This window comes from Bradysia coprophila, unplaced genomic scaffold (assembly GCF_014529535.1).
Source record: "Bradysia coprophila strain Holo2 unplaced genomic scaffold, BU_Bcop_v1 contig_24, whole genome shotgun sequence".
Classification (NCBI taxonomy): Eukaryota; Metazoa; Arthropoda; class Insecta; order Diptera; family Sciaridae; genus Bradysia; species Bradysia coprophila.
The window spans coordinates 8,061,097-8,123,130 of NW_023503501.1; the positions used below are offsets into that span (position 1 = coordinate 8,061,097).

The 62,034-nt window shown below is 37.7% G+C and overlaps 5 protein-coding genes across 31 annotated transcripts; 3 read left to right on the forward strand and 2 right to left on the reverse strand.

Annotated features, from left to right (window-relative positions):
• The first annotated feature begins 695 nt into the window (after nucleotides 1–695).
• Nucleotides 696–9,211, forward strand: LOC119078184 (L-gulono-1,4-lactone dehydrogenase-like). Of its 4 annotated transcripts, none has more exons than XM_037185661.1 (7): nucleotides 696–931; nucleotides 990–1,483; nucleotides 1,545–1,868; nucleotides 1,922–2,156; nucleotides 2,214–2,460; nucleotides 2,510–2,618; nucleotides 2,688–3,763. In XM_037185661.1, the coding sequence occupies exons 1-7, from the start codon at nucleotides 855–857 to the stop codon at nucleotides 3,029–3,031; spliced, it is 1,830 nt and encodes a 609-aa protein (XP_037041556.1). In that variant the 5' UTR covers nucleotides 696–854; the 3' UTR covers nucleotides 3,032–3,763. The 4 variants fall into 4 exon arrangements, with proteins under 4 accessions (XP_037041556.1, XP_037041554.1, XP_037041555.1 ...); XM_037185659.1 differs by lacking the exons at nucleotides 696–931; nucleotides 990–1,483; nucleotides 1,545–1,868; ... (1 more) ...; nucleotides 2,214–2,460; nucleotides 2,510–2,618 and adding exons at nucleotides 3,940–4,433; nucleotides 7,442–7,765; nucleotides 7,939–8,173; ... (1 more) ...; nucleotides 8,522–8,630; nucleotides 8,700–9,211 and having other exon boundaries at nucleotides 3,051–3,881; XM_037185660.1 differs by lacking the exons at nucleotides 696–931; nucleotides 990–1,483; nucleotides 1,545–1,868; ... (1 more) ...; nucleotides 2,214–2,460; nucleotides 2,510–2,618 and adding exons at nucleotides 3,940–4,433; nucleotides 4,495–4,818; nucleotides 4,872–5,106; ... (1 more) ...; nucleotides 5,460–5,568; nucleotides 5,638–6,048 and having other exon boundaries at nucleotides 3,548–3,881.
• A 3,068-nt stretch (nucleotides 9,212–12,279) lies between these two features.
• On the forward strand, nucleotides 12,280–14,448 carry LOC119077740 (UDP-glucosyltransferase 2-like). The gene is made up of 2 exons (XM_037185019.1): nucleotides 12,280–12,525; nucleotides 12,838–14,448. The coding sequence occupies exons 1-2, from the start codon at nucleotides 12,355–12,357 to the stop codon at nucleotides 14,326–14,328; spliced, it is 1,662 nt and encodes a 553-aa protein (XP_037040914.1). The 5' UTR covers nucleotides 12,280–12,354; the 3' UTR covers nucleotides 14,329–14,448.
• A 4,935-nt stretch (nucleotides 14,449–19,383) lies between these two features.
• LOC119077747 (F-BAR domain only protein 2) lies at nucleotides 19,384–39,400 on the reverse strand. Of its 24 annotated transcripts, none has more exons than XM_037185034.1 (15): nucleotides 39,184–39,398; nucleotides 35,637–35,911; nucleotides 30,251–30,817; nucleotides 30,092–30,190; nucleotides 29,831–29,927; nucleotides 29,029–29,556; nucleotides 25,442–25,567; nucleotides 22,748–22,859; nucleotides 22,526–22,683; nucleotides 22,289–22,461; nucleotides 21,823–22,037; nucleotides 21,408–21,743; nucleotides 21,171–21,362; nucleotides 20,536–21,101; nucleotides 19,384–19,630 (listed from the first exon to the last, which is right to left on the reverse strand). In XM_037185034.1, the coding sequence occupies exons 2-15, from the start codon at nucleotides 35,664–35,666 to the stop codon at nucleotides 19,536–19,538; spliced, it is 3,294 nt and encodes a 1,097-aa protein (XP_037040929.1). In that variant the 5' UTR covers nucleotides 35,667–35,911; nucleotides 39,184–39,398; the 3' UTR covers nucleotides 19,384–19,535. The 24 variants fall into 24 exon arrangements, with proteins under 24 accessions (XP_037040929.1, XP_037040928.1, XP_037040931.1 ...); XM_037185033.1 differs by having other exon boundaries at nucleotides 35,637–36,003; XM_037185036.1 differs by having other exon boundaries at nucleotides 21,823–21,923; nucleotides 35,637–36,065.
• Nucleotides 39,401–43,227: 3,827 nt separating this feature from the next.
• Nucleotides 43,228–46,937, forward strand: LOC119077749 (exosome complex exonuclease RRP44). The gene is made up of 12 exons (XM_037185057.1): nucleotides 43,228–43,365; nucleotides 43,463–43,654; nucleotides 43,713–43,849; nucleotides 43,914–44,101; nucleotides 44,160–44,386; nucleotides 44,447–44,853; nucleotides 44,910–45,066; nucleotides 45,122–45,863; nucleotides 45,920–46,139; nucleotides 46,197–46,400; nucleotides 46,466–46,598; nucleotides 46,660–46,937. Exons 1-12 carry the CDS (start codon nucleotides 43,312–43,314, stop codon nucleotides 46,912–46,914), a joined length of 2,916 nt encoding a protein of 971 aa, XP_037040952.1. The 5' UTR covers nucleotides 43,228–43,311; the 3' UTR covers nucleotides 46,915–46,937.
• On the reverse strand, nucleotides 46,906–54,635 carry LOC119077750 (acyl-CoA synthetase short-chain family member 3, mitochondrial). Its single transcript, XM_037185058.1, has 12 exons — nucleotides 54,371–54,635; nucleotides 52,444–52,742; nucleotides 52,196–52,340; nucleotides 49,013–49,109; nucleotides 48,780–48,949; nucleotides 48,384–48,654; nucleotides 47,999–48,309; nucleotides 47,787–47,932; nucleotides 47,605–47,722; nucleotides 47,494–47,543; nucleotides 47,261–47,438; nucleotides 46,906–47,202 (listed from the first exon to the last, which is right to left on the reverse strand). The coding sequence occupies exons 1-12, from the start codon at nucleotides 54,426–54,428 to the stop codon at nucleotides 47,039–47,041; spliced, it is 2,007 nt and encodes a 668-aa protein (XP_037040953.1). The 5' UTR covers nucleotides 54,429–54,635; the 3' UTR covers nucleotides 46,906–47,038.
• Nucleotides 54,636–62,034: the final 7,399 nt, after the last annotated feature.

The window sequence follows — 62,034 nt, forward strand, 5'->3', positions numbered from 1 at the left end:
AGGTACATAATATATATTACTTACAGGCTGAGGGTGCCGAAGGTAGTGCTTGAAACATGAAAAATTGCGTTTTCGTACTTGCGTCGAAAAACCTTTTTCTTTTCGTTGTAGTATACAAACAACAGCACATAGAGTTGGCTCTTCGTAATCTAAGGATTTGCTTTTGAAAGGCAAAGCAATAGATTGAGTATTGAAAACCTCCTCCTCTGATATGAATCTAATTTAAATTGGCTGGAGATTCAGTCTAAAATGTTAACAATCGACGATCAAGATAATCATGACCGTATCGTATAGAATCGATTTTTTTAAAAATCGGTAACAGATGGGACTAATGGATGAGTCTACAGATTGTTGCATAAACTCTTCATATTCCATTCGAACACTATAGTTTTCACAACTTCCTAGAAGCTTTTTACCATGGTTCCAGTTTGCGTTTTCCAGTTGCAATATATCCTTTCTAGAGTACCACTCATGCTTGAAGTGCGTTGCTTCGACGTATTGTTTTCAATATTCAATATCACCAATATGCACAACTTTTTTTGTCTGACTACCCATTTTTTTTTAAACTCATATTATATGGTCGAAACGAAAATTACGTCGTTGAAATTGAACACACTTGATCAAACAATTGAGGCATGCTTTTTGAAAGTTCGTAAGAGTTTTTTTTCGATTATAGTTTAACGAATAGACTCTTAACGACCTCAAGTGCCTTTGTACACCTTCGAAAAAATATCTTAAAACTTTCGTAACCCGTAACCGTTGCATCGGCTACAAAAAGCTACTGAGCTAGTTGATTTTCAAGAACGTTTCGTAAAATATTGAAAAATTACATTTTCGTCATACAGCTGATTAACATGAAGAGTCTTTTCTATTTTATTTTGTCGTTTTGTGGAATTTTCTTTCTGCCACTGGTTTTTGCACACAGCAACAGGTAAATATTCTGGAGAAAAACATTAAGATCGGAACTGAATATTCAATTTGAATCTCAGAGACTACACATCGTACAGACGTTATCCACTTTGTGCACCGTCAGACTACATGAGATATCCGAAAACGACTGCAGATGTTGTCAGTATTGTCAAAGAAGCTATTGCTCGAGGTGTAAAAGTGAAAGCTTTCGGCTCGCGTCATTCACAGACCGATATAATATGCACAGAAGGCATTCCTATCGACATGACAAGACTAAATTTTTGCAAAATGAATGCAGACCGAGTCACCGCTACTTTCGGTGCAGGGACATTGTTGTCAGATGCGGGAGAATTTCTTCGTCGAAACAGACGTGCTCTGCGATCTACGCCAGCATATGGTGGCATCACTCTCGGTGGAGCAATAGGAACTGGAGCTCATGGCTCAACGATAAAGTATAATTCAACCATATCGTCACAAGTAGTCAAATTGACAGTGGTAGACGGCCTAGGAAACGTGGCAGAAATTTCGGATCCAGCAGACTTAAGGGCGTTTAAAGTTAATCTTGGCCTTCTCGGTATGGTTTTGATGGTTTTCTTTGAAATTCGTTGCTTCCTTTACTAAATCTTATCATCTAGGCATTATTGTTGATGTAACCTTATATACAGCACCGTTGTACAAAGTACACGCCCACAATTACGTTACTTCTGATGTCGTATTGACAAATGGAATGGCAGTTAAGTGGGCGCAAAGTACAGACCAAATAACGATTTATTGGTTTCCAGAATTCAATGATGTAGTGGTAGCTAATTTAACGTTTATACCGGTTGAGAGTCGCGGAAACGCTAGGTCCAATGCAATCGTTCCTTCTACCTATGATAATTTCAATTTAATTGGGACAAGATTAGGAGAAACGGCTGCTGATCTTACATCCAATGAATGTGCTGCTGCATCTACACTTGGTATATATAATATTTCGAATGCTCTCTAATACTCCTACTTCTAATCTACTTAGGATACACAATTTTACATGTAATGGAATTCCTCCTGGCGTCGAGTCTATGGACACAGACTATGTCCTACGTACCGATTTATACAGAGGATGGAGTATACGTTCAAAATCAGGCTATTGGGTTTCCACAGTCAATGCTCTCCACTACTTGTAGCGAAGATTCAAACCGTTTTCTTGGGGAAGCTTGTCCTTGGGCTCATGGTCATATTAATGCTAACATGACGCTTTTGGACAGCAAATATAGATATTTGGATTTTATAAAATTTACAAATCCAACATTTTCATGTGAATTTAGGTTCAGTCTTGCTCTGAGTGATCTAGAGCTGTTTGTGAAGGCAGTCAAAGACATTGTAAAGAAAACGCCCAGCGCATTTACAATTAATGGACTGCATTTCCGTTTTTCTGGCAAATCAGATAACTACATGTCCACATCATACGGAAGAAATTCGGTGAATGTTGAATTCTATCACTGGAAAAGAGTTGATCCGTACAACGATGCGTCAGCTAGCTTAGCTGGATATCAAACCATTTTACAGACATTGGTATGAAACGCCTTGTGTAATTCTTCGCATTCACAATAGGTCTTTGCAGGCACGCCGATTTAAAGGGAGATCACACTGGGGAAAATCCGGCTTAATTTATCATGGTAGGGAAATGCTAGATTCAAAATTGGATCCTAAGGCACGCAGGAATTTTGTCGGTATGACCTCTTCTACCGTAAATGTTAAAATTTTTGTCTGCAGTTCTATTCAGTTCTGAATCTATTTAGATGCAATGAAGAAATTCGATCCGAATCAAATTTTCCTGAATAACTTCGGCCGTCGTCTACTGAAAATCGGATCCAAAATCGACATTGATCCGTTAACAACACGGTGTGCTTTGTTGGACAACTGCTTTTGCTCATTGGATACAGACTGCGGCAAGGGACAAATTTGTACAACTCTTCCGGGCTACGACGACTGCTACGTGTGCCAAGCTAAACATGTTGCGCCAGTAACAAAATTTAACATTAATCAGGTAGCACCATTCGGTGCCATTGATTTTCTGTTAAGAATCGCTCCATTTATGGTTACATCTGTAATGACTGAATGTAATTCAAAAAAAGTCATTTGATGTCACTAGAAACATTGCTTCGTCTAGGATTGTCTGATTGATCCAATAATTAAACGTAGACGCTATTCGGACCCGGATATTTCACTTACTATTCGCACCCTGTTATTTTCCTGACCATTACACACGGGTGTTTCATTGATTATTTTTAAGCCCGGGTGCAAATAGTCTATTTGAGGTTATTTGCACCCGGGTGTAAATTGTCACTTTGATATTCAAATTATCCACAGACTATTACGAGCTCTGATGTGGTTATTTTGCTAACATATGCCTAAATGGAAATTTCGGGAAATAGATGTGCGAAAGTTGTCAATCAGAGGCGAAGTCGAGTTTGACAAGACATCAACAAATCAGTACATGTGTTGGTTTAGATTGTCAATCAGAAACACTCCGTCGCCGTTAACAAAAAAAAATGTAAATGATTTAGTCGTGCGGGAAAGGCTTTGAATGAAATTCTTCTGTTCTGGACGACTAAGTGATTCAAATTTCGGTGCCACTTCATGTGTGTTATTCAGCCGCATTCAATTTTTCTTTAAATATTTAACGAACACACCTGATTAAACAGTCGAAAGGAGCTTGTTCTTTACCGCATGTTTATAGTCATAAGGTTGATTGATCGATTGATTGTGAGTTAAACGAACAGAATTTTTCTGATCACCTCACAGTTGGAACTACACATTTTATTGTCGCAACTTCAACAACAACATCTCTTTACTGACTTCTTGCAGTGGGTACTTAATAGATTGTAAGCGACTGTTGGACGAGACAGTAATAACATGAAGAGTTTTTGCAATTTTATCCTGTCGTTTTGTGGAATTTTCTTCCTGCCACTGGTTTTTGCACACAGCAACAGGTAAATATTCTGCAGAAAAACATTAAGATCTGAACTGAATATTCAATTTGAATCTCAGAGACTACACATCGTACAGACGTTATCCACTTTGTGCACCGTCAGACTACATGAGATATCCGAAAACGACTGCAGATGTTGTCAGTATTGTCAAAGAAGCTATTACTCGAGGTGTAAAAGTGAAAGCTTTCGGCTCGCGTCATTCACAGACCGATATAATATGCACAGAAGGCATTCCTATCGACATGACAAGACTAAATTTTTGCAAAATGAATGCAGACCGAGTCACTGCTACTTTCGGTGCAGGGACATTGTTGTCAGATGCGGGAGAATTTCTTCGTCGAAACAGACGTGCTCTGCGATCTACGCCAGCATATGGTGGCATCACTCTCGGTGGAGCAATAGGAACTGGAGCTCATGGCTCAACGATAAAGTATAATTCAACCATATCGTCACAAGTAGTCAAATTGACAGTGGTAGACGGCCTAGGAAACGTAGCAGAAATTTCGGATCCAGCAGACTTAAGGGCGTTTAAAGTTAATCTTGGCCTTCTCGGTATGGTTTTGATGGTTTTCTTTGAAATTCGTTGCTTCCTTTACTAAATCTTATCATCTAGGCATTATTGTTGATGTAACCTTATATACAGTACCGTTATACAAAGTACACGCCCACAATTACGTTACTTCTGATGTCGTATTGACAAATGGAATGGCAGTTAAGTGGGCGCAAAGTACAGACCAAATAACGATTTATTGGTTTCCAGAATTCAATGATGTAGTGGTAGCTAATTTAACGTTTATACCGGTTGAGAGTCGCGGAAACGCTAGGTCCAATGCAATCGTTCCTTCTACCTATGATAATTTCAATTTAATTGGGACAAGATTAGGAGAAACGGCTGCTGATCTTACATCCAATGAATGTGCTGCTGCATCTACACTTGGTATATATAATATTTCGAATGCTCTCTAATACTCCTACTTCTAATCTACTTAGGATACACAATTTTACATGTAATGGAATTCCTCCTGGCGTCGAGTCTATGGACACAGACTATGTCCTACGTACCGATTTATACAGAGGATGGAGTATACGTTCAAAATCCGGCTATTGGGTTTCCACAGTCAATGCTCTCCACTACTTGTAGCGAAGATTCAAACCGTTTTCTTGGGGAAGCTTGTCCTTGGGCTCATGGTCATATTAATGCTAACATGACGCTTTTGGACAGCAAATATAGATATTTGGATTTTATAAAATTTACAAATCCAACATTTTCATGTGAATTTAGGTTCAGTCTTGCTCTGAGTGATCTAGAGCTGTTTGTGAAGGCAGTCAAAGACATTGTAAAGAAAACGCCCAGCGCATTTACAATTAATGGACTGCATTTCCGTTTTTCTGGCAAATCAGATAACTACATGTCCACATCATACGGAAGAAATTCGGTGAATGTTGAATTCTATCGCTGGAAAAGAGTTGATCCGTACAACGATGCGTCAGCTAGCTTAGCTGGATATCAAACCATTTTACAGACATTGGTATGAAACGCCTTGTGTAATTCTTCGCATTCACAATAGGTCTTTGCAGGCACGCCGATTTAAAGGGAGATCACACTGGGGAAAATCCGGCTTAATTTATCATGGTAGGGAAATGCTTGATTCAAAATTGGACCCTAAGGCACGCAGCGATTTTGTCGGTATGACCTCTTCTACCATAAATGTTAAAATTTTTGTCTGCAGTTCTATTCAGTTCTGATTCTATTTAGATGCAATGAAGAAATTCGATCCGAATCAAATTTTCCTGAATAACTTCGGTCGTCGTCTACTGAAAATCGGATCCAAAATCGACATTGATCCGTTAACAACACGGTGTGCTTTGTTGGACAACTGCTTTTGCTCATTGGATACAGACTGCGGCAAGGGACAAATTTGTACAACTCTTCCGGGCTACGACGACTGCTACGTGTGCCAAGCTAAACATGTTGCGCCAGTAACAAAATTTAACATTAATCAGGTAGCACCATTCGGTGCCATTGATTTTCTGTTAAGAATCGCTCCATTTATGGTTACATCTGTAATGACTGAATGTAATTCAAAAAAAGTCATTTGATGTCACTAGAAACATTGCTTCGTCTAGGATTGTCTGATTGATCCAATAATTAAATGTAGACGCTATTCGGACCCGAATATTTCACTTACTATTCGCACCCTGTTATTTTCCTGACCATTACACACGGGTGTTTCATTGATTATTTTTAAGCCCGGGTGCAAATAGTCTATTTGAGGTTATTTGCACCCGGGTGTAAATTGTCACTTTGATATTCAAATTATCCACAGACTATTACGAGCTCTGATGTAGTTATTTTGCTAACATATGCCTAAATGGAAATTTCGGGAAATAGATGTGCGAAAGTTGTCAATCAGAGGCGAAGTCGAGTTTGACAAGACATCAACAAATCAGTACATGTGTTGGTTTAGATTGTCAATCAGAAACACTCCGTCGTCGTTAACAAAAAAAAATGTAAATGATTTAGTCGTGCGGGAAAGGCTTTGAATGAAATTCTTCTGTTCTGGACGACTAAGCGACTCAAATTTCGGTGCCACTTCATGTGTGTTATTAAGCCGCATTCAATTTTTCTTTAAATATTTAACGAACACACCTGATTAAACAGTCGAAAGGAGCTTGTTCTTTACCGCATGTTTATAGTCATAAGGTTGATTGATCGATTGATTGTGAGTTAAACGAACAGAATTTTTCTGATCACCTCACAGTTGGAACTACACATTTTATTGTCGCAACTTCAACAACAACATCTCTTTACTGACTTCTTGCAGTGGGTACCTAATAGATTGTAAGCGACTGTTGGACGAGACAGTAATAACATGAAGAGTTTTTGCAATTTTATCCTGTCGTTTTGTGGAATTTTCTTCCTGCCACTGGTTTTTGCACACAGCAACAGGTAAATGTTCTGCAGAAAAACATTAAGATCTGAACTGAATATTCAATTTGAATCTCAGAGACTACACATCGTACAGACGTTATCCACTTTGTGCTCCGTCAGACTACATGAGATATCCGAAAACGACTGCAGATGTTGTCAGTATTGTCAAAGAAGCTATCGCTCGAGGTGTAAAAGTGAAAGCTTTCGGCTCTCGTCATTCACAGACCGATATAATATGCACAGAAGGGATTCCTGTCGACATGACAGGACTTAATTTTTGCAAAATGAATACAGACCGAGTCACCGCTACTTTCGGTGCAGGGACATTGTTGTTCGATGCGGGAGAATTTCTACACCGAAACGGACGGGCTCTACGAACAATGGCAGCATATGGTGGCATCACTCTCGGTGGAGCAATAGGAACTGGAGCTCATGGCTCAACGATAAAGTATAATTCAACCATATCGTCACAAGTAGTCAAATTGACAGTGGTAGACGGCCTAGGAAACGTGGCAGAAATTTCGGATCCAGCAGACTTAAGGGCATTTAAAGTTAATCTTGGCCTTCTCGGTATTTTGATGATTTTCTTTGAAGTTCGTTGCTTCCTTTACGAAATCTTATCATGTAGGCATTATTGTGGATATTACCTTATACACCGTACCGTTGTACAAAGTACACGCTCACAGTTACTTTACGTCTGATGACGTGTTGACAAATGGAGTGGCAGCGAACTGGGCAAAAACGACGGACCACTTAATGATTCACTGGTTTCCAGCATTCAACGAAGTCGTGGTAGCTAATTTAACGTTTGTACCGGTCGAAAGTCGTGGAAACGCAAGGACCAGTGCAGAAGCTCCCTCTACGTACGATGCAACAAATTTGATTGGATCAACAATCAAAGAATTAGCTATGGACCTTACATGCAATGAGTGTGCTGCGGCGTCCACACTTGGTATAAAATATGAAATAAAGTGGTGCAACTATTTTTGCGCGTGTACTGTGCGGTTTCATCGAATTCATTTATTGATCTTCTATTACTATGTAGTAGCAGCAATCCTTGAAATGCATAAAACCGAATGGAACTGTTGTAGCACCATCATGTTAAACATAATCTCTCGTTATTAGGATATACAATTCTACGTGCGATAGAATTTCTCGTGGAGTTCAGTCTGTGGTCACACGTTCCCGGCTTTGTACCGATTTTTACAGAGGATAGACTATCGGTTCAAAATCCAGCTGTTGGATTTGCGCAGCCAATGCTCTCAACTATATGTAGCGAAGATTCAAACAATAATTTTGGTGAGGCCTGTGCATGGTGTCACGGTCATATCAATGCGAATATAACCCTTTTGGACAATGAGTATGTGCTAAATAAACGTTTCTGTTGAAAAGCTAATATTCTCTTGTTCAGGTTCAACCTTGCTCTGAGTGACCTAGGACTTTTTGTGGAAGCTGTGAAAGATATTGCAAACAAAACACCAACAGCATTTCCGCTTCAAGGACTCTTTTTCCGTTTTTCTGGTAAAGACAATAACTATATGTCGACATCGAATGGAAGAGATTCGGTACATCCTGAGTTTTATTTCTGGAAAAGAGATGATCCGTACAACGATCCGTCAGCTAGCTTAGCTGGATATCAGACCATTTTACAGATATTGGTATGAAACTCCTTGTGTAATTCTTCGCATTCACGAATAGTTCGTTGCAGGCACGCCGATTTAAAGCAAGATCACACTGGGGAAAATCCGGCCTAATTTATCATGGTAGGGAAATGCTTGATTTAAAATTGGACCCTAAGGCACGCAGCAATTTTGTCGGTATGACCTCTTCTACCATAAATGTTAAAATTTTTGTCTGCAGTTCTATTCAGTTCTGATTCTATTTAGATGCAATGAAGAAATTCGATCCGAATCAAATTTTCCTGAATAACTTCGGTCGTCGTCTACTGAAAATCGGATCCAAAATCGACATTGATCCGTTAACAACACGGTGTGCTTTGTTGGATAACTGCTTTTGCTCATTGGATACAGACTGCGGCAAGGGACAAATTTGTACAACTCTTCCGGGCTACGACGACTGCTACGTGTGCCAAGCTAAACATGTTGCGCCAGTAACAAAATTCCAAAAAAATCAAATGCCACTGCATGATGTTCTCGACTTTCTGGTTAGAACCGTTCCTTTGTCGCTTATTTCCGTAATGATTGAATGTGGGCTACCGAAAGCACTTGATGCCGTTCGTTCAACTCTGTTTGGATGAAAATACTATGAGTAATTGAAAACGACTTTGAATTTACAATTCGAACTATTTATCGCAGCCTGAAGCGAATTACAACAAACACTTATAAAATGTATCCAATAAATGGGACAACCTCGAAGATTGAAGAGTAAACGATATCACAACCTAATTTGCATTTTTTCTAAAAGGTTTCTCCTAACTAACAAAATTTGCTGTTAAAAATTTGCAAACAAGTTTCATATTCCTTTTTCGTGTTACTGCAGAAGTTATGCATAAAGTTGAGTCAGTGACACAAGCATCGGCATGTATAGTAGTGACCAATATATATAATCCCTGGAAACACGAACATGTAACCGCCGGACTTAGCACCATTCGATACCATATAATACAAGTCGGTTATAGTTTACTGGAGGGTGGAGGCACATGAAGCGAGTACGTCAACGGGAAATTACTGACCCGTTCGTTGTGTAATTTTAAAAGATTAATGGTACTCAATTAACATGTGTGACCAGAGGACGGTAGCTCTAACATCATGTTATAATTTGAATACTTTTTATGATATATCCAAAGTAAAGCGACGTTATTTATTCAGTGTTTGTTTTGCATATAAATTTTGTTTGTAAAAAAAATCGTAACGAGTTACACATAATTTAAAAATGTTATTAGACAGATTGTGCAAAGGCACTACTAAGGCGCGGAATGAGGGGCAAGGCAAATCGTACTTCTCATAATTCATGCGCTTCTTTCGACGTCTGCAGCATGCTAAAAGTCTTTCTTAGCGTGTGAGAGGTGAGGTCTAGAATCGAATACGCTAAAAAAAGACTTTTAGTCCATGGTACAAAGAGTATTTTTCATATTGGACGGAGAAGGGTCCTAGGGTCCGAGGTATGAAAAATCCATTACATAGATCGAAATAAACTCTACACGAAAACTCGACTTTTCAAGTTTTTATCCATCTAATGTTCGCTTATACAGAAAAACATGTGCTAAAACCAAAGAATAAGAAAAGCTCTGGTGATTTTTTTTAACAAATGTTGTATTAGACCTAAAGAAATTACACTGACAAAAAAGAGTAGAAAATCTTACCTCTTACCACGATAGAGTAAACCATAAACCATGAATAATGAACAGACTTTTGAAGAATTCCGATTTAAAATTGGTATATTTTTAATGATTGAGCGAGGGGTAACCGACTGGCCGAATGGTGGCAAATCAATTACTAATTCCTTTTAATTTGTTTTTACGTGTTACGGCGAGGCATGTTTCATTTTCATTTACATTGCCTAATCACGTAAAGCATTGTTCTTACGAGATTCCAAGTTGTTATTTGACAAGTGGGGAATACAAGCCTCCCCTTCGGGTCGGACTGTAACACCCACTCATCAAATACACAACTTGGAAGCTCGGAAATAATATACTTTTCCTTTTATTAATTCAATTACCGGATTAACACCTACACTTGCCGGATTCGCCATTCAATTCCTATAATTCCAAATAATTTCTACAATTCCACGAATTTTTGAAGTAATTCCACGATATTTTCCACGATAAAATTCTTTAATTTTCCCTAATACGATCCGTATTACTTCAAATTCAGCGAAATCTTCCAAGATGGCTGCTGTCAGCCATTTTGTTGATGTTCTAAAAAATTGTCCTTACAAAATGCTACAACTTATCCTTTGGAACCAACTCTCTATCTGCCCTGTGTACATCAGAATATTTTTTTCTTACATTTTGACAGATGTAGTGAAATTGTACCAAAACCGGCCCTCTGGCAACAAAAAAATCAACAAAATAGTAGGAAGTGTGTAGAATTGAATGGGCAACAAACCCCACGAACAAAATTTTTCTCTAGAAATTAAGTTGTCAAAGTTGTTTAACTTTAAAGTTTAAATTTTCGCGTTTTTTTAGGTAAAATTCTGGAAAACTGTGAAAAACTCGTGGGAAAAGGAAAATTTGTAATTTTTTTTCACTAAAATAAAGTTTGGTTCTTTACCTTTCATTTACCATATCGACATATCTTGGTCGGATTTTCTATCTTCCATAATTCATACAAAAAGACTCTGCAAATGACCTTCAAAGGGCGCCCAGGGCGCGGGAAGTGAGGGAAATTTTTGGCTCCCCTTCCAGGATCTCTCAGCCCTTTTTTGTTAATTACCTAACTAAAAGATAAAATCAAGTAAAAGTTAAAGTTAAGCAAAATAGCCACGCAGTAACCGAGTGTAGCATCATCGATTTTGTACACAGGAGCAATACCAACATAACGAGTTCCTCAGTGATGGCGCGCAGTGACCACTGATGTTGATTTGGGTGAAAGACGATAAAATGAGTCAGAGGAACTTTTAAGCACTAAAGTAATCTCTACACGCATCTTTGCAGCCAGTTATCGAAAAAATCCTCTTTAAAATCGAAATTGACTGGGAATATGTGAAATTGATGGAATTATAAGTAATTGACTGGAAATACATTAATACATTGTAAGTGTTGAAAGTAAATTAGACTAAATACAGATAAGTATGATGATCGGAAAAAAGTACCAGGAATTTCTGATCATCATACTTATCCTTATTTACTTTCAATTCCTTACAATTTAACGTATTTCCAGCCAATTCCGGTCAATTCCTTATAATTCCATCAATTACAATCATTTAATGGATACTCCGGCAATTCCTTTAAGGGTGTGTAGTCAATTACCCGAGTCGGTTACCCCTCGTGATTGAGATATAGAAAAGTTAAAATTTATACGAAAACCACTGAATTCAGCACATTCAGCATCGAGTATGGGCTCATTTTCAGCACTAAATGAGCACTAAATTATAGGCAAGCACAAGCGTTCGTCACGGAAGTGGCGCTGTGACTAATCATTTCAAACAACAAAAAAGGGAGTCAGAGTGAATGTAGTGTTCTCTACACTAATATGTCAACAGTCAACACTGCCAATAGCAGCAACACTGTAATGCAGACGACTTAAAAATCATGAATCCGTTGTTCGAAAAGGTTAAATGAGAGAGTCTGTGTAGAAAAATTCGGACCCATTCCACACATGAAGCCCAAAAAATATGAACAAACTACAAAATGCGAGTAGCATTTTTATTTAAGCTCGTTTCCGCATACGTAATTCGGAAATTACAACCTGTTTACAGTTGAACAAATACCCAAGGCTTTTAGGCTAAAAATATCTGCATATTTTTTGATAGGAACTCGAAAATAAATGACAGGTAATTCATCAAATGCGTTCAGTTCACAGCTCGTACTTAATAGGGGAACACTGAATTCGTGTTGTAGTTTTAATCAATATTAACGCTATGTTTAGTGACAAAATTTGGTTATCACTATTTTCGATGGTGTCAATGGTTTTTTTGTTTAATCAGCAAGCTCAATCGGCAAATATTCTCGCATTTGTATCGGACCACAGTCGATCGCATTGCATTATACTCGAATCTCTTCTACAAGCGTTGGCGCAAAGGGGTCACAATGTAAGAATGTAAAAAAGCCTTTCAAAAAATTTGCAAATGAATCTATTGAATCTATTGAATGGTTTTCGGTCAGTACTATCACAGGCCTTCGTAAAAATTGGAAAAAAGGAATATGAAACCACTTTCAACTGGCCAAAAAATATTTCCATACATTTTCTGCCAAAAAAGTCCATTTTCCTAGAGTTGATTCACTCCCAAATAATTTTCATACATTTTTGTCGAGATGGCTTTTCTTTGTTGATTTTATGAAAATTTCTCCGGTATCTGGATATTTTTGCATTTCCTCTTATTTTGTGGCTTTCTCTGTTTCAGGTTACCATTGTGTCAATGTGTTCGGGGAAAAACAGAAGCAATGCATTGCCCAATTACCACGAGATACGTCTGAACGAAAGAAATGTTTTTTTGGACGAGTACCGCAACGACGTTGTGTCAAAAATGAAAAATTCCAACAAGCAAGCTGACTTAAATGCCATGAAAGCGCTCAAAATCAACGCCGAATCGTCCAACAGAGCGTTAGAGGATCCGATGACCAAACTGTTGCTAAGCAGTGGACAGACATTCGATTTGTTTATTTTGGGATGGCAGAACAATGAATTCCTTCTCGGCATTGCGGCTCATTTCAAATGCCCGTCTATTGTTTTCTATACAATGGGATCGACGAAAACGATTCGTGATTTTGTTGCCAGTCCAGCGTCCGTTCAAAATAATCGAGCTACGGCTATTGTTCATCGTCAAGTCAAGTCGACATTCAAAAAACGCTTATCCTACATGTGGGAGCATGTCATCGAATTTTTGTTATTAGAATTTTACGACTATTTTGTTTTCCAATCGTACTACGATCAGCATTTCCCATCGAGTAGCAATTTTCCATCTTATCAAGAAGTTAAACAAAATGTTTCGCTGGTTTTTACTTGTCACCATTTTTCGCAAGGTGGACTTCGGCCAAGCGTACCGAATTTGATCGAAGTTGGTGGCATTCATATCAAAAATAGATCGGACCCATTGCCGGCAACAATCGACGAATTTCTGCGTAACACCAACGACTACGGTGCTATTCTGTTCAGTCTGGGTACCAATGTGAACAGTGCCGATTTTGCATCGGAAAAGGTAGAAGCCATTCTGAGTGTCTTCGCAGGACTGCGTCAAAAAGTGATTTGGAAGTGGGAAAGCAACGATATACCACAAAGTAAACCAGATAATGTTTTAATGACAAAATGGGTACCTCAAGACGATCTCTTAGCTCATCCAAATATTCGATTATTTATATCACATTGCGGATTGGGTGGTGTCACGGAAGCATTGTTTCATGGCGTTCCAATTTTGGGCATACCATTCATCTATGATCAGCATGTGAATGCAATAAATATAGCTGACGAAGGATGGAGCATCCATTTGCCGTACGATAGCATTACATCAGAATCATTCTCATCGGCAGTCAATGAAATGCTGTCGAATCGATCATATACCGTCAGAGTGAAGGAATTATCGAAATTGTACAGAGATCGACCACAAACAGCTTTGGATACAGCCGTCTATTGGACAGAATATGTGATCAGGCATCGTGGGGCAGCACATTTGCAAATGCCTCAAGTGAAAATGAATTTCATTCAACGGCATTCGTTGGACGTAGCAGCGTTTTTCGTTTTTTTAATCTTTTTCGTATACAGAAGCATTCGATTTTTGATTTCACGAATTTCTGTATTGCAGCTGATACTAATCGTAAGTTTACTCATTTATGTCGATAGAATTTATGATTTTATGGCTGTGGACATTATAGTTGGTGCCACCTCATTTCGAAAGTAACTAGTTCGAAATTGAAGTTTTTTTTTTACAATTCCATAGAACAAAAAGTACTTGCTAAAAACTCTTCGAATCCTTTTGCCGTCCTGTTTTCAATTCATTTACAAGCCGATTCGCTCGTAATGTCTGGTGTATGTTTTCTTTAATTAAAATATGAAACGAAAACCTTCATCTCCTTATTTTTGCTGTAACACAGACCTGTTTTGGTACGCGTAGATGCTATTGGCAGGTCATTTCACCTTCTTCTTCTTTTTCAGCCTGTGTCTATCCACTGCTGGATGTAGGCCTCTCCAACTTCTTTCCATTTCGTACGATCCATTGCCATTTGCTGCCAGTTTGTACCTGCAATATTCTTAATTCCGTTTGTCCATCTCTCTGGTGGTCTACCTATAGCTCGTCTTTTATATGGTCGCCAGTTCATGATCTTTTTGGTCCAACGTTCGTCTGTCCTTCTTGCAATATGTCCCGCCCAGCTCCATTTCAGAGATGCTATTCTTTCCATGACATCAACGACCCTGGTTTGTTGTCGAATCCATTGATTCGTCATTCTGTCTCTGAGTGTTACTCCGTTCCATGGCTCTTTGTGTCACACTCAATTTATCTTCGGATGCTTTCGTTAAAGTTAACGTTTCCGCTCCATAAGTGAGCACTGGAAGGACACAATTGTCGAAAACTTTGCGTTTCAGACTATTGATCATTTTGCTTTTGAAAATTAGTCTGAGTTTTCCGAACGCTGCCCATGCAAGACCAATCCTACGTCTTATTTCTGCAGTTTGGTTGTCCAGACCTAACTTCAGTTTATGTCCTAGATACATAGCTGTCGACTCGTTCAATGACAGTGTCACCAATTTTGATTTCTCTATCGTCCCCGATGTTGGTCATGACTTTTGTTTTCGATAAGTTCATCTTGAGGCCAACTTTGCTTGCCTCTTCACTTAACTGTTGTAGCATAAGCTGAGCCTGACCTAGATTCGCTGCTATCGGTACAATGTCATCAGCGAAGCGGAGATTGCTCAGGTACTCTCCATTTATCTTTATTCCCATTTTACTCCAGTTTATCTTCTTAAAAATACTCTGCAGAATCGCCGTGAATAATTTCGGTGAAATAGTGTCACCCTGCCTTACACCTCGACCGATTCTGAATTTCTCCGTGCTCTTATGAAGTTTTATACATGAAGTAGCATTTTTGTACACATATCGAATTGTGTTGGAGTTCCTTGAGTCTACTCTACATTCGTCTAATGCGTCCAATATCGACCATGTTTCCACTGAATCGAAAGCTTTTTCGAAGTCTATGAATAGCAAGACTATGTCGATGTTGTATTCACGACACTTCTCAATAAGCGTTCTCATCACCTGCAAATGGTCGTTTGTGCTGAAACCAGATCTGAAAGCAGCTTGTTCAACAGGTTGGTAGAAGTCGAACTTGTTAGTGTTCCTCTTCGTAATGATTTTCATAAACAACTTGTAGAGTGTTGACAATAGGCTTATGGGTCGGTAATTTTCCAGCTTTGTTATGTCTCCTTTTTTATGCCTGCAAATAGTAAAAGGAAAAATGCTATTGGCAGACGCCTGCCAATAGCCTGTGTAAAAGAGAAAATGGTATTGGCAGACGCCTGCCAATAGCCTCCGTAAAAAGGAAAACACTATTAGCAGGTAAGTTCGCCGCCAATAGCATCTTTGGTAATAATTTGTCTATTGGCATGCGCCTGCGAATAGTCACTACGTTTGGTAAAAGATTTTCTTCTTCTTCTTTTTCTTCATTCGCTCTTAATGGTCCGATATTAAGTTTTCATATTTTCACAATTAAGAGGTTCCGAGCCTACGCTGAAATTGTAGCCTACATTTGTGCGTTTCGAAATTTTTGATCGCTGATATCTTTTTACGATAGCCCTTTTTGAAAAATGTACGACCACATTTTCGAGTAAAAATATGTCAGCTTTGAATAAAAAATAAAATTGTCTGTGAAAGTTCCATGTGCTTTGAGAAAACTGTACCGATGCCCCAAATTTGCATCAAAGGTACACTTTTCTCAAAGCACATGGAACTTTCACAGACAATTTTATTTTTTATTCAAAGCTGACATATTTTTACTCGAAAATGTGGTCGTACATTTTTCAAAAAGGGCTCTCGTAAAAAGATATCAGCGATCAAAAATTTCGAAACGCACAAATGTAGGCTACAATTTCAGCGTAGGCTTGGAACCTCTTAAGAGGTTAAGAGGTTAACCTCTTAAGAGGTTCCGAGCCTACGCTGAAATTGTAGCCTACATTTCTGCGTTTCGAAATTTTTGATCGCTGATATCTTTTTACGAGAGCCTTTTTTGAAAAATGTACGACCACATTTTCGAGTAAAAATATGTCAGCTTTGAATAAAAAATAAAATTGTCTGTGAAAGTTTCATGTGCTTTGAGAAAACTGTACCGATGCCCCAAATTTGCATCAAAGGTACACTTTTCTCAAAGCACATGGAACTTTCACAGACAATTTTATTTTTTATTCAAAGCTGACATATTTTTACTCGAAAATGTGGTCGTACATTTTTCAAAAAGGGCTCTCGTAAAAAGATATCAGCGATCAAAAATTTCGAAACGCACAAATGTAGGCTACAATTTCAGCGTAGGCTCGGAAGCTCTTAAGACGAATCTACACATGGCTAAATTGTTGCCTACTTTTCGGGGCAAAATTATTATTATTTTGATGATAATTTTGGACTCGTATTCTTTTTGGAAAAAGTACGACCATCGTTTAGTGTTAAAATGTGTTAGCTTTCAGGAAAAAATTAAATGCTTTTTTTCTTGAAATTTTCGTATAGCAAGAAAAGCACTCCGCAACGTCTGAGCTGATCCCTTCACATACAACATTTTTTGAATTTCGATTTTTTTCAGAATTTTTTATTACCTTTTTTTGATCACGGGCCGAGTCGGGGGGATTTGTGGGATTTAAAAAAAAATGAGGGGGATTGAAGGGGGACTGCAGGGGATTTTTACCACGAGCTTATGTGTTACTTTAGGCCCTGATGGGAACATTAAAACTCTTACAAATCTAAAATTGTGTTTTCTAAAGGTGAACAAACTGTTATAATGGCAGTAGATTCTTACTTCAACTACTCCTAACTAGTTTAGTTTTCTTTGTCGAAACTTGGGCTTCATTAAAAATCTGATACACTGAGAAAAAAGCATTAAAAATCTGCAGCTGCAGCAGATGTCATAGATTACCTGGAGACAAAGTTTCGCTATACGCTGTCTACAGAAAAATACATGTTTCAAGCACTTCCTTTCGTCTTTAGCCTATAAATTCCTTTAAACTCTGGATAAAAACGACGTGACACATTTTCGTGAGCTTATTGACCTTGCCTTCGTCTCGTTTCCATTATATTCACGCAACAAGTACACGTTTCAACACTTTACCGCTGGTTAAAATTCAACGTCGATGTCAATGTTGTTTGGTTTAAAATTTACGCTTTCATTTACACATTTGTTTACGCAAACCCATATGTCAGATAATCACCTGAAATGTCTGCTCCGAGTTCCAACACAACAAGTTTACTATTATTTGTCGATAATTTTTCGATATTAACAAAAACATTAAACAATGAAAATATTTTTCCGATTTGATGATACGATCATTTGAGTCATCGTCCAAAATGAGTCGAACAAGACTAGAGCATGAACTATTTTTGGGAAAACATTTTCTTGAATTTTTCTGCTTTTTCATAGATTTTCCTTTAAAAATTTTTTTGGCAAAAATGTCAGATAATTTGGTAAGCTGCAGGAAAATGTAAGAAAAATATGGAAAAATGTTTTCACAATGTGCAATAATGTCTGAACCTAAAAACCGGTTTTGAAATAGAAATGCAAAAGTCATGTGACGATACAAACTAGAAACAAGTTTATGGAATTCGATTCACTAGATCATGAGCTAGAGCCCTTTTGGAGTGCGGATCACTTCAGTTACTTGGCCGTAGAATGATAGGTGCGGTTTTTTTGCATGTAACGTCCGAAAATGGTAGTCGATCTGCAAAAGTACGGGACTGACGTTACAGCTTCTGTTGCATTCTCAACTGGCTTAAGTAAGACTAAATGTCCACCAGAAACCACAGATCACTTTACAGTAAAGTCTTTACTCATATTAGTCAGATCGGAGGCAACACTAAAGGGTGTAACTACAGGAACTACTAAACCGATTCAGATGTCTGTCGTGTTAAGTCTGCATTTCGGAATCGAATACGCTAAAAAAGACTTTTAGTCCGTGGTACGAATAATAGTCGCACTTTTCGGGAACCAGGTACGAAACAGTATATTATGTTACTAGAAACAAAAACGTTTGCTTTAGACCCAGGTGGTGAAAGCGTCCGAGGATCGAGCGAAGTGAAGCGCAGTGGGAACGAAGATTGATGTCACTGGGGGGAACGACAAGTGAAACAAAAGATGTGAGAAAAAGTTGTTGTTTTGCCTCTCTATTTGGTGAGATAATGTAATGTGTTAGGTCCGCCCACGAGCAACGTAAAAACGTCCGTCAATTGCAAACAGGCTTAAGTTCACCATGTGGTCTGCACTGAAGGAACTATGAGCAAAATTAAAAATCCCGTGAACGAAACACATTTCAGTCAAGGTACCGACCTACCCAAATCGATGGTTACCTAGTTATATTTTGTGAACAATATCGAATCGCAGACATTCAAAATAAATGGTTTCGTTGTTTGTCTTAAGCCAAATTTATTACAGGCCATTGATACGCACACTGGAAACATTCAGACAAAATGTTCAATCTTTACAAATATCATACAGTCGTGGCTGCAACAGGAGTTCGTTGACTGTAATTTTTATTATTTAAATGTTAACAACATTTATACTTCCATTGATAAACAACAATACAAATTGGTATTACGGGCTCGATACAGCAACAATACAATCTTTTCATTTTTGTGAGCCGTAAGAACGTTGTAAATCATCTTCCGTCCCCATCCCTAGATATTTCCCCGATATTTTCGATAAAAAAATATAAATTAACGACCGATGCATAGTCATCCAGTCAGGTTACCCATTATAAACAAAACTGTTTCGTTAACTGATCAACGTGATTAATTAGGTGGTTCACGTTCCCTTTATTTTTAATTTAGTTTTTTTTCTTGTTAAAAACAAGTTCATTGTTGCGAATTGTATTCAATTGTTAATTTTATGCTCTAAATTGATTTTATAATGCATGCGGCTAACCAGTACGATTGTATGGACTTGGTGAGCTGGAGCTGGGTGGCGTTGGCGTTGTCATGTTCCGAATACCGTCCCCTTCGCAGATGTATTTTCCTGTTGGACGAAAAAAAAAAATGAAATTTGAAATCGTCAAATTGGAAGTGAGTCAGAGGGATTCTTTTGAAAAATAGCCGACCGAAATCGGACGCATTTTTCCAGTGGAATATTTTATATGTGCCCAGAAACGTATTCGACCCTAGAAGCCAAAATCACTTTCAAAAAAATTCTTCAAAGCTTGAGAAAGAAAACATGCAAATTTCTCCAATTACACGAACCGTTCAGGGTCACGTGGGGTGTCATTGCCAAGAGGATCTTATTGGGTTTAAAATTGCAGTTGAAGTTTTTAACCGAAAACGACTGAAAACTTACAAATTTCTTGGATAACATTCTCGAGTTACACGAAACGTACAGGGTCGTGTGGGGTGTGCAAAAAAAAGGTAATTTTATGTTGTGTCAGGGCAAATCTTGCGGAAGTTTATTAGCATCTACAATGAAATATGAGCGGTAAATTTTTCAATTTCTCATATTTCATCGTAGATGCTTCCAAACCCCCGAAAGTACATGCCAGACCTGTCCAATGACACCCCAGACGATCATGTACGTTTCGCATACATCGAGAAATTTCTATAAGAAAGGTGTAAGTTTTCAGCCTTTTTCGGTTGAAAACTTCAACTGCTCATATCTTAGTGTGAATGAATTTTAAACCCAATAAGACCCTATTTCCACCGGAAGAACACGCAATTACTTTTCTAATGACACTACACACGACCCTGTACGGTTAGTGTAACTGGAGAAATTTCTGTAAGAAAAGTTCACGTGTTCAGTTTTTGATCACCTCACACTAGCCACACAAGCTCCGAAGAAATTTTTTGAAAGTGGTTTTGGGCCAAACTTTTTGGCTTCTAAGAATATCTCTCAATTGGACATTGAAAATGAAAAAACGGCCGCAAACAACTCACCAGATACAAATCTCCTCTTCACCAAAGACAGTCGATACCCAGCACCGACCAATTCAAATTCGATACCAGATAGAGTTGTACCTTCACAATTGAATTGTGTGGTTAACATCGACGGATTCGACGGACCATTGGCCACATCCAGTCGGGCTCTCAACGTTCCAACGCCATTGTTATCAGAATGTTGCGAAATGTCCGTGAAATTCCAGACCAAACGGTTCGATTCGCCCAGCCAAGCGGAAAACGGTTTCGATTGTACATTTTTCACACCACCATCAACCGGCACCGATATGGAAACGTTAAGCAACGGTGACGGGGCTGCCATCGCATGACTGTTGTATTTGTAGTCGATTTTTATGTCGGTGTGGGTCGGTTCACACTTCCAATAGCACACCAGCTGAAATGGGCATGATAACGCACCCGATTTTGATTTGACTTGATATTTGAGAATGTCAACGTTGAAGTAGGACGCAGTGGGATTTTGTTCGGACTGACGGCGCAATAACGATGTCAATGCAGGCATGTTGAATTCAAGAACGGTGCTTAAACTAGTCGACTGCAGTTGATCACTAAAATCAACGGAAAGGGAATTAGAATTACGGTTAGACGTTCGGCCTCACATCGATTGGTATACGCACATTGTGACAAGTTGTTTGTTCGGTAAGACATTTTCCAAATTTTGAGTATTTTTGATGCGGAAGCCTAATTTCGCCGGATTCGGATTATTCGCTAATACACTGACAATACCAGCCGGAAAAGACAACATCATATCGCCCGACATCTTCACCTGGCACCGAGATTCATCACTGCCCCTAGAGATTGATGGAAAACTTTACAGTTTGGTCACGCTTATCGTAGCCGACCAAATGACTTACTTAAAATAGGCATGCACTATCTCGTGAAATGCGACAGCCAACGGTACTGTATCGCTCATTCCAATCGTTAACGGCGATGGCCCTCTCGACGAGCCAATGCCAATGCTCGCTGTACGAAACTCTAGGCTGCCAACACTATCTGCACGAGATATTGTTGATGGACTTACACGGCCTCTAACAGCAGCTTCACGCCTAGATGGTGGACGGGGTATGGCAATGCTGTTGGCTGATGTCGGCGTTGGTATTTGTCGGCCCGATTTGCTAAGATTCGCTGATGCTGGAGCGGAGGCACTGATTTCACCCACTTCCGAAAATATGTCGCCCAAATCAGCGTATCTGGAACATGTCCCAAAGGTCATGTGATCATCTGTGCTAATTCAATTAAAAAAAAGGTGCAGCCGACGACTCATCGTACCTTGAAGTATTGGACACAGATAATGTAGGACTTTGTAACGGTGCGTACGGATGTGAAGCTGTGGGCGTCGATGCATTTGATGCACCGGGACTTTGGTGTTGCTGAAACAAATTAAGGCCCAGTAAATCGTTACTCGGTTTATCGCTGAATTGCTGGGACACAGAGTGAGAGCGTTTCATAAACGAATCGCTTTCAGAATTTGAACCATGACGTGCCTGAATGTGAAATGGAAGAGAAGAAACAAACAAACGCATGATGATAATGATGAAGTGTGAAGTGAAAAATGTCGCAAGCATGCTACTAATATTTTGATTGAAATGAAAGGATCGATGTAAATGATGATGATAAAATAAAGCGTCACGGCCCCTTACTACCGTGGGAGAATGATGAATGATAAAAGCAAACGAAACACAAACAACCAATCAATTTGAAACTAAGAGAAAAGGTTAAATTATCCAAGACTCACCGATAGAGCTCCTCCCAATGGCGACAATGACAAACTTTCCACTGTTGCTCGCAACTCATCTACGCTAGCAGAAATTGGAGCAATTCCATTGTTGAGCGGTTTAATTTCCACTCGAATTTTTCTTTCTTGTTCATCGTGTTCGGAATCACTGTCCGAGTCGGAATAGAAGATTTCTGAAATTCGATTTCCATTTTGAGTTCAATTGGCAACGTCCAACTAATTTTCTACCCAACTCACCTTTTTTACTAGCCACAGTTTCCCATTGCGGTTCCTTCGGCTGAATACTGTAACCGTCTTCATCTACATCTGGGGTAGCAGTCGGTGCTAAAGGCGTGCTGGACTTCAATGATACGACAGGTGTTTCCTCTACTTTATTTTCTTCAGTAACCTCCTCGCTACGATTTTTTTCGATAAAAAATTGTTTTGCATTCCTTCCAACAGAAAAGCTGTTTAACTTACGCAACTGACGTCTTTTCGTCCTTTGTGCTCGATGTTTCAACGCCGTCCTTCTTCTTTTTATTGGCTTTTTTCACTTTGGCTTTATTTCTACCGCTCCGTAATATGGCTGAAACTTTTGTGAGTAGAATTGAGGGAAACAAAAATCATTTGATTAATATTCGTTGGTTCATTACCATCAAAATCTATCTAAATAATGGCGAAAACAAAACTTGATCAATCTAAGTGTCTAGTGCGATTAGTACGTTTTTTTTGTTCAAATGAAAAGTCTCATTAGTTCCAATAAGGAAACCCACAACCGAAGAAGAAGAAGAAGGAGCAAAATGTTCATAGATATATATTACGTTCGATTGATTAGTTTATTGTTGTTGCTACTTAACAGAATCGCTATACGACACAAATTTCGTGGAATTTCATAACAAATGCACGCGGAATTAAATGTTAGTGCGGAATGGAACAATTTCGATATTTCGATAGTGCTCGTAACATGTATAATGGCAAAAGTTTTGTTCTAATTTAACAATAGCCACGACTAAACATTATGTTATTATTATTTCAGGGAGTCCACACGAAATTATTGAATGACAATTTTTACTTTGGAGCAATTTTACCAGATTGATAACAGATGGCGTTGCTTCCGACCAGATGGATCGGCGTCATCTGTTATAATAAATCTTAATTTTCCATATCGCTGAAATAATTATACCAAATCGTGATTTCAAAGTACAAAAAAAACATTTTCGAAAAAGTCAGACAACAATCCTCATTGGAAAAATATTCATCTTGAATGAAATTGCCTGTGGTAAGTTAGTCTTTCTTTAAACACCGACAATATTGAGCCAATTGTATATGGATTAGTCTACGATATTCTTAGAGATTTCATCACAGACACTGCTTTTCACTTCTCGCTTCACTTTTATCAAGAAGTATGTTTGTCTCAAGTGTATCAACGAATCTGCGAAAATGCACAGAACCCAGGACAATCGGTTTAATTCGAGTGCGGCGACAGGTTTTCTTCAATGTGGCACCTAGATTTCAAAAATGAAATGCTTTGAAATTTTACAATCTAGATTAACCATTTCCACTTAAAATTAGTGTGCCGCTACACTCGAATTCATCCAAACAGAGGGTCTCGATATTTATGTGATCCACTAAAGGTTAGCATTACCTTCAGTGTCACATGACTAGTGATGCAAAGGTGAAAATTAGCGTTTTTGTGTGGTTTATGTTGATCAGAGGCTAAGCCGAGGTCAATAAAGTCACGAAAACTAGACTTTTCATTTTTATCCCGAGTTATGCAATGCTGAGAAAAGTAGTGTTTCAACACCCAAAGGAGAAGCCCACATTTCAGTGAAGTAAGTATTGCTCCTCAGTAACAATTATAATTCAGAAACAGTAGGATGAATATGTGTAGGTAATTTGGCATTGCTAGTTGAACATTTGTAACGCCATTAGAGTGCATGATGTATGCATATATCGGTCATTTATACATACACTTGTGAAGGGATAACTAAAACTTTGATAAAATTAATTCGAGAGAGAATTACTGCAAACATGCTCGTATTTGCGTTAAAATTACCATAAAATCTACAGCAGCAAAACTACCAAAATTCAAATTCTAAATTAGACTACGTATAATACAGTTACGATTAATGCTCTATATTTTGCTGTGCTGCAACGCTTCGCGATAGTGATGTAAACAGAATGCAAAAATTTAAAAAAAAACTTCCCGCCCACTTTGCAAGGTTTTTTAAGGGAATGATATATTCTTGGATGGTTTTACATTTCGTTGGTTGCGATATTTATATACGTTTGAATTGTGATAAAAAGCAAAATGAAGATAAAATGTTCTTTTAGCAAAAAATAATAATGAAAATTTCTTTCTCTTGATACAGTTGACGCCAGTCCAATTTCGACATGAATTTGATTTAGTTGTTTTTAAGGTGGTCCACTCATACAATCTTGACCCCCATGTTCTACATTGTTTCATACGATTCGCATTGACATAAAGAGATACGTATCATCAGTTACGATAAACAGCTGAAGAAAATTCATGTCTGAATTTCACTGACGTTCACTGTAATTATGCTAAGGTTTTCGTTTCAATGATGTTGGTTTTACAGTCAGAAGAAATGTGATACAAACTATTGGATTGAGAACATTTTACCTTAGCAGAAACAGCTCAAAACAAAAGAATCACCATCAGACAAAGAAATTAATTTGAAAAATCGGAAAAAAGAACACACCAACCAAAAATGAAAAAGTGTTGGAAAATGTGCATGCCACAATTGAAATAAAGAAATAGAAAATCTAGGAAAAACAAACTGTTTCAGGCATAAGTTCAACTAAGTTTAAAAAAAATCAAAATTAAGAAATCCAGAAACTACAGTCACGAGCACGTAAAAGTGCCGCCGAATTACAGATCCATTTGTTTTATTAGTCTATTTTGCTCCATACATTCACATGTATATTAGTCACAAGATAGGAATGCATGGAACGAAAGTGAAATAAACAAATAAGAAATTGATAGCCCGGCGCGGCGGTACTTTTAGGTGTTCATGACGGTGGTTGAAAAAAAAATTCAATCGGAAAAAAGCGTTCATCAAAATGTGTTACGAAGAATAAATTATTAATTAGAAAAAACGAAACAAACTTTTGTTCAAAGGAAAACAAATTAATTAGGAAATCTCAATTTACATTTTGATCCTCTTAAAGGATTCCGGCCGATTTGTGAATTTGTTTGGTTATGGTCACTGGGACTTGTCGGAGCTGATAATACTTCTATGGACGAAGAGTCACGGCTACCACGACTCTCACGACTTCCTGCAAATTTTCGTAGAATATTTTTCGTGTATTTCAAGTCCATTTAATATCGATTAACAATTCAAATAAAATGATCTTTTCTCGTTGTGAAAAATGTTAAATTTTTTGTTTTGGACAAATATTTTTTTTGTGTGTGGTTGTCGCTTAGTAGGACCCATACAACATGATTAAATTATCAACATTGAACACTGAACAAACACTTCCTAATAATTGCATTGACATGTTAATTGATTTCGTTTGAGAAATCACTTTGCGTGTTAATTAATAACTCAACGAAAAACCATTGCGTGCGAAATCGTATAATCGAAAAAGACAAAAGTTTTTTTATTTGGCTAGATCAAAATATATAAATCTATCATCCACTGCAACCAGACTTATCATTTCTAATCTATTGGAATGTGCTGAGATAGAAGACTTCATCAAAATTGCATCTCACAAAACAAAATCTTGCCGAACGACATTCACTATAACTTTGTAAACATTCTAAAATTTACCTTGCAAAATACACTTTGTGTTCTGTTCTATGTGTGCCTTTTCAAATATCGAATACCCTCGGACGAGAACAACTAAAAGTTTGTCGATGGAAAATGGAAATATTTTGTTTTAGTATGGGCAAGTCCTTAGCTCGCCTAATGTATAAAAAGCAAAGCCTGCAGACACGTGACAAAAGACCAAAACTGATAAGATGATCGAATCAAAAAACATAGGAATGCAATTATTATTGTAAAAATATGTAGGCAGAATGAGTTAAACAAAAATGATTCAAAGAAAAGCGCTGTACGTGACATAAAGCGATAACATTAAAGTATAAATCGGAAAATGATTGATTTGCAATCCATTCGATGTATAATAATTCAATCAAAGTCAACGTACATAACATGTCATATCATTAAGATCCTCAACTACATACGGTTCTTGCGTATATCGATTGTGCTATTTCATGACAGAGTAAAATAAACCAAGCAGTAGCGGTTCATTTTTGAAACGTCGAATAGGAGACCTAATCCACTGTATGAAAATGAACTCAAATGAACTCAAATGAACACTGACATAAATTGAATTGATTTTATTCGCGAAATATAAGGCTAGTAGACTAGATATCTAGTCAAATCAAGCGCTTCTGCCTGGTTTATTTTACTCTGCCGTGGATATTTGCAATCAAATCAAAAAATTGAATGCTTGGTCAGGACATGTTTCGATGCCACAGTCACATTTTTTGTGTACAATTTAGTAGTTGTCACAGGTCCACTGAATAAATTATTATTTCGTATGAAGAGATAATGTTGACTTTGTGTTGTTCAATTTAAGGTGCAAAATGACCCATGATTGAGTCACTAATCCATACAAGACAAACGAGTAATAGTCATGAAATCGTTATTCACTCGTTTTGCTATGATATTTTTGTTTCGATTAATCAACTGTGAATTTGTTAGTTCCAAATTCAGGATTTTACTGATGTCTTCTTGAGTAACAAAAGTATTCGAGGTAAAATGTGGAATTGGAATTTATCAAAAATACCACGGCATAGTAAAATAAACCGGGCAGGAGCGGTTCATTTTTGAAACGTCAAATAAGGAACCTAAAACACTCTATAAAAATGAACTCAAATGAACACTGACATGAATTGAATAAATTTTATTCGTCAAATATGTGACTACTAGATATGTCATGTCCCTTGTCAAATGAAGTGCTCACCAAATCATGTCTGGTTTTTTTTACTCTTCCGTGAAAACACACATTGCACTATAGTGCACATACGCTATTATGCAAATCATGTCGATAAGTTTTCGAGAATTACATGCAACATTTTATTGTAATCCACGCCATTAGTCGTATAAATTCATACGTCAGAGAGAGCTTTTTTCTCCTTTGTTACTATCTGTCAGTTTTTTATTTGGTGATTTAGTATGGAAATGAAAACTAACATTGAGATATCTTTGCTGTTTTAAGTGGTTTTTCATTTTTTTTTTTGGCCAAAATGCTTTAAAATGTGTTTGGAATCGATTGGCACAAACAGATTGTGTGAAAATATTTTTTTCTATTTCATTATTTTGTTAATGTTAATCGATTCCAAACACATTTTACAACATATTGGCCCAAAAAAAAATGAAAAACCACTTAAAACATGTTAGTTTTCATTTCCATACTAAATCGTAAAATAAAAAAAAGTGACAGATCGTAACAAAGGAGAAAAAAAGCTCTATCTGACGTATAAATTAATACGACTAATGGCGTGGATTGCTAGAATCACTTGCCACTTGCTCTAGACATTTTATGTGTCACTGTACATCATATTTGTGTACATTTTATCAAATTTAGTTGAGGTGTTTCAACACATCTCTTCATACGAAATGAAGTATGGTACAAAAACAATCTCATTATCTCGTATGTTATACATATCCTAGCTGCATACAAACATAACAAATTTACTAACACTCGTTCCGCAACACTGCACTCGTTATAAATATGATTTCGTTTGTATTTCGCTCGTATAACGTATAACATTCGATATAATGAGACTGCTTACCAACTAATGTACTAATGTACCAACTGTATTGACAACAATCTTATCGATGTGCTGACCGAAAATATTTGGTTGTTGCACTCAGTGACAATGACTTTAGTTGGTGATGATAAAATATGACAAAAAAAAAATCCCGTGGCATCCCAAACGAATTGGCGCCGATGTCTGCAAAGAAAACGTTTTTTGAATCAAGTTAAGATCAACATTTTGGCGCCCAGAATGAACATTTGTGACGCAAATTTGAAAATTGCACTCGGCGCCAAAAAAGCCAGAGGTGGAACTTCTAAAAAGGACAAATTATGTTTCACAACACGACGTCGTATGTAATTGAATATCCGAATATTATGATGGAAGGCAGTTGTTTGAAGCTTTACAGCATGTATATTTGCGTGACCTAATACTTTTATGTGTTGGGTGTCATGTGTGTAAAATAATTTCATTTGTGATCAAAAATTTTGGTATTCAGTCCGATAGAAAGCACAACGCATTTGTATGGAGCTCTTCAATCAAGAACAGAGTCGAGGGAGTAATTTTTACAGTGTAATTTGTTCAAGATTTAATGTTCACACTAAGGTCTGACCTTGTCTGTGGTATGTAGCTTCGCTCTGTCACAACTGTTCAGAAATGGAAACTGAAATTCTCCAGAAATCGGACATCTCAAATAATTTTTTTTTGTGCAACTGAAGAGTTTCTTGGTGCTGTAAGCAAATGAAATCCGAAAAATTTGGATTTCTTAATTTGTTCAATGAGAGCAGCAATCCCTCAAACGTTTTGCTACATTTGTTCTTATATCATTCCCTAATCTCCACACACATTGAGCCGTTGTGTTCTTATCGGACTAAATAAATTATTTTAATTTTTGTCGGTGGTTCCGTTTTAAATGAATCGTTATTTTGTGTTTCTTTTTTCATTTGGTTTATGTGAATTTATCATTTACCCTGAGAATTAGACATGAAGAGATTTAGAAGGGAAGTAGTGCGGCGGGAAGATTTTTGTTGATGCTGTTGCGGTTGCGCAGCCGACGGTTTATTATTTACTTTGTCAATGCTTTCGCCATTATTCGTTTGATGGTAATGCGTACTTGGTACCGATGGATGAACACTTTGCTGTGGTGACTGATTTGGCGTTACATCGACGGAATCCGATTTTGTGTCGTTCGCTGACGACAAACTGACAATGGGAATCGGTGTGGTGGTCGTTGGTACCGGTGTCAGATGTTGTTGCTGCTGTGCTGTAGCAGCTGACGACGATGATGATGAGGAGGATGTTAGGAACCAATTTCTCAGATAGGGTTCTCTTTTCGTGGTTGTTGAATTGGTTGTGGCTGGCGAACCAGGCAAATCGGATGAGTTTAGTGTTATGTTAGCCGATTGATGAGGTTGAGTAGTGTTGTTTGATTGAGTGGTAGTGGTTGCATTTAGATTGGTTGCACTTGACCAATTAGCCAAATCAAGCTCAACAATTTCTGGAATTTGTTTTTTTGGTTTTGTTTGTTTTAAATGTACAACATGCAGGGTAACATTTTCATAAAAATTAATTCCAAATCAAAAACGACATTTTTAAAAGTGGGACAGGATGCGCAAACAGTTAAACGAATTGAACACTTTTTTTAAAAACTTTTTCGGGTTCGTCAAAAATGCATTAGAATCGATCATTCAAACACACGGATATTCTAATAGGATTCTAAGATTTAGTCGTTGAATATGGCGTGTCGTTAGTATAATATCGCAAGACTTTACCTGGTTTCTCAAGGCCTGTGTATTTACTTAAAACAAATTGTTCTAAGAGTTTATCGACGGTCATTTCTAAAAACTGCCGCTTAAATTCGGAATGAACCTGGTTGGAAAACACATAAAATTTTAGTCGAACTTGTTAATCGTTAAGTGTGTGTGTGTCTCTGTCGTTTCGTCAGTTCGATTCATGTTATGCGATAATGGCCTTAACATGGTTCGCACCAACGAAAACAGAACTGTTCACAACTGATGCAACCCAAAACTTACTTGTCCCACCATATCGTGATTGTTCTGTAAAAGCTCAATGTACGTCGACAGGAACTCTTTCATTTGCTTCAAATGACTATCCTCAATATCTTGAAATTTCTGAAAATACAATGAAGTGTGAAGGTGGTTGTCCCGTCCTGGCATTCTGTCAATAATTACCTTGCACGTGATATTCATCCTACGTTCAAATTCCATCTTAACGGGGTTATGCTTTTCCAACAAAGCTTTGTAGTCGTCCTGCTGTTTCTTCAGCTTCGTTTCCGCCTTTTCTAAATCTTTTGTCGACGCATTATCCTTCTTCAGCTTCTCAAATTCCAACATTTTACTATTGTACAAATCTTTTGATTTTTGAACGGCAACCGTTGACGACTGCATTGCCTGTACCACTTCCAGTGTGCTAGACTCTTCCTCTTTCACCGTTTTATGCTTTTTATGCAATTCATCTGCATATTTCGCCACATCCTTAACCAGCTCTGATATCTTTTGCACCATTTGTAAGTGCAACGATGCTAGTCGATCGGCCGATGATTTCAGCACCACCCAAATCGGTGCAAATGTCCCATTAACACATCCAGAACCGGCTTTGTTAGCCAATTTTGTCATTAACTTTGAGTTGTGCTCTTCAATGTTTGACTTCTCGCGAAAGAAATCCGATAATTCTTTGCTCGCCACTAGTCCGTATTTCATGTTGTGATACAACACGTCGAATCCATTGTTTTTGTCACCCTGGAAAGCGAACGGAAAATAGAGGTTAAGAATTGTCTCCAAAATTCGGAGTGAAAATTAATGGAAATTTATGACTTTGCTGATTCATATTATGTCTTTGATCCAAGAACTCCCACCCTATCTTCATAATTTTAAAACTTAATCAATTTTGGATTTAGAGATATCCAATGAAATTTGTGTGCAGATTTTGCGATAATTGTTATGCAGTAGCGTAACATTAATGTATTCGTAGTGGATGGCAGACAAAATCTTGTAATGAAACACTATCTCGTGACGAAGTTCATCAATTTAAATAATTGCTAGGTAGCTGTTTTCCCATTTAATACTAACACAAACGCTCGAGATCGTGACAGTTATCTCAAAATTCGTTTAAACAGTCCCCAGCATTTAGCAAATTAACCTCCAGTCATCCCCATCTAACATGAACATCTACTCAAACTCATCACTTATTAAAAACGTTATCAAAGTAGAAATGTTCTCTTCGACTTTATTCAGTCGACAGTATAAAATGTGTCTCTTATTATACATTGACTTCACATAAATATCGCAGGTCGCAAGGTATTAAATAATAAATGATTCGGTCGATTTAAGTCAATTCTAATAATAACATTTCATTGCGAATCATCGAAAATTGTGTTACTCGTACATCATATTATAGTTGGGTAATCCGACACTTCGCTTTGGAACTGATAAACAATTTTTCAAAAAATGACTGAATTGTATAGAAATAGAACACAAGCTGTAGCTATTGAACTTAATATACCCCGTACAACACCATTTATTGTCTTTTATCAAATATATTCAGAGAAATATCTTTATTAACTGCAGCATAGTTCGTTTATGGTTTTAAATTTTAGGGTGGATCGATTAAAATTTTTTTTTAACTGTCTGCGTCGCTGATCATTTTTCCGAAAACCGTTTTTTTTATTTTATGTCTTAAAGGTGCCACCCACAGTGGTGAATTACGTTCGTAATTGGGCATTTTGCATTTACGTGACGCCCCTTTGTACGACAAAATGTACTGTGCTGGAGTACTGTAGCTATAGCCACTACAGAGCAGCACATACTGCGAAAGAAAAAGCACATCGTACGACATTATGCCTGTCTAATGGCATGGATTCGTTGTTGATGTGATGAGTGCATTTAGCATTCTATGTTAACCAATTTAATGATGATCGGTTCATCTATTTGGTTTAACAAATTCAACAAATGCAGACACATTGCACATCGTGTCTGTAGAAGAATCAAACTACTCATGCATGAGCATTTGACTTGTTTACAGGTCTGTTGTGTATGAGTTTACACACGTCATTAGTGTAACAGAATGAGGGTGACTTTTCTTTGTACTACTGGATCGTAAAATTTAAGTCCCTACTGAAAGTGAAAGTTGTAATTGCCTGTAGACCAAGATCATCGTATTCATCGGAAAATTGCTCTATGAAAATTGGTCGGGCACTTGGGCGAAACGCTACGCTTTTCGCATAAAATTTGAAAAAAAAATCGATCCACCCTGTTATGTATATTTAACGAGTTTGGCATTTATTTCGTTTGCAGTTATCAGACAAATAGATAAAAGAGAAGAATACCAAAGTTTGTGGTTTTTAAATGTTAAACACATAGTATGGTTTCCGTGAAATTGGGTTCTGTTTTCTTGGTATACAATTGCATGCCTCTCCATTCTCTATACCTATTTTTATGTTAAAAAGTAATGGTTCGTTCATTTCTATGTACTTGAAATTCATTTTTGAAACGCAACAACTTCCAACTTTATACACAAAAAAGACGAGAGCCAACCCACAAAACGACTTGTTGTACTGAAATAGATGAAACATTCGGTCAATATGATTATAGTGATATGGATTATTACAATGTATGTTATGACTGAAGGAAAAGTATCGACTAAAAATATAAACGGAACGGTTGTGTTTATTGTATCACTCTGACACGATTGTTTTGAAATGGAGAAAAGCTTACACGCACATCGATGTTCCGTTACTTAAGATTTAGTTACACGAAACTGCCGAGTAGTTGGAAAATTAATTTTAGGTTCGTGAAAATCATCCATAAATTATGTGCGGCTTTAGGTGGAAATGGAGTCTGACCGAAAGTGACTAACCATGCTGGAGGCAAATAAAAAACGAATTCATTTATAGACGACCCCTATTCAAACACTGAAATTGATTACGGTTGTAATCTAAAACATTTCTAATTTATTTTTATGAATGAAGACGACAGAAATAGGTTTTTCCTTCATTAGTAATTGTCGTTTCTGATCAGTTTTGTACAAGGTTCGAACTTCGAACGGTATATGATTTAATTTCTGTCATTAAATTAACATTTAAAATGAGAATCAAGAAACTTTTGTCTTCTCTCGTTTCAGATAGATATATAATGTAACGATCCGCCCCATGCCTAAGCTGAGCAACATTTGTCCTCGGACTTTAACACTGTACCCATTCTAATGTAAGGAAAATATATGAAGCTGTCCATGACATGTACCGTAACAAACGAAATCTCAAACCAAGATAACGTGAAATCTATTAAATTTTTATTAGAACATTCTTCTATTCTTCTGAATTCGGTCCATCAGTAGATGAGATCAAGTTCCATGAACGTTTCTCTAAAAAAACTGCTATAGATCTCGACCTCTTTCAAAACATAATTTCCATTAATCACGGAACAGGTCATGGAATTCAGCATATACCGTAATTGATATGCAACTTCTGGTGTTGTACTTTCCATGTCATTGACGTTGATACTCAGATTTCCATTTTTGTTACCGACCATCAGACTGACGATACACAAATATCGAATAAGGGTTAAGGTTAAGATCTTTGAACGTTGTGAGTGTAGTCTTCTGTTTGTAACGATTATGGAGCTTGTGTTCAGAATAATATTAAGGAAAAGTGTTGCACTAAACTTTGTTAAACATGGACTTTTATATGTAAGAGTAAATAGTAATCCGTTTAAGAATTCTTCACGAAGGGATAGACTACGTTTTATACGTTAGGGGTGTATGATAGTTATTTATGCCACCGAGTGGAAAATGCTTTTTTAAGGTATAAAATGTGTATATTGTCACCAGCGGCCGTAAGGCGAGTGTGATAATACATATCGTGTGCATAACAGTAATTTATGCAACTAGTTCCGAAAAGTAGTAGTTTTTGTCACTAGATGTGACGTTATCAAATGAGCGAAGCCTGTGATAAAAACTACAAATTTTCGCAACTTATTGCATACACCGTTTTCTGCAAACGGCTGAATGAACTTTTGAAATGAAAAACAAAACTACCTTTAACATACATTCTACTGTAACGAGTCAAGTTGACTAGTAGTAGTAGTAGTGGTGGTAGTAGCCATTCCTGTACGCTTCAAAAATTGATTCACTGCGATTATATATCTCAATTGCCGAATTTTGCTCGATATGTTGCTCGATAAGTATTGGATTTTGGTGTCGGGGGTTCGAAATTTGGTCAGGGCAGAATTTTTATTTACGGTTAACAGCCCAGAAGGAGTGGTGAAAAGTAATTCCATTTCACCACTAGTGGAGAGTAGTATAATATAGAAAAACAGAGAAAAAAGACCCTTCGATGGTCACCCATATCGCGCATGAAAAAGTTCAGTTTTCGCAGCGCAGTTCAACCTCACAAGTGTGTATGCGGCTCAAAAGTGGACAAATTCGGTCGACATGGTCTATCATGTGCAAAAGCTGCAGGAACTATCCCAAGGCACGAATCCCCGTTAACGACATAATCCAGCGATCGCTGAAATCGGAAGAAGTACCTTGCGTTCGTGAACCACCAGGTTGTTCACGACTTGATGGAAAGAAACCAGATGGTCTTACATTGGTTCCTTGGGCCAAAGGAAAGTCCTTACTTTGAGATTACATCTTTGCAAAATCCTATGTCGATAGAACGTCACGTAATCGTGGTTATGCGGCCAAACAAGCGGAAGACAAGAAATTTTACCACTACAGGCATTTAATGGATCAATTTATTTTCGTCCCAATTGCATCCGAAACATCAGGCGTTATTGGTAAAACGGGCTTACAATTATTGAAACAAATCGGAAGCAAAATCAAACAGGTCACGAACGTCGATCAATAAGTTATTTGATTCAACGAATTACTGTTGCCATTCAACGAGGAAACGTTGCCTCGATACTAGGAACACTTCCTCCATCAAATTTGTGAAGGTAATATTTTCCCCAGGAGTACTCGTCATCAGCTTTCCAACGAACCCATACACGCCCGTCTCCTCGCCACCTTACGGAAATGAAATCCGGACTACGAAACCTAATTTTTCGACTTTTGGCCACTTACAGCCAGCCAGGTATGGAAGATCAAAAATATCTGAGACTGCTTTTGGGGCCTAGGCACCAATGCCTAACTAGGCATATACGAAAAAGTCCCGGACTGAATAGCGCCGACTTTGGTCAGTCGAAATTCAAAAGAATTCCTCATTATGATGCTGAGTGGCATAAACGTCATATGGAACACGTTGAGAAATAAGGTGTTTTTGTCACATGATGTGTTTTGCTCGTTTGATATCGCCACATCAAGTGGCACAAAAAACAACTCAATTTCTTATAAATAACTATTTCTCAGCTAAGTGAAAAAAAAGTCACTTTTATGCTTTTTTAAGGCACACGATTATCACTTTCGACCTACGAATACACCTCTAGTGCCTAATAAAAAAATTTAGCACTCGTCAGTAACTATTACTCGTTACGCTGATTGTGGAAACTAGTTAGAGATTCAATTAGCAATTATACGAAGCGAAAAGTAAGTTCTTATTAACAAACTAAAACAATAACTTACCCAAAAATAGTCATTAAAATCCACTGTCATTTTGTCTGCCTGAAGATTTTCCGTTCTTAGATGTAAGTAATGTCTAGTAAATACTCAGCATAACAATAGATCGGCCGTTCACTATCGAATTGCGAAACGATAATGCTCGCACATCCCAAAACACTTAATAACAATTCTCTGGTATCAGAAAAACAGAAAACAAAACAAAAACTCTCAACCGAATGATTCGATATTTTGACCCGAAAATTTTTCGCTTTCCGTTGTTTTTGTTGATATTTTTTTTACTTCATTCATTCATGAAATGAAATTCATTAAAGACATTCATTATAACAATTCGTTTTAACAGTTTGGCACAAATGAAAGATGTGTTTAACACCTGAATACGTAATTATTATGATGTAACCAAATTTATTGATTTTTTAATCTTAATCACATGCTCTGCAACACATTGACGGAAACTGGCAATTTTTTTCGTTGTTTTTAATTGTAATTTAGCGTTGCGATAATATAATGGACGAATATGTGATTTTTCTCATCATTTAGGTAGAATTTTCGTTACTATGAAGCTCAGAAATTACTAACCGTTTTCACAACGTTTTCAGCATCGTACAAAAACTGCACACTTTAGATACCTTCGTAGTGAAAAGAAAACGTTTTATGCTAGTGATGATATTTGTAACTTACGCCTAATGTGTGCAATGTCGTATGAACGTATTTTATCACACTAGTGCGATTTGCAAGGGGTTTTATCGTACTAGCGCGCGTGTTACTCATGTCACACGGTTATCTTCGGTATTTATTCGATTTTTTTCATTGCATAAAACGTTGTATGCAACGCGAATCGTATGCTAGTATATTAGCGCACACGATGTCATCTGTCATCGATGATGACAAGGACATGAAAATTGGAGACACCATCATCGAAAGAGTCGACAACTTATGTGTATCTCGGCCACAAGTTAAAACTAGGTCTAGACAATCAGACAGCAGAGGTCAGAAGAAGCATTGGTCGGATGGGTAGCGTTCGGAAAACCTAGGATGGTTTTTAAAAGCAAAATGAACAACAGTCTGAAAAGGAAAGTGTTTGATTCGTGTGTCCTACCGGTGTTGACGCATGGAGCAGAAATGTCAACACTAACGAAAGCATCCGAGAACAAGCTCAGAGTAGCACATAGAACAATGGAACGTAGTATGCTTGGTATTTCGCTTAGAGATAAAATGACGAATCGTGGATTCGGCAACAAACGAAAGTCGTAGACGTGATGGAAAGGATAGCATCTATGAAGTGGAATTGGGCAGGACACACATTGCGAGAATGACAGACGAACGTTGGAAAACCACCAATGACACGACCAATGAACACACACCAGAAAGATGGACGAACTCGATCAAGCGAATGGTGGTGACAAACTGGCAGCAAATGGAAATGGACCGTTCAGAATGGAAGGCAAAAGGGGAAGCCTACATCCAGCAGTGGATATCAACGGGCTGATTAAGAAGAAGAAGAAGAAGATGTCATCTGACATCTAGTGCCATAATATACCTCCATACGATTCTTGTTACATAAATAACTAATACGCAACTCGGTACAAAATGCTTCATTAGACAAACAATGAGCACTATAACACTCGTTCAGCGGTCTCGTGTGACAATTACACATCCAGTGCCTATTAAAGCATTTTGCACTCAGTTCCATAAGTTACTGATCTAAATTTTAAATTTTTGGGTGGTGAGCCCTGTGAGTTACAGTTGAAAATACTTAAATTTTGCGTGGACAACAGGTTTTGAAGAAATCACAACCAATTGAAAAATGGAACAATTTTCGCAACAATTTTTACAATAATTTTAACAGCTGACAACCTTCCGTTGTTCTGATAAATTTATTTTAATGACTCAGAAGGGCATACAAACATTTATCTTGTGATTAAAATAATTTGTTGAACGTCAGTTCCCAACGGTATAATGTAGATAATTCCGATAAAACAAGTTCTGTGCAGTGAGTTTAAAAAGGATTTGCACACTTGACTATACGTAATGTGAAAATTTGTGCAGAAATTGTTGAGCATGAAACGAATCGCTAAATTTTTCAATCGTTTAGGTGAATGCATGGATTGGATTGGATCTGTTATGAATAAACATTATTCATAAGCCGACGCCGATCGGAAAATAGAAAAAAAAAATCGCTTGCCATTGTATGCACAGAAAACATTCAGTGCAAATTGCAACTAAACATAACGTTCGCCTTGTAATTGAATTCTGTTTAGTGTGTACGTATGAATGAATAGAATGTGCACTCCATTTCCAACTCGAATCCGATTCATTCAAAACAACAAACAAATGAAAGTCAGTCGGAACTTTACTGACCTTAGACTCGTTTTGTATATTATGCGTCCAGCAATAAATGCTTTATTGCATCGAAAGTATTTCTGTACAAACATTATGTACGGTTCTGCCATAACTCATATGTAAACATTCCGTTTTGTATGTTCTTTTTTACTCTGTTTGTTTTTATTGAACGTTACAATGTCGGTTTGTGCAGCAACGCCCATTTTAGGATTTAAAAAAAAAATGATATCAATATGTATAAGTCGATCGGTTATTTGTTCTGACCTTTGCGACAACATAAATAGTTAATGGAATCATTTCAATTAGTATGTACTCATCGAATGACATCGAGACTTAATACACGAATGTCGTTTCGTGCATCTGAAAAGCGGTACGAGACGTTTCTTTAATTATGCTGGGACCTTTATGGTTTTAAATATTGAAGTCGGACAGTTTTGTTTGGTGACCTCTTTTGAATAACAATTTAGTTCAATTTATATGATCGTGCTCAGTAGACGAATGTGTTCGAACCGAATTTATGACAATGTCTCCACCGAAAGATCAACTTCACCAATCCCATTTGAACTTGGTTTAAACGTTTAGATCGGCGTACATATGACACTTCAAATGGTTGCCTATAGGATTCCAATTTGGCACTTGTTTAATAACTATTTACTTTATATCCAACATAACCACCGAAAAATGCTGCTATGCATACACTATACAACACAATCAAATTGCGATGCGAGCGGTTGATGACGTAAGGCAATCAAAATGTAATTTAATATTTACTTTAATCGGTGATAAAAATTAACATTCCGCCGCCCGTATGTTCCATCTAAATATTTCAGACAATTTATCAAATCTAACGCTAGTGTAGATCCGTCTTTGACATAACAGAACGCATTATATTACACAATTCCACCTAAACAAAATGTTGAGCTAGCGAAGATTCACTTGTTTGTTTGCCATTAACAGCAATGGTGCATTACATTACATTACACTATTAAACAATGTTTGTACTGAAATTACGCTGGTGTGTTGCTAAATTGTTCGGATTGAGTGATTTAGCGACATTTTCCGGATGAGTCGGAATGGTTTTCTGAATTATCTGTCGTACTAATTGCACGAAAATCACATATTCTTCATTATATTATCACATTTGTCGATTTTATCGTAAAAAATAAACCGAAAATCGAGAAAACTTTTTGCCAAGTAGTGTTATACGAACCGAATGGGGTCACTTTGCACACAAATGAAAATAAATTTTCCGATCGATTCACAAACAATATTCACATTTTCAATAACAGCTTGCACAACAGACAATTTTGGTGTGTTACTCAGTAGTAATTTGATTTAAATTAAAAGTCTTTTTTTATTGAAAGCGCATCAGACAACGTCGGATTTTATTAATTGTCTGCTCCATACTATTTTCATTCACGTCAAAATTCCATCGAACTGTTCGATGTTAAATGGATGAGTTCTGAAAGTATGGCTACGTTCTTTTTTAGATTATTCGTTTAAGTTCCATCGGTTCCATCGCACAGGAAAAACGATTTTTGACAAGCTGAACCTCAACACTTTTGCGAACAATCTGTCAACAATAATTTGTTGGTTATGGTTCTATGCACGACGCTCAAATAACCCTGGAACAGACCTATAGCTTTATTCAAACTTTCTCTCTATGAGATTCATGGTTCTTGGTTCTGAAAGAACAGGCTAAGACAACTCTGAGTCGATCACGAAGGTCGGGACGGTCGGGACACACAAATTGCGATAGTTTAAATGTAAAAATGCAACTTAATAAAAACTAAATTCCAAATTTTCCTAAAAAGCATTTTCTCGAGGGGATACTCACTTTAGTAGCTTGCAAAAATCCGAAAAATCTCTATGGGAATTTTGAGATTTTTAGGACAAAGATTTTATGAAGTTTTTTTTTTTAAATCTTCAAAAGTCTCCTGATTTGACGATTTTTATTTTTCGAATTTTAGAACCCGAGCTGTGATGTTTAAAAATCTACAAGATGCAGAAAAAATGTTTCCATAAAAATTCAGAAGAAAGATTCTCATGATATTTTAAAATCTTGCATAAGATCTGGAGTGCGTACCTGCAAGAATCCGAAAAATCTCGCATTTTCTTCAAGTTGATTGCACACACAATCTCTACTGAGTGCGTTTATCAATTTCAGTGTCACCCGCCTTCGTGGCTGTCTTAACCTGTTCTTTCAGAACCTTGATCTGTTTACCATTTTGTCGAAAAATTTAGCATGACCTAAGAATATAGAAATTCATTTGAAGCACACCACGACTAATTCGCCTAATTTTACCACAGTGGTCAACGATATGGTCTGGAAGAACAGGGTAATGATCTTACGAAAGAAGCTGTCAGAAACATTAGGACATTCTGTGGATTTTTCCATGGGTAAATCCACGTATCTTGTGACAGAAATTTGTCTCTTTGACTCTCACAACATCACCATTGTATTGTAGCGATAGCGCTCTACAGAATGCATATTCACATTTGGTAACATGACTTACGGTGTGTTTTTTCGCATCTTCTTTAGTGCGTATTCGTACATCAAAAAGACACAAGATCTGATTTGGTAACATGACTTACGCTGGAATTTCCCATAGATAGTTCTATCCTGGTTTTGATTTAGAAGTAATTTGAAAATTTTACTGCAACTGCCTTCATGCATTTCTTCGTGATCATCTCAGGCGTGTCATAACCTGTTGTCTCAGAACGGATGCATGGGTGAATGTGGATGCATGGAATTAGTGATGATGAGACGTCAAAAAAGAAAAATTGTCATGATATCAGTAAAAGCTGAGTGTATCCCGCTCTATCTGCATAGACGGATCTATCTGTGCAGTTAGATATCGACGTATGGGCAACGCATAGTCTTAAAATTGACATTAGAACCAAAAAATTCTGTCAATTTTGGGCAATTTTTTAATCCGATATAGGTTTCTTCCAACGGTTAAGCCGAACAAAATGAACCGAACGCGAACCGATGTCATCCATAGAACCACAATTTATTTTTCTTTGTTATTTTGAGAATTGCATTGTTAATAGTGTTGAGGTTATGGCTCTATCGATAACGGTTTAACATTTCATTTCACCTTGGAAACAACCTTTTCACTACTTGCTAGAAAATGAAAAATCCAGCATAATTGTCAATCCCTTGAGCACAAAATTGTTCGTGTGTTTCAATATTTGAACCAAAGTTCTGAAAGAACAGGTTAGTACAACCACGAAGGCGGGTGACACCAAATTTTATAAACGCACTCACTACAGATAGTTTGAGAAATCCAAGGTTCTGAAAGAACAGGTTAAGACAACTCTGAGTTGATCACGAGGGCGGTGACACACAATTGCGTCAACGGCTGCGTTGTTTATATGTAGAACTTTGGAGAAATCAACTTGAAGAAAATATTTTATTGGAAAATTCAAAACTTTTTTTTGTTAAGGCCCGTCATTGGGAAATGACAGGACAGTTTCCCGAAAATGTATGGAAAATTTTATCACAAAAATTCACCGAAAAGATTCAAAGAAACTCACCCATGATGCTTTCCATTGTATTCGTGCACCGTCTCTTTATGTCCCCAAGGCATATTTAAACACTAAAACACTTTTTACTCGATGCAAAAACAAAATTTTGTTTTTTGTTTTGTCGCGATAAAACACAGAAAATATTTCGACACAACTGTGACACTCCGCTATTATAAGGACCAGAATGAATGTTTGCTGTGTTCACTTCGGCGGTAAAATATTTTCATTCAAAAAAGTGTCCGACACTTCAACGATGGTAGATATTTATTAAAATTGTAACCTCTCCCACTTCTTTAGTAAGTTAACAAGACTTCGCTGAGTCTAATTATGCCACCTCTTCGAACAAAAATATCGGCTGAGGTCGAATAATTCTCCGCTGAGCTTTGACAAACCTTTAATGAGTTCTAATAATTCTCCGCTAGGCTTAAGTAAGAGTCCGTCAGACCTTAGCACGTTGTAGTAACCTTTAATGAGTTCTAATAATTCTCCGCTAGGCTTCAGTAAGAGTCCGTCAGACCTTAGCACGTTGTAGTAAGGTAATGAAGCTAAGCGAACACTCAATAAGCATCAGCGGATACCTAATAATTGTTGCTATGATTTAATAAGACTCCACTTAGCTTTGGCAGATCTCCGCTGAGTGTCCGATTCGCTCCATTAAGCCTTCCTGCAACTTGCTTAGGCCTAACGGACACTTCCTGAAGCCTAGCGGAGAATTATTAGAGCCCAGCGGAGGTTTGTTAAAGCTCAGCGAAGAATTATTAGAGCTCAGCCGATATTTTTATTCAAAGAGGTGGCATAATTAGACTTCGCGAAGTCTTCTTAGCTTACTAAAGAGGAACGAACATTTATTTACGCTCAGCGCAGTCTTACGAGAGGCTAAATTTTTAATAAATGCTCTCCCATCGTTGAGAGAATGTCCGCTGAGCTCTCGTAAAGCTTTAAAAAATGGTCGATGAGCATTATTAAATGTATACGCTACCCTTTGTCAACCGTTTGATGATTGTTTTTAAATGTCCGAAACTTTTTTTGAATGAAAATATTTTACCGCCGAAGTGAACACAGCAAACATTGATTCTAGTACTTATAGTAGCGGAGTGTCACAGTTGTGTCGAAATATTTTCTCTGTTTTTGTCGCGACAAAACAAAAAAAACTTTTTGTTTTTGCATCAAGTAAAAAGTGTTTTAGTGTTCAAATATGCCTTGGCGACCTAAAGAGACTGTGCCCGAATACAATGGAAAGAATAAGAGGTGAGTTTCTTTGAAATTTTTCGGTGAATTTTTGTGATAAAATTTTACATACATTTTCGGGAAATTGTCCTGTCATTTCCCAATGACGGGCCTTAAGTTGCATTTTTCATATAAACTTCGCAGCCGTTGACGCAATTTGTCTTAACCTGTTCTTTCAGAGCCTTGATATGGTGAACCCAGCAGAAAATATGGCATTCAAGAACCACTTCTGCTTTCCAAGTAGCTGTAAACACTAGTTTTCACTGGCCGAACGAACACGATTTTGTCCATAGAGATCGGTTTTCATAATGTCTCTATGAATGAAATTTGACAGTAATTTGAAAAGTCGTAATGCCCCTTGTCGTATAGCTTTGGAACAAACTTATTAATTTGTAGATTTCGAAGTCTTTAAAGCCAGAAAAGTGTTCGCGGGAAAATGTAAATCCACATTCGTCGTTGCGTTCATTGAATAGTTTTTGCTGACAAAGTTGACAGCGTGATGGATGGCGTTTCTTTGACATTTCCATTTGTTTTGACATGGTTGACAACCGGTTGAACACGCAATTTTAAAACTTAAAAAATGCTTACGAGTAAAGTATTTTTACGCAAAACTAAACGAGGCAACATATTAAAGGTAACTGAAATTCAGTCAATTCATAGGTGGAACTGTAGCATGTCCCTTTTTTTCATCACATTCATTGAGGTTATGTGCAACAATTTTTGATTAACAGATTGTCCGAGAACACTATTTACGCGATGACATCTACTGTGGATCGGAGTTCTGTGTTGAATGTGACCACGAACCGCACGATAAGGTCTTAGCGAAGCAGCCGGAATCTAAGAGCAGCCTCTACCCATTTCCACATTATTTGGTGTTGGACACGAATGCCGTTCTAGACCATATCGACGTGTTTGAGGAAGATGTAAGTTGAATGCGACAATGTTTCCTGGTTTATCGCCTACCATCTTTTAACTTCGCAGGTTCTTAGCGATGTCATCGTCTTATACACCGTACTTGATGAAATCAAGCACAAAAGCTCGTCCGTCTACAAGAAATTTCGTGAAGTTGTTGCAGATCGGTCGCGTAATTTTTACATTTTTGTGAACGAACACCACAGGTTGGTATAGTAGTGACAACAGCAGCCATCACGAGCAATTGTTTTAATATGCCATTTGATGTAGGGAAACGTACGTTGTAAGACTTCCCGGTGAATCAGCCAACGACCGAAATGATCGGGCAATTCGAGTCGCCACAAAATGGTATGACAATCACCTACAACATAAAAAACATCGCATCCGAGCCGTCCTGTTGACTGACGATGCTGATAATCGTCGAAAGGCTTTGGATGACGGACTGTTGGTGTGTTCAGGTGAGTTAAATCCAACCTGACGCTACATCGAATCTGCAACGAATTTCGCTTTCATTAGCCGCCGATTATGTCAAGTCATTGACGGATCATCCGACTCTGCAAGACAAGCTGTCGCATAAAAATTATGATACGGAGAGCACTAAGGTGGCAATTTATCCACCGCATTTGACACCATCGCAAATTCATGAGGGCATCAAGGACGGTCTGTTACATCAAGGTGCCTTTGCCGCTTCACGGGAAAACTATTTGGAGGGATCAGTCAATGTGGAAGGCTACGAAAAGTTTGTAAGAAAATTATGCGACCCAAGCACAGTCGATTCAAATGATCGAACGAAATTTCTCTAGATATTGATCCAAGGACGGGATGCACTGAACCGGGCCGTTGATGGTGATATCGTAGCCGTTGAAATATTACCGGAAGAAAAGTGGACGGCTCCCAGCGAAATTATTTTGCAAGACGACACCGAAAATCCGGACGATGTACTGGAAGAAGAAGCCAATTTCCTACCTCAAATCAAAGCGACCGATGTGGCTGAACGATCGCCGACCGGTCGCATTGTTGGTATAATTCGTCGAAAGTGGCGGCAATATTGTGGCATATTACAACCGAATTTGGTGCAAGGAGCGACCAGGCATATTTTTGTGCCTGCCGAACGGAAGATTCCGAAGATCAGAATCGAAACGAGGCAAGCGGAACAGTTACACATGCAACGAATCATAGTGGCCATCGATCAATGGCCGAGACATTCAAGGTAGTAGAATATACAATTAAATGAGACTGGTTCAGCTGAGAACTGATCATTTTCAGATATCCCAAGGGTCATTTTGTGCGAGCGCTTGGACCACTCGGCGACAAGGCCACGGAAAACGAAGTACTTCTGCTGGAGCACGATGTTCCACACAGCAAATTCTCGGAGGAAGTTCTCAGTTTCCTACCCAAGTTACCTTGGACGATAACAGATGAAGTGAGTCACCGATTTTCAGTGCCGCTATCCAGCCACTAATCGTACTTTCCTCTAGGACAAAGCTAAGCGAGTAGACTTACGTGACATCTGCATTTGTTCCGTTGATCCACCCGGTTGTACCGATATTGATGATGCGTTGCATTGTCGGAATTTACCGAAGGGGAATCTTGAAGTTGGTGTACACATTGCCGATGTCAGTCATTTCATTCGACCGGGAAATGCTCTCGATAAAGAAGCATCTCAACGGGCAACGACGGTCTACCTAGTTGACAAACGTATTGACATGGTGCCGGAGTTGTTGTCTTCCAACTTGTGTTCGTTGCGTGGCAATGAAGTTAGATTCGCTTTCTCTTGCATATGGGAAGTGGACGAGGAAGCCAACATTTTGAATACTAAATTCCACAAGAGCATCATCGAATCGAAAAAGGCAATGACCTACGAAGAAGCTCAACTTATCATCGACGATCCGAGCCAGCAACACGATATTGCCATGTCGTTGAGAAATCTCAACAAATTGGCGAAAGTGTTAAAGCGACGACGAGTGGAGAGTGGTGCTCTGGTTTTGGCATCGCCCGAAATTCGTTTTCAAATCGACAACGAGACTCATGATCCCATTGAAGTTGAAGCGAAAAAAATTCGCGACACCAATTCAATGGTCGAAGAGTTTATGTTACTGGCCAATGTATCCGTCGCTGAGAAAATTGAAAAAGAATTCCCGGAATTTGCTATGCTGCGTCGGCATCCCGAACCGCCTCAGACCAATTTTGAGCCGTTAATCAAAGCGGGCCGTAATCAAGGTAAGCTAAGGACACTTTGTCCATTCATCTGATATAGCAATACGGACGACTTACAGGTTTCGACATCGACACATCAACGGGACGACAGTTGGCTCTGTCATTGGATGAAGCAAAGAAACCGGACAACCCTTACTTCAACACTATGCTGCGAATATTGGCCACTCGTTGCATGATGCAAGCTGTCTATTTCATTAGCGGAACAACTCAAAAAGCGGAGTTTTTCCATTACGGTCTGGCTGCTCCAATTTATACACATTTTACGTCACCCATTCGACGGTAGGTGTAACGGTTTCTTGAAAAATTAAAAAAAATAATAAATTTCGCCCATGGCAGTTACGCGGACATAATCGTTCATCGATTGTTAGCGGCTTGCATAGGTGCCGACAGCACGTATCCCGAATTACTGGACAAGCGTAAAACATCGGCCCTGTGTAACAACCTTAATTATCGGAATCGAATGGCACAATATGCGGGTAGGGCATCGGTGGCACTGAATACCCATTTGTTTTTCAAAGGTCGCACACAGGAAGAGGAAGGGTGAGTTGGGGAGTATCATTTCAGAATATTGCATACAATTGCAACGCTTTGCACGTACTTTTCAGTTATGTGCTGTTTGTTCGCAAAAATGCATTGCAGGTGCTAATACCGAAATTTGGCTTGGAGGGTACCATTTACGTATCCGGCAAGAAAGGCCAAGGGAAAAAGTTTGCCGTCGAATTTGTATACAACGAGGAGGTGAGTTGATCAATAGGGGGAAGTGGCGGCTACCAATATAATCATTTTTCCCGATCAACAGGAACACACCCAACAATGTGGAAATGTTGTATTCCACTCATTTGATCCAGTTACCGTTCGTCTGAGTCTGGATTCGTCGAATGTTCAGCACGAAAAGTTAGTTCTCGAGCTTGTCAAACCGTACATCGAAGGATTCAGTGTTCGATCGATCCAAGACGACGATCAGCAAATGGACGAACCCATGCCACTGGCTGCGAAACGGAAAACACCTAACAAAAGTGATGGCAATGTAAAGGCAAAGAAGAAGTCGAAGTAAACGTTTTTCTTTTAATGTGGAAATGTTGGCTTTACATCTACGGTTTTTGTCATTTGGTCTTAAGCTACAGAAATCAAAACTATTATTCCCTCGTACTATAGTGCTATGGTGCTCCGATTCAGCGTCACTCCTTTCGACTCATTAGTGGATCCGGAGCTGTTGTTGCATAGCCGAGTTCTTGCAATGCTCGTTTGATGTCCGGAAAAACTGTTGCATCTTCAATCGTAGCGGGAACGATAATTTGCTTGTTACGAGCCAGGTCGGCCATCACTTTTCTCATTGTTTTTCCTATTGCAAGCAATCCGTCAGAAAATCAAACATCCCATCGACTGAATCAAAAACCTACCCGATCTTGTCCGGGGCAATGCCTGCACCGCAGCGACCAATCGAAAAGCGGCAATCGGTCCGATTATTTCTCGGGTAATGTTGATCAATTCGACCGATAATTTAGCACTTGATTTCGTGACATCCGATCTCGTGACGTAGAGACAGCACGGTACTTCGCCTTTCGTTGGTTCGGGTACCTATTTGAAATACAGAGTGAAACAGTGATCACTTAAGGTGAGGTGAATAATTTACGCCGAACACCGCAGCGTCCACAACATCGGGATGACGTAAGACTGCGTCCTCTATCAAGGATTTGAAATTAGTACAACAATCAATAGGCTGAGGATCGGTAGGTAAATTTACCTAGACTTGCGGTTGATATGCGATGACCGGCTACATTAATAACATCATCGTCACGTGCTGTAACAAAGACGTATCCGCTTTCATTTATGTATCCTGCATCCATTGTGTCATAGTAACCCTGTGAAGTTAAAATTCCAGTGGTCTGTTATCACCCTGGTAACAGAATTGCAACTGCAACTTACCGGGTACTTCTGGAAATAGGTTTTTTCAAACAGTTCGTTGTTCTTGTACAATGTGGACATATTTCCCGGTGGCAGTGGCAATTTTATCACCAGTCTTCCAAGCTCATTCGGGAGTGCCCACGTTCCATCGGGTCGCGCAACTCTTACTGATTTGTAAATGGCAAAACAGTGAACCACAATTCGAAGCCGACAAAATGCTCGTAACAACTTACTATCATATCCGAGGTATGGCAGTCCAGTCGTCAGATTCGGTGGATGTAAATTCTGATTCAACCCTATACAGGTTGCGGTTATTGCCGAACCAGTTTCCGTTTGCCACCAGTGATTGAGGATTGGCACTTTGAATGTTTTCTCCATCCAATTTTTCGTTTCCAAATCGCAATGTTCGCCAGCAATGAAAATCGTTCGCAACGATTTTGTCGAATATTTGCGACCGAATTTAATTTCCGGATCCACTCGGCGAATGACACGAAAAGCGGTTGGAACCGAAAATAGTGCAGACACTTTGTGTTGTTCGATGATTCTGAGAAAGTTCAACAATGAACACAATCTCAGCATGTTTGATAGACTTAAACAGTTTCACTCAAGTCTTTTTACCGAAAATATTGTGCCGGATCTGGCGTTCGATCTGGTTTCCCTTCATACATCACTACCGTTGCCCCGAACAAGAGTGGACCATAGCATATGTACGAATGTCCCACAACCCATCCCAAATCTGATGCAGCCCACCATACGTCGTCTGGTTTTAAGCCATAAATGGCTGTGCACGAATACATTAAACTAACGAGATGTCCACCAGTAGGTCTCTGTACACCTTTCGGCTTATCTGTTGTTCCCGATGTGTATAATAAGTAGAGAGGGTCGTTTGCTGGAATGAAAATGTCACAGTCGTTTATTATCGACTGAAAGGGATGGTTGAAGCGAGTTCTTCCATATAGTTGAATACCGGAAACATTCTCGTTCTTTTCGAAAATTATTTCATTCACTTTTTACCTTCAACTGGGACACATTTGACCGGATCGTTTAGCGTTAAAATGGTTTCCCACAGAATGTCGGTTTTCGGATCTATCGCAGACGACAATATGTTGTATCTTTGGTATATGACGCTACATATTGGTTGCCATTTAGACATGGCCAGCGCATCGTGTAAGATGTCTAGATATCTAAATAAGATATGCAATTTATCCACTGATGTTGCTTACGATAATAAGTACGTGATAATTAACCTGATAACTTTCGTCGGTTCAACTCCACAATTGGCAGCAATTACGATTTTGGGCTCGGCATGTTCAATGCGTGTGCTCAATTCACTGGCAGCAAAACCTGAATTTTCGAAAAAAAAAGTTTTTTTAAAATTCACATAGAAGATCTAGTACAGTGGCACCGACTTCTATAAGGCAGCAGTGGGAGTGCCACATACAACCTTCGGTCACCATACCCAAAATTAGAAAAATCCGAAGTCAAATTTTTAAAAAGTGACAAATACTGAGATCTGACACACCTCAATTAGGAGGATGTCAGCGTCCCTGAGTCAACATTTTTGCCAAACTTAAAAATATCGAATTCGACGACTACTCGATACACACCTACTATATTCACTAGGCGATGCTGGAGCTCTGATTCACCCTCTAATTAAAGATCTATGGACTGGGGTTGGTCGATAAATTACTCTTAATAATCAACGTCTCAAACATAACAATGCAATCAAAATCCCTCGTCCTCAATCAACTTCATACAAAATCAGATAGAGGCCCCGATCGCATCAATGATCTCTCAATTCGAAGCATTATTCACAACGGTCTTTGAATTCGATTCCCTAGTTAACACAGGTTTTGTGCATAAATGGTGGCAAAGTGCGTTGGATAGGTTTCGATGCAATGAGTACGAAACACGAATCCATTGGTCCCAATGCCGTATGTGGTTCCGCTGCAGATGCTTCACAAACAAATTTTAAAAGTAATGGTAACGAGACAGTTATTTTAGAGCATCGGCGGGTATCTGTGGTGGAATAAGTTCAAATAATGACACCAAAGACCTTCCACTACCTATCGTTAATACAATATCACAGGCAGACAAAAACTGCTCATACATGTCTACTGTAATTCGATGTCGTGCCAACGATACGTATAGTGGAGACCTATTGGACCTCACGACATCCTTGATACCTGCTGCACGGTGGGGCTGAACGAACCTAAAAAAAACATGTCGACTTCCATCTCGGTTCTTTTCATAGCTGAGTTAGGGGAGGCGTGTACTATCCAACGGCACATGTTGCGGGCGCAACCGCTGAGCCGTTTCTGAGAACTAGGAATATCGTCGCCTGGCTCCGCGGAAGTTGCTGGACCAGTGTTTGAAACTGAAATCGGTAGTGGGACAAATTCTAAGAACAACCATGTAAAAATTATTGCTCTCGGTCATTTGGTCGCAGAGCAATAGAAGCTGAAAGTCGAAAATTCCACCTCTTCAAGGAGTGATGCCTCCTCGACGAAGTTCCCGATCCAGCACTTTAATAGCGTTTCTAGACAAAGTTAATGTGCTCTTTCGAATGGCAATAAAAATTTTTTGAAAGTGATCTCTTTTGGTACATTTTCAGAAAAGTCACTTTTTTGCTACCCTCGGTGAACTTTGGCTACTCCCATACTTTGCCGGTTGGAATATTTCAACACAACATACCTTGGTCGAGTTAGCTTGAAGTCTAAGCTTTCCAATGATACCCAATATGCCATATATGATTCTCAGCAAGAACTGTTTATGATAAAGATTTTGCATCGAGGTCGGGCTACTAGCAAATTTAGGGTCATGGAAAACGAAATTTACAAATATTACAAATTATTGTCTTTGAGCTATGTCTAATCGACTTACGTGAGTTATCCGTCGTATAATATCTGCTTATTTTGCCATAACAAACATAAGAATAGAAATTTCGTTTTCAATGACCCTAAATTTGCTAGTAGCCCGACCTCGATGCAAAATCTTTATCATAAACAGTTCTTGCTGAGAATCATATATGGCATATTTGGTATCATTGGAAAGGACTTCAGGCTAACTTTTAAAAGGTATGTTGTGTTGAATTATTTCAACCGGCAAGGTATGGAAGTAGCCAAAGTTCACCGAGGGTAGCAAAAAAGTGACTTTTCTGAAAATTTACCAAAAGAGACGACTTTCAAAAAAAATTTATTGCCATTCAAAAGAGCTCATTAACCTTGTCTTGAAACGCTATTAAAGTGCTGGATCGAGAACTTCGTCGAGGAGGCATCACCCCTTGAACAGGTGGAATTTTCGACTTTCACCTTCTATTGCTCTGCGACCAAATGACCGAGAGCAATAATTTTTATATATATATGGTTGTTCTTAGAATTTGTCCCTCTACCGATTCCAGTTTCAAACACTGGTCCAGCAACTTCCGCGGAGCCAGGCGACGATATTCCTTGTTCTCAGAAACGGCTCAGCGGTTGCGCCTGCAACATGTGCCGTTGGATAGTACACGACTTCCCTTAACTCAGCTATGAAAAGAACCGAGATGGAAGTCGACATGTTTATTTAAAGTTCGTTCAGCCCCACCGTGGCTGCACCAATAACTATTCCGTTTCCATAATTTTTTTTTATTACATTTTTTCATGAAGTGACTGTTGTGGAGTGTAACTACAGACGTCATTGGGTCCAACGGATGACAAATTGTTGATTTATATTGCTTTTCGACTGAGATAGAATTGGCATACTTCCAACCTAACATTTAAAATTCCTCGAAATTTAGAAGGAGCCAGATCACATCCGAAGCGACAAAATTAAGTGCTTAGTAGACAAGGCCTGATTTACGAACCGAGTCGTAAGTTGCATTTCTGTTGCTTGCACAAAGTGATAAAATATATTGCTTAGTGTACTTATGTTTCAGCGACCTGTGGAACATATAATGGAAAACGAACTAACAAAAAGTAAAAAAAAACAAAAAATTCTTAAAGCAGGTACGTAATGTATTCTAGCCTAATTTCCTGATTTAATTAATTTCCACAAAAAAAGAAACCAAAATCGAGCAACCACTCAGGCAATCCAATAACAATAAATTCAAAATTAGTAAAATTACTTTTTAAAAAAACACTCCAGCGAAAGCTGTTCCTTCTGCCTTAACGTATGTCATCGACATTACGGTTCAATGTAAATGTTTAACCTTTTCAGCATTCATTTGTATTGTGACGGATTTTTTTATATTTATATTTGGATCCGAGAACGTTTCGGAATCCATTCATTAAGACCTATTTTAGTTATTCATTCAAAATAATGTAAAATCAGTATGCATCAGGTCAAAGAAAACGATAATTTGAAATGCAAATGGGATTTCGAGTAAGGCGAAAACTGAAAAGCTCATTTTTTACCGCTAATTAAAAAAAAAGTTCGTTTATTGCGACACCTACCTCCAAAAACAACGGAATGAACTGCTCCAAGGCGAACAGTAGCCAACATGGCAATTACTGCTTCCGGAATCAATGGCATATAAATAACAACTTTATCCCCCTTTGTCACACCCAATTTTTGAAGTCCTCCAGCCATTCGCGATACCTAAACAAGAAGCTTACGATAAAAATTTCACTAGACACTACTGGTGACAGCAAAAAAACACTCCTCCAACCATCTATTACGGCAATTCCAAACATTCACTTACTTGATCTTGTAACTCATTGTACGTAACATGTCTGACAGTATTCGTCATAGGACTGTCATGTATCAAAGCCACTTTATTTCCGCGTCCAGCTGCAACATGTCGATCGACAGCATTGTAGCAAGCGTTTATGTAACCACCGGTATACCATTTTGTGAACGGTGGATCCGAATGATCCAAAACTTTTTCGAACGGCTTATCCCAATGCACGACTTTCTCTCCGATTTCGCCCCAAAACTCTTCTGGCGCTTTAATTGATCGTTCGTATTCGTGCATGTACAGCGAACTTGGGATATCGTTTCCTTTCAGGAAGAAAATGTTTGCGAAAGCATTAGCTGAATTCAGAGACTGTTTTCGGGAAAATCTTTATTCACAGCACTGCTCCTAGGACGAACATAGAAAAATTTTCGGAGGCTGATAAAATCCCTACTTTGTAAGATATGACTTGTTCTCGTTCTATAAGTTATTTAAAACATACTAGCAATCATATCCTAAGCGGTAGCTGTTATCACTAAAGCCTCCAAATTTGACACTTGTCAATTCAGTGTTCATGGTAGAAGCTGTGCAAGTCAAAAATCTTAAAAAAAAATTAGAAGAAGTGCTATGATTTATCCATATTTTCCTAAATGTTCATACTTTTCGCCAATTGTTCTACAATTTTCCTAAAATATTTTTTTTTTAATTTAAGGAAAATTAGGTAAGACCTAGGAAAATGTGGGAAAATTGAAGAAAATATAGGAAAATATTTTCACAAAAATTATCTCTGACGAAACTTGAAGTTGAGTCGATACATGGAATGTTGTCCATCAATTCGTGGTACAGACAGAGACAGTGAAATTTCAGCATGAATTTTCTTCAGCTGTTTTTCAGCTCATCCACCCAACACATACAATCAAAACGGTTTATACTTATACAATTGAAGCTGCATGCGCGTGGTAGTGGTAAAACCGTATAAAGACGTAAAAACAGGTTTGATTGTTTGGGTGGATCAGCTGACAAAGAACTGAAGGAAATTCATGCTGAAATTTCACTGCCTTTGACTGTATGATGAACAAAATTAATTAAAATAAGATTCTCTGTATTCCACGATACAGCACTTTCCTACATCTACGACATATAAGGTTTTCGTTTAACAAAATCTGGTTCTCAAATTGGCAATCAATTCTTTTCATATTGCACATTTGTGTTATACAACGAAAATTCTAATTGTTCTAATTAAACAAGCAATTAAACAATGAATAACTTACAAGCTAATTAATAATCCCATTAATTTACCAATTAGATTGTCATAACAAATAAATAGAAATGTTTACTGGTTAGAGGGCTGAGTTAATGTAGACGTTAGAATTAAGTAAGGACGAAATTTTGACATTGTCTTTCATCCCTTTTCTCAGCACCGACAATTTGTATGGTAATCCGTAGGGTGTATTTGATCGTGATTGGCGGTATGTTGCCGCTTTGCAACTTATTTCACGGATCCTTTTGATTTCATCGAAAGTTGAATTATGAGTTCTTGAATTTCAATTCAATAATTAAAGCGAGTGCAGAGGGCGTTGCGCTTTGGGAACCAGCACAACCCACGATTATATAAGATCGTGATCGTGGGGTGTCAGCGACTAAACATAAGAATCAGAGCCTCTTGCAAATCATGATCAATTAACTAATTTCTTGGTTAAACAGTAGTTCAGTTTTTTCAAATGATTTCACGAGGGGAGCAGTCAAAATAAACAAAAATCTACAAAAAAAAGAACTGGCTATTCGACCGCACTGTCAAATAGTCTACAAAAAAAAATGTCGTTTGACCGTGTGGTTAAGTAGTCTTCACTTCAAGGATTGGCTATTCGCCCGCGCGGTCAAATAATCACTCCGTAGTTGTTGTTTTATTTTCTTGTATTATCGATATTACCAGTAATTTCGTCTAACAACTCACTGTATCCATTAGCACGGTTATCCAAATGTCTCGAAGACATTCCTGATGAGTTGGGCATAATTTCTCAACACTTTTTTCTCACGTTAAAATTTTGTTTCCGTCCGTTAAGTCAACAGTTAGATTTACTTAATCTGCATCTATAAGTGGTTCCTCACAATTAAATGGGCATTTGTAACTCCCTCTAACACTGGAAGCCTTGTACGTTAAAAAAGGACGCTTCAACCAACGTTCTACAAGAAACCGTAATCGACGACTAAACGCAAATACGGAAATTTTAGTGAACTACACTGAGCAATTGTTGAATAAATTTCTTTTCCAAATTAACATTTTTAATTTTCTTGCATTTTATTTATTCGTTTGTACATATCTTTGTCTCTACATAGTTACACCACACAATGCCCGATGGGTTGTTGTATCAGTTTATATTATTCGGCACCTTAAAATCGATTGCGTTTAAATTGAATTTCTATGTTATCAATCAGTGACGGTCAGGTCAGGTCTTTGACTTTTAGTGTTTAGTATCGAAATAAAACATGATTGTAATTCGAGCACAGAGCATAAGAACTAAACGAGGTAAAACACTCATTCACTAGGACCGTTGTTATTTGTATAACATTGACAGGGTGATTGCTTAGTACTTGAAGCTAAGGGCGAGGCTAAGGGTCGAATGTCGAAACAGATCACGTTTGACCTGATGTGGAACCACAAATCGAACAGTTTTCAGGTCCGATTCAGATATCTTTTCAAACAACCTGTAGCCGGACCTAAAACTGAAAGCTGAAAAAATGAGTCCAGTGTCAGGTAATCTGACCAGGTTATCACAGATCTGACATAAAAATTAAATAATTTTAATTAAAGTTCTCAGACTCCAACATAAATGCTGAAAGAAACGAACAACATACAAATTAAATATTTCGTCCAACGCTTCTCCAGCAGGAACTGTGCCATTAACACAACCTGCATTATGACTTTGGACTGCAACACTTAATCTTTGTATAAACATTCTCTCTAACGGCTCTCCCAGCTCCCCAGCTACGACTTTGTTTTTTGTTACATTTCATTGATAAAATTAAGACCATCCGTGCAGATTGGTCTCAATGTTTCAAACTGGTCTTTCTGACATCTTTCAGTGCTGGAACACTAACGAGCACGTTTCGTTTCGTCTTGGGAAGAAAGTGGACTTTTCCACCAGTTAGTGTCTTCACGTCAAGCGAGTCCTTGTACGCTAAATTCTTGATGTTGATTGATTGTTCCGTTAAAATTAAATTGTTGAAAAAAAAACAACTGAAAATTGGGTCAAAGCTTTTCGCATTTTCGTTTGTATTGCAACCATAAATTTATTCAGTTGCGACACACCAGAGGTTGCACTAAAAATTCAAAAACATTTTATCAACAAATATCTACACATCCAACACACTGTTAAACCGTAATCATTACTGAATTAATTAAACAAACTTTCAATTATCATTAAAAATTCTAATTCGATCCGATTCTCGCTATGGGTTGTTAATACATATAAATTTCAATCCATCGATCTGATTAAAATGCTATTGATAATCGGTGTGCAATAACATTCTATAAACGAAAGTACAACACGAAATTATAAATTAATTAAATTTGACTGTCGAAGCTATTATCAAACAAATTTTGTTCAGGATAATACATGGATTTACATATATATGCATGCGGTAGCGGTAGATACACTAGAGCAGGTTATATTGATTTCCTTTCAAATTAATTTGTTGAATATTTTAAAAAGGATCAAAGGATTTTTAAAGTTAGTCAGTTAGTTGGTTAGATAAGAACTTATTACGTTACCTGGTAAGACGTCGAAACAATATTAATTCGGTTGTTACCATAAAGAAAATTGATTGAAAAAGTACTGTAAAATTCGCAGGAGATTTTATTTTCCACACCTACGTACGCACTTAACTTATGTACCTCGTCCGGGCTATTTTCACAATTTAAGTATACATTAAAGGAAACATTTGAATATAACGGGGGATGTGTCCGAGACTAGAATTTCCTTCAAACTTGGCTATTCAATTTTTAGTTTTCTTTTGCATAAGTCTTTTCACTTAGCCGACAGAACTTCCCTTTCCAATTAATTTTAAAAGCGTGCCGTACTCATGTTACGACAATGACGGTACCATTTTCTCAACGATAGATGTATTATGATAACATTTAAATAAGACAAACTTTTACTAAAGAAAATGATAAGTCGTGTATACCTATACTTTACATTGCAAAACTTCAAAACAACATTGACTTCGTTTATGAACGATGATGAATATTCATGTCAATGCTTACCTTTGAACTGCAGGGAATTTCTCATAAATTATCAGAATTAATTAATTCGATGAAAAAAAAAATAGAGATCGAAGATGAATCTTTGGGGTGAATCCAAAAAGCATGCAGGCGTTTTCGTAAACATTTTCAATAGCCGCAGCAGCTTTCTAGCACAGGCAAAACACAAACATTATGTCAAATCAAATCATAAGGAGGGTTTCACTAAATTTCACCAAATTTCAATGAAAAATTGACTGAATTTTTCGATGCAATTTGGTGAAATTTAGTAAAACTCACTAAATTTAGTAAAGTTTTCAGTGACATTTGGTGAAATTCAGTGAGACATTTCTCAATATTAAGCATTGTGTCGAATAGAGGACTTCTTGGTATAAAAAAAGAGTGGTCTAGGTCCTCTATTTGACATAATTTTGTGTGTTGTGTCGGTGCTAGAGAGCTGCTATGTCAACACTCTTTCCCATAGTCTGAAATAAAGTAACAGCTGTTTGCTGTTACACTTGACTCAATTTTGTTAACAAAAAATTTATGTGTTCAATCAACGCACTTCAACGGATGAGTGCAGAGTGCTACTCTAAATACAGTTGACAGCTGTCATTAGAAGCACTTTGCAACAGTTCTACACTACCATCAATAAATTACACACCTGTATGATGTGTATCCAGTTGTCTCGCTCTCTACGCGTGCTCATAGAAACAGTAAGTCTGAAAGTCAATGCGAACCGTATTAACATAAATATTACAATGTAGATGGTGTGGAACGAATAAAAACAAGAAGTCGCATAAAAATTGCTAACATAATTGAGTTGGCTGTATTTATTCCTCCCGCTAAAAAGTACACCGTCTTTCTGGACGATCTCTTCCATCAAATTGTATTCAATACGTCAATGAGATTTCTGGAAACTCAATATGAAAACTTCCCCATCTTCAAATCCACAATAATAGAAAAAATTGAATTCTGATTTCAGGATGAATCGAAAAATTTATCGATCAAAATTTCATTCAAATGTAAATGAAGATAGGGAAAAAAAATTTGCAGCATTTACATGGAAAAATTGCATTTCATTAATAAAGATTTCCAACGGTGCAGATACACTATGAATGACACACATAAATAATATCCCTTCGATTGAATGTGATTTGAATAACTCGCCGAATTACGTGATCGAAATTTGAAACATTACTATAATGTTACAGTCACCTGTAAGATAACTTGGATAACTTTTAAGGATATGTCTGTGAAAAATGGAGTAAATGAATTCATCGAACATCGAACAATGTTCGTATGAATACAGATGCTGGAATCGGAGATGTGAAGCCAAAACACAGTTTCACTTAGGACATTAAATGTAAATAAATTGTATTTTAACATACTCGAGACATGGTTTACGAGTCACGATGTAAGCGTCGTAAGCGTCATGCAACTCATATAATACAGCCCCTGTAATCTATATGACTACGGACGTTGTTGGATGATAAAAGCGATAGACACTAAAAAAAAATCACTTGCAAATCGACATTCGAAAGTAAAATGGCTCTGAAACATGAATACTCCAAATCCGGTTAAATTAAACTAAAAACGCCAGCTAACATTCGTACCCGCATTCCCTTAATACGCAAGCAAATAAATATAATTCGTATTTAACAAACCGAATTGATGTTTTATTGCATCGGCGATACAGTTCGAAAGCTTTTATCCCACATAGATATTAGTAATTTATAATATTTATATGAGGTGTCGTCATATATTAAACAGTAGTTGTTGCTCCCGTTTGTGTCACACATAACACCAATTTATCGATATCGTTTTCTGTATCGAAAAACAAATTAGACGGAAAATGTTGATTACAATTTTATTGTTTTATTGCTACTATTATGTGCTGGCAAAAGCCATTTTCACACAACTTTTTTTTTGGTTCGTTTTGTTTTAAAAAATAAATATTTTCTGACGCAGCAATTAATTCCGTTTATGAGAATTTCAACAAATGTTCCATTGTAGTTAATAATTTGATGACAAATAATGGCTGTGAAGGAAGAAGATTTTTTTTTTTAAATAAAACCTACATGATGCTTTACATCGCAAATTTAATTTAGCGGAATTCGACCGGAATGGGCAGGAAGTAGAAGCGAATAAACAAATTTACAATTGAAATAGAAAAATGCGACATACATAATAAAACATTACCGAGTAAATAAAGTTTGTATTCAGCTTTTATTTACCATCATTTCCCCCTGACTTTTCGCGTGCTATGTTTTAAATCAAATATATAATCGAAATAGTTAAGCCAGCACTATATTCGAATCCCACAGCAATTATATTTGCAAAGAATTTAGTCAAGCAGAATCATTACTAAATTCAAAATTAACTGAATTTGTTCGAAGTAAACTTTTTTAATAGAACATAATAATGTAGTATGTGGCAGAAAAGCATTCGTGCCGGAACAGAGTCGGATTAATCTAATATCTAAGGGAGTTCATCAATTTATTTCCTTGAACTGGTTAAGCTGATAAAGCACTGGAGGTGCAATAACAGAAAAATTTTATAGTTTGGAAATTTGTTGTTTTCAACAGCTGGAGGTCGAAGGCGAAGGACAACCTCACAAGACAAAATACAAAGTTCCAAACAATTACGTAAATGATTTTATATCCTACATGCGTCGAAAATCGTACTTTTCATGTTTAAAGTACTTATTTCAATGTCCTCAGTATGTTAAAATCCATTGCATTAACTCGGGATAAAAATGAAAAGTCTCGTTTTCGTGAGTTTATTAAGCTTCGCCTCGGATTACGGATGAACAAAATTCACACGAAAACTCTACTTTCCATCGTTTTATCACTGGTTATGTAAAATATTACTCACTAAGCCCCGGAAAATGAGTTTTGACGTAAATGTCAATGAAATAATTACTCATTTCCCGGGGGCTAAATGGAGTAAAAATATTATGTACTCAAGAACGTGAGGTAGAGTAAGCCAAGCTTTTTTATTAAAAGAACCTTATCAGTTAATGAGATTGGGATGCGGTAACAAACGATGGAAATGGATTCTTGCGTGTTTACGCATCGGATCGAATTTCACACAAAGAGCACCATTTCCATCATTTGTTCCATTCGTTGGGAAATAATTTGCTACTACCGCTACCACTGCTACCAATAGGACAGATCGTGAAAAAAGTACTTCTAGTGTGACGCATACCAATCCGAGCCGAAATCGTGAATAGAACTTTACTCGTTTTCAGGTTTTTGAGTTTATCCGTCAAACAACAACAACAAATTGCAAAACATTCACGTAAAAATTAATTTTATGTGTAGATAACGTTGGTCCGAGCGAATAGTTCTTTTCCTTTTATATGGGAATCGATTTATGCACATATTTTACACTAGTTGTGTAAAATTTAAGCTCCTGTTAGGAATACGCCTGTATTAACATACATCAATGCGTACATATTATGGTTATGTACTCACCAATAATATGTATTCACCAATAATAAAATTAAAATAGAGAAACGGCCTAAATACGACCTTTATTAGCTAGGCTAATTATATTGACAACAACGTTCATATGCGTCAGAATCTAAAGTTAAAATACTATGCGTGATAGCGCTTAACTATGTAAAATACAGAATTTACTTGTTTGGCGTGGAGTGGATTTTGTGTCGATAAAATAAGGCAATTCACCCCGCACACCATAACCATGTTACACACAGTTATTTTCACATTGTCCCTTATTTTCTCCCCTCAATGGGCAATGAGAAAATTGTGTTTTGTTGACGACTGGTCGATTGACATTTCTAGGTGACAAAATGGCTGAGCTTTTTCTCTTTCGTGTGGAGAAAATCGAACTTTCTCATTTGAACTGTCACTTTGTTTGGGTTTTCAAAAATGGTTTTCGTGGGGAAAAACTGTAGGTGACACCTGATACATATGAAAAACTTGATGCTCACCTCGAGGAAATACGAAATATGCTCTAGCCACAAAATTCGCTATTGTTGGATATTCCTATTGCCTTCCCTCGGTAAGCAAATAACTATTTTTGTGTGAATGCTATTCTCACATTCATGTGGCTTCTTGAATTTTAAAGATCAAAACTCTAGATATATTAAGGATATTCCAAAAACCCTAATGTAGGACAGCACTAAAAATGGTGCTGTTGTTAGTCCTTGATGAGATTGCGGAAATAGTAATGCGGCCCTGACACACGGAATGTTAAAAGTTACCAGTTGAACCGTTTTCTACCTACCTCATTCGAATCGGATGCAAAATATAAATTTACCCGAAACACCCACACACCACATCATTTTCAATACATTCTATCAGAAGTTGATTTTCTTTTGAAAGGCAACTTGTTTCACCAGCGTATTATTATCAACATTTTTATTTTATATATATGGGTCGTCCAAAGTTAGACTATTATTTTCACCAATTCATCATATTCGTGCGACTTTATATGTGACCACATTCGCTCCATTTTTACGGTCTTTCGGTTTTTGAGTGGATGAAATAAAATTGGATTACTCATCACTAATACGAAAATCGGATAACGGGAAAAGCTTTTGTTTTTTTGCAGAATAAATAATATTATGTTAAAGAGTACACGGTGTGTGGACACAGTGTTATACAATTTCGTCTTTTATGTACATTATACATGTATTGTATATATACAGACAGCGAGATAATTTCGTTTTTGTATCAGACAACAGATTTTCTAAAGATTTTCAAGCTGAACACACTTTTAGTCTTTTTACAAGGTAGGGAACTAACAACTAAATACTACAATAAACCAAATCAACCAGTCACATACGGCTATTCATCTGTTATCGATAACGGCGACAAAAATAATGACAAGCTCTGGGTAACATACACATTTTATATAGTAAAATGCATGTTAAAAAAATTGAAGCACAAGATTTGAAATCTACCACACCCCTCCTCAACAGAAAAGAAGTTTTTCCGAAATGCACCCAAAAACTAGATTTAGATTTAATCAGTTAGGGTGATCATTTCTGATCAATGCACACAGATCATGGGATCCTTTGTGCTACCCTGTCATCATGAAAATCTTGAAGCCCTTTTCAGGACCTCATCTCCTTCTCAACCTATTGCCTTACGCTCTACACGAATCACTCCAGGCGAGCAAACTGATCCCTATGATTAGGTACCAGGATGATAGCTAATCCTTAGGGCAGAAAGCAAAGAGTGACTGGCGTCAACCTCGTTTCATTAGACTGTAAATTCTAGAAAGCCACTGGGAGGACAGCTGTATCTCACCCCTTAGACCTTACACTAATGACAGCGAGTAAGGCAACATTGTCGCCCGAATCACAGTCCTTGTCATTGGGATTGATAAAGCCTGTGATTTACATT

Excerpts from the sequence above, each read along its gene's own strand:
- LOC119078184 (XM_037185659.1), top strand. The coding sequence starts at position 3,805 with ATGAAGAGTTTTTGCAATTTTATCCTGTCGTTTTGTGGAATTTTCTTC. Across the intron at positions 4,434-7,441 it reads AGTTAATCTTGGCCTTCTCG|GCATTATTGTGGATATTACC; the intron begins GTATGGTTTTGA and ends CTTATCATGTAG. Across the intron at positions 8,631-8,699 it reads GGCACGCAGCAATTTTGTCG|ATGCAATGAAGAAATTCGAT; the intron begins GTATGACCTCTT and ends GATTCTATTTAG.
- LOC119077740 (XM_037185019.1), top strand. The coding sequence starts at position 12,355 with ATGTTTAGTGACAAAATTTGGTTATCACTATTTTCGATGGTGTCAATG. Across the intron at positions 12,526-12,837 it reads TGGCGCAAAGGGGTCACAAT|GTTACCATTGTGTCAATGTG; the intron begins GTAAGAATGTAA and ends TCTCTGTTTCAG.
- LOC119077747 (XM_037185034.1), bottom strand. The coding sequence starts at position 35,666 with ATGACAGTGGATTTTAATGACTATTTTTGG. Across the intron at positions 22,462-22,525 it reads AACTGTGGCTAGTAAAAAAG|AAATCTTCTATTCCGACTCG; the intron begins GTGAGTTGGGTA and ends ATCGAATTTCAG. Across the intron at positions 21,102-21,170 it reads AACAAACAACTTGTCACAAT|TGATCAACTGCAGTCGACTA; the intron begins GTGCGTATACCA and ends CGTTGATTTTAG.
- LOC119077749 (XM_037185057.1), top strand. The coding sequence starts at position 43,312 with ATGCTTACGAGTAAAGTATTTTTACGCAAAACTAAACGAGGCAACATA. Across the intron at positions 43,366-43,462 it reads AACGAGGCAACATATTAAAG|ATTGTCCGAGAACACTATTT; the intron begins GTAACTGAAATT and ends TTTGATTAACAG. Across the intron at positions 45,864-45,919 it reads CAAAGCGGGCCGTAATCAAG|GTTTCGACATCGACACATCA; the intron begins GTAAGCTAAGGA and ends GACGACTTACAG.
- LOC119077750 (XM_037185058.1), bottom strand. The coding sequence starts at position 54,428 with ATGCCCAACTCATCAGGAATGTCTTCGAGACATTTGGATAACCGTGCT. Across the intron at positions 52,341-52,443 it reads ACAATGAGTTACAAGATCAA|GTATCGCGAATGGCTGGAGG; the intron begins GTAAGTGAATGT and ends CTTCTTGTTTAG. Across the intron at positions 48,310-48,383 it reads GATCCGGCACAATATTTTCG|AATCATCGAACAACACAAAG; the intron begins GTAAAAAGACTT and ends GAACTTTCTCAG.